The 72089-nt window shown below is 45.0% G+C and overlaps 1 protein-coding gene and 1 pseudogene across 2 annotated transcripts; both read right to left on the bottom strand.

Annotated features, from left to right (window-relative positions):
- Positions 1-48362: 48362 nt before the first annotated feature.
- Positions 48363-51635, bottom strand: LOC109753966 (uncharacterized; annotated as a pseudogene).
- A 3560-nt stretch (positions 51636-55195) lies between these two features.
- LOC109753976 (uncharacterized) lies at positions 55196-57556 on the bottom strand. 2 transcript variants are annotated; one of them, XM_020312894.4, is made up of 3 exons: positions 57291-57556; positions 56954-57177; positions 55196-56273 (listed from the first exon to the last, which is right to left on the bottom strand). In XM_020312894.4, the coding sequence occupies exons 1-3, from the start codon at positions 57332-57334 to the stop codon at positions 56203-56205; spliced, it is 339 nt and encodes a 112-aa protein (XP_020168483.1). In that variant the 5' UTR covers positions 57335-57556; the 3' UTR covers positions 55196-56202. The 2 variants fall into 2 exon arrangements, with proteins under 2 accessions (XP_020168483.1, XP_020168482.1); XM_020312893.3 differs by having other exon boundaries at positions 55196-56694; positions 57291-57539.
- Positions 57557-72089: the final 14533 nt, after the last annotated feature.

Here is a 72089-nt window from a genome sequence, read left to right as displayed (position 1 = left end):
ATTTGATAAAGAAAAGCTAAAAATTGTTAGTTGCCTATTCACCCCCCTCTAGTCAACTATATCGATCCTTTCAATTGGTATCAGAGCCTCGTCTCTTTATTAAGGACATTGCCGTCCGAAGAGTATGGTTGACACCGTAGACGGTGGGGAGGAGCACCCCGGTGCGAATCCGTCCTTGTCTAGGGCCGATGGGGGATCCTCGGTCTCTCGCGAGGAATTCAATGCGGCTTTGGACACATTGAAAACCTCCATGACGACCGAGGTCAAAGGCATGTTTAAGGAGTTTCTTGATGGTCTTAAATTATCCACCGCACCGTTGGAAGTGGTCGATCTCACTAACAAGGTGACGGATGCTAACTCCGACAAGGGGGGAAGCTACTAGTGATAAAGTTCCTTTGCCTAGTGGTAGAAGTGGAAACGACATCTTTGCCCATGTTGAACCACCCCTTACTTATGGAGGACCAGTTCCCTCCACTCATTTGAATCACGTTGGTCCTCCTCCTAAGTTTGTGAAAAATGAGGATTTTGCCTCTTGGGTCTACCGTTTTAAGCGTCATTTAAATAATACTTCTACTAATCTTTGGAGAATTATTGCGCAAGGTTTCTACCCACATGACCCAAGCAACCTCACTCCTAGAGAAGCCGCGGATCATCAATTCAACGAGTCCGCTCGCTTCATTATCCAAGATGCAATTCCACCCGAAGATATTGCGCATCTCCGACCTTTCACCGTGGCCAAGGAAGCATGGCAACATGTTGTTTCCATTTACAAGGGAAGCGCAAGCATTCAACACTCCAACTATGAAGTGGTGCAAGATGAAGCCGATGAGTTTGCGATGAATGAAGATGAAGAACCTCGTGAGCTCTACCGGAGATTAACCACTCTCGCGGTCTCACTCCGAGATCATGGGAGAAAGGATACGGATGAAAATTGGATCAAGCGCAAGTTTCTCAAGGCCATGATGCCCTACCATAAGGCCATGTCATCCATCAAAGGCCGGACTTTCATACCTTGTCCTCAAGTGAAGCGTTGGATGAGTTTGTTGCTATGAGAATCTTGGACAAGACCGCCGACAATGTGGTGTTGCGCTCTCAGCGAGTAAAGAAACCCAACCTTGCTTTGAAGTCCAAGGCTAGTGTGGAAGAAGAGGACGAAGAGGAAGAAGAGGAGAGTAACCCCGAAGATACAAAATATGCTTATCATGAGCACATGGTTCTCGCTTCAAGGCAATTTTGGAGCAAGAAGAACTGAAGGCCCAACTTCAACAAGAACAACTCAAGTGGCGCCAAAGGCAAGCAACATGTGAGGACATGCTATAATTGTGGCAATGTGAGCCACTTTGTTGCGGAGTGCCCATACGAGAAGCGGGAAGACAATGGTGGCAAGCTTATCCGAAAAGACAAGGCCAAGTCCTTCCCCAACAAGAACAACTTCACCAAGAAGACTCCTCCCAAGGGATTGGTGGTACAAGAAGAGTACAATGAGGATGATGATGATGATGAATACGGTGAGACGGTTGCCATGGCCTCCGTTGCCATTGCCACAACTCCACGGGTGTCCCTCTTTGACTCACCCAACGAGAACATCACCGCCAAGTGCCTCATGGCCAAAGCCACCAACAAGGTAACCCCCAACATAAAAACTACCATCACTACTAATCCTTCCTTGACGGATTGCATTGATGAAAGTGAGGGGTCTAATGAGGAAGTTAATGAATTTGAGTCTTTTATGAGTAAGCTCGAGGGTAAATCCAAGAAGCACTTTGTTGCTCTCTTGGAACAACTTGGTGAAGCCAATGACATGATCGAGGCTCACGAAGAAACCATCTCTAAGATGGAAGGACATAGTCGTGATTATGCCGATGAGATATCGGATCTCTCTAATGCGCTCGAGGAAGAGCGTGGTCATCGTTTGGCTCTTGAGGAGTCACACAATGATGATCATACTAAATTAAAGAAAGATCTTGATCGTGCTCTTGTTGTATCTCGTGTGCTCAATTCCGAGAAGGCTAAACTTGGGGTTGATCATGCTAGACTCAAGGAGGAGTTTGATATACTTGACAAGGCTCACAAGGCCTTGAAGGGTGCTCATGCTAGCCTGAAGGAGTCTCATGATCAACTCCAAGTGAAGCTAACCAAGGAGAAAGCCACATTTCCTCATATGGTCTTAATTGATAATGCAAATGCTACTAACCCGTGTTGTGAGCATGTGCATCTTGTGGAGGAGAATGCCAAGTTGAAGGAGCAACTTGAGAAAGGCCTTGTGTCTTGCATACAAGGTGAGAAAAACCTCAACGATCTTTTGAGCAATCAAAAGGAAGTTGTGGAAAAGGAGGGAATTAGGTTTACACCCAAGTCCAAGAACAAGAAGAAGAATGACAAGGCCAAACAACCTCTTCCTCTCAAGCAAACTTTTGTGAAGGAGGGAGAGGGTGCTTCCAAGGAGAAGAAGAACAATGTGAAGGGTGGTGGTGTCAAGAAGGGCATTGCCACTCCTTCCAACAAAGCCGGCGACTTTAACCCTTCTTATGTGCTATGCCGTGCTAGTGATGGGCATGTTTATGCCTGTTCTCCTTATGAGTACATTGAATGGTCTATTTGGGTTCCTAAGACCCTTGTTACTAACATCAAAGGACCCATTACAAAATGGGTACCTAAAACCAAGCATTGATCTCTTATAGGTGTTTCCTTCCGGTGGGGGATCATGGTTGCTCGATAGTGGAGCCACAAATCATATGACCGGAAGCAAGGACTTGGTGGTGGACGTGCACAAGGTCTCATCTACGCCCACCAATGTCGAGTGGGGTGACGCCTCGTCCTCTAAGGTATTGGGGCTTGGCAAGGTTGTCATTTCTCATGATCTCACGATCGAGAAAGTCATGCTTGTTGAGTCCCTTGCATACAACTTACTTTCCGTTTGTCAACTTGCATTCATGGGCTTTGCCACTTTCTTTGATATTGATACCGTGGCCCTCTTGTGGAGCAAGACTCTTAAAGTAGCCTTTGTTGGGCATGTCGAGGACGGTCTATATGTGATTAACTTTTCGGAGCGACCCACTAAGACTGCGACATGCCTAATGGCTAAAGTTGACGTGGGATGGCTTTGGCATCGCCGTTTAGCCCACGCCAATATGAGATCTTTGCAAAGTCTTCTCAAGCGGGACCATGTCCATGGACTAACCAATGTTAGTTTTGCCAAAGATCGTGCCTGCAGTACTTGTATCGAAGGAAAGCTACATGAGAAGGCTCACCCTCCCATGACTATCATTCTACTTGAAGAGGCCCTTGGAGATCCTTCACATGGATCTGTTTGGGCCTCCATCCTTTGATAGTCTTGGGGGTAGAAAGTATTGCTTGGTGATTGTGGATGATTATTCAAGATACACTTGGGTATATTTCTTCAAGAGGAAGAGTGAGACCCAACAAACCGTCATCGACTTTGCAAATGAAGCTCAACGTCAACACAATGCAAAGATCTTGACGATAAGAAGTGACAACGGCACCGAGTTCAAGAACTACACCTTGGATGAGTTTCTTAGTGATGAGGGGATCAAGCATCAATATTCCGCACCTTACACCCCTCAACAAAATGGTGTAGCGGAGAGGAAGAACCGGACGTTGATGGATGCGACAAGGACCATGATGGCGGAGTTCAAGTCCCCATACAACTTTTGGGCCGAAGCCATCAACACCGCTTGTCATGCATCCAATCGGCTCTATCTCCGCAAAGGCTTGAAGAAGACTCCATATGAGATACTCACCGGTAACAAGCCCAACCTCAAGTACTTCTGGGTGTTCGGGTGTAAGTGTTTCATTCTCAAGAAAGGTGTTGATTTGTCTAAATTTGAGGCTAGAGCTCATGAGGGCATATTTTTTGGTTATGCTACAAACTCCCATGCTTACCGTGTCCTCAACAAGTCCACCGGACTCATTGAGGAGACGTGTAACGTGGAGTTTGATGAAAATAATGGCTCCCAAGTGGAGCAAAGTGGTACTTGTGATGTAGGTGATGAAATTCCTCCCCAAGCCATAAGAAGAATGGGTGTTGGTCATATCCTACCCATTAAGGAACCCCTTGTGGCCGAAGGAGAAGGACAATGTTCCACTCAAGTGGAACCATCACCAACCCAAGACCCACACGCTTCCGAAGAACAAAGTGAAGGCCCTCAAACAAATGAACAAGATCAAGGGCAAGATCAACCTCAAGATGGTGGTGAATCACCAAGTGATTCCCAAGGTCAAGTTCTCACCACCGATCAAGTTCAAGATCAAGAGCAAGCTCAAGATCAAGAACAAGCTCAAGACGACGCTCAAGATGATCAAGTTACTGCTCCTCAACTCTCTCCCGAGGAGGAATTGGAGCGTCGTACCGCCAAGATTGCATCCAAGCTCACTACCAAAGATCATCTCATGACAAATGTGCTTGGAAGCTTAAGAAAGGGGGTAAGCACTCGTAGACAATTAGCAAACTATCATGAACATCACACGTTTGTTTCTTGTGTGGAACCCCAAAAGGTCTATGAGGCGCTCGAGGATCCGGATTGTCTTAATGCCATGCATGAAGAACTCAACAACTTCGAGCACAACAAGGTGTGGAGATTGGTGCCAAGGCCCAAGGGGAACCATAATGTCATTGGAACCAAGTGGATATTCAAGAACAAGCAAGATGCTCATGGGATTATCGTTCGCAACAAGGCTCGTTTGGTAGCACAAGGCTACTCCCAAGTCGAGGGTATCTACTACGGTGAAACCTTTGCTCCCGTTGCTCGCCTTGAATCTATTCGTTTGTTGATTGCTTATGCTTCTCATCATAACTTCAAGTTACAACAAATGGATGTGAAGAGTGCTTTTCTTAATGGTCCTATTAATGAGTTGGTGTATGTCAAACAACCCCCGGGGTTTGAGGATCCCGAGTTCCCCAATCATGTGTACCAACTCGATAAGGCACTCTATGGCCTTAAGAAAGCCCCACATGCGTGGTATGAGCACCTTACCGAGTTGTTGCAAGATTGTGGGTTTGAAATTGGGAAAATCGACCCCACTCTTTTTACTAAGAAGGTCAAAGGGGAGTTGTTTGTATGCCAACTATATGTTGATAATATTATCTTTGGTTCCCCTAACAAAGCTTTCAATGAGGAATTTGCCGCTCTCATGACCTCAAAGTTCAAGATGTCCATGATGGGAGAGTTGAAGTTCTTTCTCGGGTTCGAAATCAAGCAAAGAAGAGAAGGAACCTTCATCAACCAAGCAAAATACACTCAAGACATGCTCAAGAGATTCAAGCTAAGTGATGTCAAGCCGGCTTCCACTCCGATGCCCGTCAAATGCCAACTTGACATAGATCCCAATGGTAAAGCGATGGATCAATAGGTATATCGCTCCATGATTAACTCCTTGCTTTACCTTTGTGCATCTAGGCCGGATATCATGTTGAGCGTGGGAATTTGTGCATGGTTTCAAGCCGCACCTAAGGAAAGCCACTATGTGCCGGTCAAGCGAATCTTTGATATTTGGCTCATACCCCAAACTTTGGCTTATGGTACCCAAGAGGAGCTAACTTCAACCTTGTGGGCTTTTCGGACTCGGATTGGGCGGGAGACAAAGTGGATAGGAAGTCAACTTTCGGAGGATGCCAATTTCTTGGTTGCTCTTTGGTGAGTTGGTTTTCTAAGAAGCAAAGTTGTGTGTCTCTCTCGTCCACCGAAGCGGAGTATGTGGCCGCCGGTAGTTGTTGTGCTCAACTTCTATGGATGAGGCAAACTTTAAAGGATTACGGTGTCATTTGTGACAAAGTGCCTCTTTGGTGTGACAATGAAAGTGCTATCAAGATTTCCCTCAACCCGGTGCAACACTTCAAGACGAAGCATATTGAGATTCGGTGTCACTTCATCCGGGATCACATTAGGCGAGGGGAGATCGAGCTCAACTATGTCAACACTCATGATAACCTTGCAGATATTTTCACGAAGCCCTTGGATGAAGCAAGATTTCGCGAGTTAAGGCATGAGCTAAATATCATTGATTTGAGCAATGTGGCTTGAACCCTTGCACACCCCACCATACTCATCTTGATGTCTTGTTTAGGTGTAGGCATGGACACAGGGGTAGTGTTGTTCTCTCAATGAACTCTCCCTCCCCCCATTATGCATAAATTGATCAACTCTTTCACATTAACCATTTTTATGGTACTTGTGCTTCAAAGATGAGTTTTGGTCATGGGCCCAAGGATAATTCTTCGCGGTGCCATACCAATTGACTCAAACATAGGTGGCTCCGGCCACCGCCCTCTCTTTTTGAGGGGTTTTGTTTCGTGTTTGGTCCTTGTTGTCTTTTGCCTTCTTTTGTGCCGTGTTTGTATTTGAGTTGCCTTGTTTGTGTGCTCTTTTGCATGTCCGGTTGCTTGAAGGTTGCATTGCAAAGGCCGTGTTTTCTCAGTTTTTGTCCAAACATGCACTTTCTTGGGCTTACAGTACTACCGTGGCAAGCCATGATACTACTGCAGGAGATGGCTTGCCCTGAGCGTGCACAGCGGCATGCCAGGCACGGTACTACCGCTTCCATTGCGGCAGTAATTTTTTACTGCCGCTGGAAGAGCGGTACTACCGCCCCGTGTGCGGTACTTCCGCCCGGGCGGTACTACCGAGATGACCCGCGGTACTACCGCGCAGTCACGAGCGCGTGGGGGTTAAGAGCGAGCAGGGGGAGTTCTAACTCCCCCATACCCATTCATCTCTTTCCCCCACTTCGTCTCTCTCTCTCTCTCTCTCCTGCCCAAGAACAGCGCCGGAGGACCTCGCCGGATCTCCGTCTCCGGCCGCTCTCCTCGCATTCCGACCGGTGGGATCGATCCCCACCTCGCCCTCTTGCCATGGACCCCGGTATCTCCCCTAGTCCCTCTCTCTTTGCCCCTTTTTTGTGCTTCTAGGTCTTGGGGAGATGCATGTGTAGTTCTTGTGATTTTCGGCTAAATCTTAGCAACAGGAGGTTGTAGGAGAGTGCTAGTGCAGTAGATATGCTATTTGGTGTGATGCAACAGTGTAGTTTTTATCAATGGTAGTACCAATCTACTTTTGCGGATGTTTCTAGATCCATAGATGCCGTTCTTGCGCGATGTGGTTCCGTGCGGTACTACCGCTCGCTCGTACGAGAACCGCTCCGCTGGAGCGGTACTACCGCTCGGGGCGCGGAAGTAAAATTTTACTTCCGCTGCAGGCGCGGTACTCCCGTGCCACCCCGGCATAGTACTACCACGGCTAGAGCGGCTGTAAAATTTTACATCCGCATTCCGGCCCAGTACTACCGTTGAGTTAAAAATTGCCTTGTTTTGTCCACTCAATCTCATTTCTACATGTTCCGTTTGGTTTTGGCCTTGGTCTTTGCAATAATCCTTCGCGTTCTTCTCGCGTGTTTGTTTTGTGTCTCATAGGTGGTGGGTCCAATGTCCGTCGCTCGAATCCCAGCCGCGACACGAGCTCCAAGCGGCTTCGCAACCAAGAAGCTCCTGAGGGCTCCAGTGCCCCACAACGCAACGTCAAGACGTCAGCTAAAAAGATCAAGGAGCCAAATGTTGGCATGGATGAAATGCCTTAGGTGCAGTTTCTGCTTCGTAGATAGCTCAACCCTACGTCAGTCCTAGGGAGATCACAAGGGGTAATGACCTGTTCTGGACTAAGCAACAAAACGTTATCTTCTTGGATGTGATCAAGGCCAAGCAGAACATCTATGTGCCAGTGCAATGGATTGACATGAATCATATGAAGAAGGAAAGCAACCGGGCATATTTCGGTGAGCCTCTGGACTTGGTGGAGCACTTTGGCATTGAGGAGTTGCTCACGTTCCACATGGACTTTGACCCGGAGATTGCGGCTCAGTTCTTTGCTTCTGTCCACTTCCACACGGATGAGCAGCGGACCATGACTTGGATGACTAATGGGAAGAGGATGTCTACTAAGTGGAAGGAGTTCATGTCATTGTTGCACGTTCGTGATGAGGGGCTCAATGTGCCCGTTGGTGTCCGCCCACATGCCAACCCCGAGTCGGCCAACCAGAACAAGCTTCAACCCTACCTCGTTGAGAAGAAGCTTGCCAATGACAAGAAGACCTGTGTGCTAAACCTATTCCTTGACATCATGCACCGGATCTTCCGCAACTCAATTTTTCCTCGCATAGGCGACAAGGACAAGGTGCATGCCTATCTTGTGGACATGATGCTCATCTGTGAGAAGGCGCGTCTCCAACAGACGGAACCACTTGATGTCTCTCATATCATGTGGTGTGAGCTGCAGTTTGTTGTGTTCAATCGTAAGGTGCCCATCTATGGACCTTACCTGTTTTTCTTGATCTCGAAGACTTGGGAGAAGCTCTTTTTGGATGAAGAGTTTCATGCTTCCAGCTGGCTTATTCGCCATGAGCCTATTAAGCTATGCATCAAGAGCAAGTGGGCTAACACCACTACCCGGGCTGAGGCAGAGGCTGCTAGGATGGATGTGGATGAGGATGAGTTTGAGGAGGAAGAGGCGTCTGAGGACAGTTCTGAGGGATACGTTCCTCCCTCTACTGAGCCAACTTGGGCTAAGAAGCTCAAGGCCAAGATGAAGGCTCTGTTCTGCATGCAGGCCAAGGGTCAGTACTAGGCTCATGTGAACGCCAAGATGGCTCGTCATCGCGACAAGGCTATTATGAGACAGGTTGGCCTTGAAGTCCAGGATGGCTCTGAGGAGAGGATCACAGATGAGCAGCAATGGACCGGACAACACTGCCGGTGGAGTGAGTCAGAGGAGGAGTCTGGAGTTCCCTCTTCATCCCGTGCCGTTGAGGAGTCTAAGGAGGAGGAACATGACTGGTGATGCTTTGGAGATCTACCACCACCTGTGTCGTAGGTGTCCTCTCTGCCTTTTTGGTGTCTCGTTGCCAAAGTGGGAGAGAGTGTAGGATTTGCGAGTCTTGTATCGTGTCTTGTTTCACTTGTTTCACTCTGCTTTTGTTCTGTTGAACCTTCGTTGCTTTGATTTGTTGGTTTGTGGTTGTGTTTGTGTGAGTCCAGGAGTCTATCATATGGTGTAAGACATATGTCCTCAGCTTATCTTTTTGTCTTATCTTATTGTCTACTATGTTTAGTAGATTGTGAGCTTATGCTATCATGTGCCCTGTACTTCATGCTCATTACTTTACCTTGCCTCCAAGCTTAGTGTCATTCATATTGTTGCAAGGGTTGCCTTGTTTATAAAATATAGGGGGAGTGTTGATCCTAGCATGTGTGTCGTGCAGTCCAAAGCATTTCTATAGAGTGCGCACATCTAGGGGTGCCTGTCTATATTTTGTAGATGTTGGGTTTGCTTATGTTCATCTTATATCCCTATGTGCAAATCCAATATTGTCATCAATCCACCAAAAAGGGGGAGATTGTAGGGGCATATTTCTCCCTATGGTGTTTTGGTGATTGATGACAATGCATTTGCGGACTAATCGTGTGCATTGAGCATTTCAGATATCTCATGTCTAGGCACAAGACAATTCGGTGCCCCTCGGAGCCTATTGAAGACGACGTTTCTCTACGTTTCTTTTCCGTGGATTTGAGTCGTAGGAAAGCCGTACTATTAAGAGGGGGTCCGCTTCGGAACGGTTAGGGTGGAATCAACACGTACACTTCTGTTCCTTTGCACCACCTTTCCTTCGCTTCATTGGAGCACTGGTCGTTTTCCCTTGTCTTTGCAAAGATGAAGGCCTCCAAGTCCTACTGTATATCAGGGGAGCAGTAGTACCGCAGTGACCAACGGTAGTACCGCCCAGGGCCGCAGTAGTACCGCGTTGTGCGGTAGTACCGCTCCTGGCGAGCGGTAGTACAGTGGCCTCTAGCCCAGAACGCTGGCATGCGCGGAAGTAGGGGCGGAAGTAATTTTTTACTTCCGCACCCTGCGCGGTAGTACTGCTCCCTGTGAGCTGTAGTACCGTGCCGGATTTTTGTACAGACCGATACTCAGCGGAAGTAGCCACAGATGTAATTTTATTAGTCCGTGCCTTCCCAGCCCAGATTGAACCCTGCCTTGCGGTAGTACCACAAGGGCGCGCGGTAGTACCATTCCGGCGGTTCTACCGCTCGTAGCTATACGCAACAGGGCCTCGTCTGGCCCCTGCCGCGCCAGCGGTAGTACCGTGGGTATGTGCGGTAGTACCGCATGTCGCGGGCTGAATAAGTGGGTAACGGTTGGATCTTTCCTCCCACTATATAAGGGGGGTCTTCTTCCCCAAGTTGACTACCTCTTCCCTCTCCAAGCTCCATTGTTGCTCAAAGCTCCATTTTCGCCCGATCTCTCTCCCTAGCCAATCAAACTTGTTGATTTTCTAGGGATTGGTTGAGAAGGCCCCGATCTACACTTCCACCAAGAGAAATTTGATTCCCCACACAAATCCCTTGCGGATCTTGTTACTCTTGGGTGTTTGAGCACCCTAGACGGTTGAGCTCACCGCGGAGCCATATTCCATTGTGGTGAAGCTTTGTGGTGTCGTTGGGAGCCTCCAATTAAGTTGTGGAGATTGCCCCGACCTTGTTTGTAAAGGTTCGGTCGCTGCCTCCAAGGGCACCAATAGTGGAATCACGACATCTCGCATTGTGTGAGGGCGTGAGGAGAATACGGTGGCCCTAGTGGCTTCTTGGGGAGCATTGTGCGTCCACACCGCTCCAACGGAGACATACTTCCTCTCAAAGGGAAGGAACTTCGGTAACACACCCACGTCTCCACCGGCTCCACTCTTGGTTATCTCTCACCTTTACTTGTGCAAGCTTATATTGTGTTGTATCCCTTGCTTGCTTGTGTGCTTGTTGTTGTTGCTGCATCATATAGGTTGCTCACCTAGTTGCATATCTAGACAACCTACTTTGATGCAAATTTTAATTTGATAAAGAAAAGCTAAAAATTGTTAGTTGCCTATTCACCCCCCTCTAGTCAACTATATCGATCCTTTCAATGTGTAGGTAGGTCAACACCATTTACTGAACAATCTTTAAAACTTTGTTCTTCAATGCTTGCATTAGACATGGTCTTTGGATAGACATGGTGAACAAGTCTAAGACAAGAGTGGGATAAAAAATGTTCGACGAAAGTGTGTAATTAATGTTTGACTTTATTACATCAAGTGATATATATGTAATCTAGTGTCAGGAGAGGAGAAGCTACATACCTTCCATAACATAATGAATCATATTTTTCAACATAAAATGTATAACTTTTCTAGTAGCATGAGTTAAAGAATTTTAGTTATTCTTTAGCACATACATACAAAAGCTAGCCAAACCTTTAACATGTATACATGTTACAAGTTTTAACAGCAAGCTATAGGCTAGCACAACACCATTAGAATTGTTTGATATATCATTCTAAATTCTATGGCCTAAACTATAAACCCTAAACATTGATTTCTGATTCTAAATACAACAATTAACCCTTAAAATATACTAGCATAAAACGGCTAAACCTACGAAACTCCATCAAAGGACAAGGTGCTAACACTTGGAATCTTACCATGCCGGATCCTGGACGATGTTGTCGTAAGGGTTCCTCCCAGGTGATGTACTCAATGGGTGGAAACCTCATTGGAGTTAAGCAGCACTGGCATTCTCCTCCCGACAGCCGCCACTCCCTCCAGCCCGCCAAGATGCCTTGGTCGATGGCGTAGCCCGTTGGATCTGCGATGGTGGCGCCTCGTTTGAGGGAGGCCTGGTTTGATGGCGTGGTGATACGTCTCTAACGTATATATAATTTATGAAGTATTCATGCCATGTTTACAATGTTTTTATATGGTCTTGGTGCACCTTTATATTATTTTTGGGAACTAACCTATTAACCTAGTGCCTAGTGCCAGTTTCTGTTTTTGGCTATTTCTTCGCTTCGCTGAAAAACCATACCAAACGAAGTCCAAATGCAACAAAAATTTACGGTGATTTTTTATGGACGAGAAGAGACCCAGGAGGCTTCGGAGGAGGACCAGACGAGGTCCAAGGGGGCCACAAGCCTGGGTGGCGCACCCCCCTTAGGGCACACCACCTGAGCTTGTGGGTCCCTCGGGAACCCCCCTGATGTGAATCCAACGCTGAAAAAATCCTATAAATCCAGAAACCCCCGAAAGTTAACCTAGATGAGTTTTTTCGCCACTGCAAGCCTCTGTTCCGAAGCAATCTCATCCGGAGCTCCATTCTGGCTCCCTGCTAGAAGGGGGAAGTCATCACCGGAGGCCATCTTCATCACCCCTGCGACTTCCATGATGAGGCGGGAGTAGTTCACCCCGGGGCTGAGGGTATGTACCCGTAGCTATGTGTTTGATCTCTCTCTCTCTCTCTCTCTCTCTCTCTCTCGTGATCTTTATAGGGCAGGATCTTGATGTACCATGAGCTTTGTTAATATTGCGGAATCATATGGTGTTCTTCCCTCTATTTTTGTCGTGATGAATCGAGTCTTGCTCTTTGAGGTTACATTATGTTGGATTGAATATTGGATTTGAGATCACTTGATGTATGTCTTGCATGTGGATACCCGTTGTGATAATGCGGTATTCTATTGAGTCACTTGATATATGTTTTGGTAATCAACTTGCGAATTCTGGTGGTGACATTGGGGTAATCTACGCACATAGGTTGATACACATTTTCGTCCTACTTTATCCGATAGAAACTTGGAGTGATTTTTTTTGCACGTTGAGGGATTGTTATATGATTATTATGTTTGCGTTGTTGAGAGATTGCACTAGTGAAAGTATGAACCCTAGGCCTTGTTTCCAAACATTGCAACACCATTTTTGTTCACTTTTGCTACTTGCTACGTTGTTGTTTTTATTTATTCAGATTATAAAAATGTATTTCTACCATCTGTATTACACTTGTATCACCATTTCTTCGTCGAACTAGTGCACCTATACAATTGACATTTGTATTGGGTGTGTTGGGGACACAAGAGATTTCTTGTATTTGATTGCAGGGTTGTTTGAGAGAGACCATCTTCATCCTACACCTCCCACGGAATGATAAACCTTAGGTAATGCACTTGAGGGAATTTGTTGCTGTCCTACAAAACTCTGCGCTTGGAGGCCCAACTGAGTCTACAAGAATAAAAGTTGCATAGTAGACATCATGTGGTCTGCAGAATCTACCACAATGGAGTCTTGGGTCGATGTTGTGGCTAAGTGAATCTGCCATGGTGCTGGCTCAGTTCGTCGGAGGACTTCGTCGATGTAGTTCACTAGTGAAGACATAGTGAATGTCTCGCGAGTTCTTGAAGACGAACTTTGCGGCAACGGTGATAAGGTTCGGTCATGGGCCGAGGAAGGGACAAAAATGAAGAGGGATAAAGGAGAATCTGAATAATATGAGAAGGGAATTGCCTACGGCCCGTGGTACTCACAAACTAGAAATGGTTTAGAGAAAACCGTCTGCGCTGGAGAGAAACTAGAGACGATTCTATTCTACTAACCGCCTCAACGTTTTCCTATAGGAGGTTTCAGAATTCTAACTGCCTCAGGCACTTTCTATAACAAGAATAATCACCTCCGATGTATGGATTACATGCCTCTTGAATCTCTTGGGTCAGAACCGCCGCCAAGGGACACTTCTAATGCTTGTTTCTATACTAGCAGCTAACCAAATGCAATGGTATATCACCATCTTTCTGTACAAGTTCCAATACGTATGCATTTCCCCTCCCGAACCATCGACTAAACATGCTAGCCCTCTTTTCTTAAGACCATGGCTAATGTAAACCAGCCACCTTCGATGCCATTCCATCCCAACGGAGCATCAAATGATTCTATTGTTCGTTCCACCAAGAGATATTGAGAGCTTGGTGTATAGGATGATCATACTAGGAGAGCGCATAGGTTAGTGGAGGGGTGAGACTCGGGTGAAATAGCCAATTTGATATAGCATAAGGGATAAACTTGTGAATGTTGTAAATTTGGTTTTCCACCGGTAGTTCCTGGTGTCTCCTATGCTTACATCTACGAAATACAAATTTGTGTGCATGGACCAAACTCGTAGAAATAAGAGTATATATTTCAACCACATGGATGCAAGATGTGGAATAAGCCTAGTGAAGGCTCACTCCTTAAATAGACTTGAGGTAGTGACATGGTCCCATTGGTTATGAGTTTTGTACTCTGGCAGGTAAGATGTTACAATATTTTTAAAGAAATGATGGAATTGTTGTGCTCGTTTGTTCTCGGGTAGGTCCGAAGTAATGCTATTTTATAACAATGGTGAATTTTCTGAGCTTGTCTGTCCTTGGCTAGGCCTGCCTATAATTTAAGACACGAGAGGTTCAAACAATGAGCTCCCAATGCTTTCAATATAAGTATTGATCTTCGATCTTTACACCAAGATGATGCGGCTATTTATTAGATGATGATTTAGCAAGTGCACATAACCTCAAATTTGTCTTATGCGCATTTGAACAATTGACTGGTTTGAAAATTAACTTTAACAAAAGTGAGGTTTTTTTGTTCGGTGAAGCTAACAATAAAGCTGACAAAACATAACACGATAATTACTTGTCCAATGGGGAATTTACTAACTAGGTATCCAGAGATCCTAGTAAATGCACAAGGAATCATAAATGTTCACTGGCAGAATTTTTAAATAATAAGAAAAAAATGTGGAAGTTTCCAAGGTAGGTTGCTAGGTATTAGTGAGTACCTATTTTCGTGATGTCTTTCTATGGTCTTCAATATCGGAGTAAGAAAAAGATCAATTTCTTTATAGCTAGGTTATTATGGCAAGAGTATGTTAATAAGAGGAAGTATCACTTGGTGAGATGGCTGGTGGTGTGCTTACCTAATGACTATGGTGGTCCAGGGGTCAAGAATGTAAATTCAAAAATAGTGCCTTATTATCTAAATACGTGTGGAACCTTAGTACTTGAGAGGGGGGGGGGGGTATGACAAGATATTCTTAAGAATAAGTATATCAGAAAGAAGTGTTTGTTTTGGATTAAGTCATAAATCATGTGATTCACAATTCTGGTATGGGTTTTTGAAACACACACAAAAAATCTTCGACAATTGCAGACATATAGTGGGTAATGGTTGTAACACTAGATTCTGGGAGGACTTGCGGGTGGGAGAGCAGACACTATCACATGCTTATGCAATGCTCTACAATGTATGTTTGATCAAAATATTTCTATAGCCAATGTCATAGAGAGAGGCTTTAGGGACATAAAGTTTAGAAGGACTTTTATGGTGAAACCTTGGTCTTATGGAATGGTCTTAATGAAACTTGTGAGAGCATTCAACTAACTCGTCTACCTGATACAATATGGTGGATGGGTGTCAATAATGGGTTATTTATAGTAAAACCTATGTATGAATTGACGATGAGAGGTGATTGTAGATTTCCAAATAAACTCTTGTGGAAAACTTAAATTCCTATGAAGATCAAAATTTTCTTGTTGCTTGTTTGTAAATACTCCCTCCATCCATATATACGGGGCCTAATGCGTTTTTTGAGTAAGCCTTTGACTATTGATAAGATTATTAATGTATGAGATGTACAATATGAAAATTATATCATTGGAAGCTCCTTTCACGTACGAATTTGACGATAAGCTTTGTGTAACTTGCATGTCATATATTAATGCTCTAGCATGTGGTCAAAGTTTTTTTTGCGGGTAAAAGAGATTATATTAATGAGTGGTTTCGCCACAAAGGCTTACAATCTCATCAGGACCTGAGCGCAACCAGACAGCTGCACGTGGAGAAAGTTACTATATATGGATAGATGGACTAGTATTTTAACCAAAGATAACTTGTTGAGGAGAGGATGTCAGGGAGATGCAAAGTGTTAGTTTTGTGGTTTGGATTAAACAATTGATCATCTTGTATTAATTGCTCTCCTGGTAATAAACGATTTAACGGAGGGAGTAGTATCTTGAAAATTTTGTCCTTCCGCCAAGACAATTCAATTTCTAGATGTAGCAAAAGCATCCGCATGGGCTCTTCCCGTTTCTCGCTAGCGAAAGACCGTGAGGTCGACGGAAGTCACGGAACAATCAACCACGATCCGATCGGGCCACCACGGTGCGCACCACACGCATCAGAGAGCAGATGCAGTGCGAGACCGGGGAGACTGGGAGTGCATGCGTGCGTCTATGCGTCGGCCCCGCGGCCTACTTTGACGTGAAACGGGATGCCCTGGCGCGGCGGCAGCCCACGTGGTGCCGGGCGGTGGAGGAGCCAGAAAGGAAAGCCCGCACATCGCCGCACTGTTGCCCCTGGCTTGTCCGCCTCCAGTTTACTGCTGCCCCGCACGGCCGCGGGCGCGTCCGTCGTGACGGAACCACCCGCGTCCGTCGCACGGCAGGTGGTTCCGTCACGACACAACGCGTCCGTCGCACGGGCGCACGGACGCGGGAAGGCAATGGGGGCGGGCAGCCGCATTTTTGGGGTTTGCGCCAAGAGGCACGGGCTGTGGTTCGTGCTCATGGGTGTGTGTGTGTGTGTGGGGTGGGGGGGGGGGGGGGGGGGGCAGCAGCAGATACGGGGGTAGGGGAACGGCGCTCGCAGTGGCGTTGGGGCAGGGGCGCAGGGCGCTGGATGGAGGATACGGCGAGGGGATGGGTGCATGTCTTGTTTGGTTTGGGGACTTTTTGCAGCAAGATGGATGGATCGATGGCACCTGAGATATCAGCCCGTCCGTGCTACTGTTTCTCTCCTTGTAAGTAATTGTGCTGCTTTGTAGAGCTTTAACGTCAATTTGTGCACACCCGCAAAAAAAAAAACGTCAATTTGTGCAAGAATTCCAAGTGGAATTAGGAGTTGTGATGGTGTGGCATAGGGTTTTGTCTCGTCGCCTGTAAGGCTGGGCCACAATGGTCAACGAGAGCACCGGGGACTTAAGTGATAATCATGTTGTCCTCCCACCTTCAGATCGTGTCCTGTGGCCTACCTGTGTTGTATGTGTGTGGTGTGTTGGAGCCGATTGACGCACGAGCCTCGCTGCGTTTTGCATCAGTTTTCACTCGCTCATCTCTCGGGTCACAACCGCCGCCAAGGGACACTTCTAATGCTTGTTTCTACACTAGCAGAGCAGCTAACCAGATGCAATGGTATATCACCATCTTTGTGTATAATTTCCAATACGTATGCATTTCCCCTACCGAACCATCGACTAAACATGCTAGCCCTCTTTTCTTAAGACCACCGCTAATGTGAACCAGCCACCTTCGATGCCATTCCATCCCAATGGAGCATCACATGATTCTATTGTTCGTTCCACCAAGAAATATTGAGAGCTTAGCGTATAGGTGATCATAGTAGGAGAGCACATAGGTTAATGGATTGGTGAGACTCGGGTGAAATAGCCAATTTGATATAGCATAAAGGATAAACTTGTGAATGTAGTAAATTTGGTTTTTCACCCGTAGTTCCTGGTGCCTCCTATGCTTACATCTATGAAACAAAAACTTGTGTGCATGGACCAAACTCGTAGAAAAAAGAGTATATATTTCAACCACATGGATGCAAGACGTGGAATAAGCCTAGTGAAGGGTCAATCCTTAAAAAGACTTGAGGTAGTGACATGAAGTCACTCGTTCTCGCTTAGGTCAATACCTAATGGTCCCATTGGTTATGAGTTTTGTACTCTGGTAGGTAAGATGTTACGATATCTTTTAAAGAAACAATGAAATTGTTGTGCTCATTTGTCCTCGGGTAGGGCCGAAGCAATGCTATTTTATAAAAAAAATGGTGATTTTTCTGAGCTTGTTTGTCCTTGGCTAGGCCTGCCTGTAATTTAAGACACGGGGGCTTCAAAACAATGAGCTTCCAATATAAATATTGATCTTTGATCTTTCAACCAAGATGGTACGGCTAGCTATTAGATGATGATTTAGCAAGTGCACATGAGCTCAAATTTATCCTGTGCGCATTTGAACAAATGACTGGTTTGAAAATTAACTTCAACAAAAGTGAGGTTTTTTTTTGTTTGGTGAAGCTAACAATAAAGCTGACCAACATAACATGATAATTACTTGTCCAATGGGGAGTTTACTCACTAGGTATCCGGAGATCCCAGTAAATGAGCAAGGAATCAGAAATGTTCACTGGAAGATTTTTAAATAACAAGAAAAGAAATGTGGAAGTTTCCAAGGTAGATTGCTAGGTATTAGTGAGGGGTTGATTCTAATCCAACCTAGCTTATCGAAATATACCTATTTTCCCGTTGTCTTTCTATGGTCTTCCTATTGGAGTAAGAAAAAAGATCAGTTTCTATATAGCTAGGTTATTATGGCAAGAAGATGTTAATAAGTGGAAGTATCACTTGGTGAGATGGCTGGTGGTGTACTTACCTAAGGACTATGGCAGTCTAGGGGTCTAGAATATAAATTCAAAAATAATGCCTTATTATCTAAATGCACGTGGTACCTTAGTAATTAAGAGGGGTATGGAAAGATATTCTTAAGAATAAGTATCTCCGAAAGAAGTGTTTGTCTGGATTAGTCATAAATCATGTGATTCACAATTCTGGTATGGGTTTTTGAAACACACAAAAAAATCTTTGACAATTGCAGACATATAGTGGTTAATGGTTGTAACACTAGATTCTGGGAGGACTTGTGGGTGGGAGATTGGCCACTGTCACATGCTTATGCAATGCTTTACAATGTATGTTTGATCAAAATATTTCAATGGCCAACATCATAAAGAGAGGCTTTAGGGACATAAAGTTTAGAAGGACTTTTATGGTGAAACCTTGGTCTTATGGAATGGTCTTAATGAAACTTGTGAGAGCACTCAACTGACTGGTCTACCTGATACAATAAGGTGGATGTGTGTTAATAATGGGTAATTTATAGTAAACTCTATGTATGAATTGACGATGAGAGGCGATTGTAGATTTCCACATAAATTCTTGTGGAAAACTTAAATTCATATGAAGATCAAAATTTCTTGTTGCTTATTTATAAATAGTATTTTAACCAAATATAACTTGTTGAGGAGAGGATGTCAGGGAGATGCAAAGTGTTAGTATTGTGGTTTGGATTAAACAATTGATCATCTTGTATTAGTTGGTCTCCTGGTAAGCTTGTTTGGAATATATGTGCATTTTCCTTCACAAATATACCCGTGACCGTTCATGGCATGTATAATTCCTGGATTAATGGTTTCCCAAAACAAGACAAATATCTTATGTTACTTGGGGTTGCTTATGTTTTCTGGACTATCTAGAAAGTTGGAAACACTGCATGTTTTAAAATAAGAGGATACATGATGCTTGTAGTGGGTTTAAGGGCTCATTTGATTCAAGTTTCATAGTAATTTTGGAGGATTAGAATCCTTGGGATTTTTTCCTATGTTGGTTGTTGGACCAAATCCACATGATGGTTGAGTGGGACATAACGCTTCACCCTACCCCCGCATTGCTCCGCTCGGGGCAACACAAAAGGGAACGAAACCCTTGTCGCCAACTCTCTCTCCCCCTTACCTCCTTGTTGACGCTCCAGGAGGCCTCCGACGAAGCCTGCGTAGTCGCCAAGGACAGTGGCGACAAGGATGTGGCTACTTCACCCCGTACGGAAGGCTTTGGGTGCCGAGGCCATGACCTCAGGTGCTATAGTGATGCCATCTCTATAGTGAGCGGTGTCAGAAATGTTTCTCCACATCCTCGGTCGTGTGGGCGATGAGTGGTGGTGGGTATTGTCGCCGGTCGCAGCAGGTGGCTTGGTTTCCTTGCTCGCGTGTGGGTCTGAAGGATCTGGCCTTACGGAGGGAGTACTAAGCAATGATGGATCAATATCTTTTGCACGTCAGTCATAACCCATTTAAAAGTGACGGGCTCAAATATGTCCTCATCATTGCTCAGGTGTCATCTATAAGCCTTTTGGAGTGGTCAAAAAACCAATTTGGATTTGGACTGTAGTCATCCAATTTAACAATTATTATCAAAACCATGATTTCTAAAGCCAAGCAATTCTGAATAAATAAATAAATAAATATATGTATACAAAGTTTCCTCAATATATGTTTTTACATGTGGTGTGCACAAAAGAAAAAAGATGTATCAAAAGGGGCTTACTTTCGTTGTTGGTGATGTGCCAGAATATTATCTCTTCTGTGCCGCCTACAAATTGGTATATAACTTAATAAAAATGCATTGATAAACAATGTTGGGGAAATCACTTATCGGGGACTTATCGGTGGACCCAAGAAAAGGGGTAAATTGGCCGGTTTATAGGCATATCGACCGATTTAATGGCTGATTTATCTTATTGGCCAGATACGTGTAAGCGATAAATCGGCCAGTTTATCGGAATATCGGCCGAAATCATGAACAATAATGGTAAATATGAAACATTGATATTTATCCAGAGGAAATAAATCAAAAATCGTAAATGCCTTTTCCATATTTTTAACGTGGGAACCAGAATGATGTGGTCTTAAATCTCAACCGCAAAAAAAACCGTGCTCTTAAATCTGGAGGTCTTCGGTCCTTACAATATTGAGCTGCCATGTGAGCCATGCTAACCAAATGCATCGACCACGAGCTCTGTGTACCATTTCAAAGCTGCCCCCCTCCCCCATTGGCCCCTCCCCCCGTGTAGACATAATTGATCGAACGAGCTGCCATGGGAACCAGAACAAACATGGTGACGTGAACCAACCTCCGACGACCAATCCGTCCTCGTGGCGCATCACCAGATTCTATGGTTCGTTCCAGATGACAACACAAGAGTGTAGGGTATAGGACAACTGGACTACAAGGGTAGTTGACATGGTAGAGTAAATCTGAGAGAGCTTGTGCATGTTTTAATCTTGGTTATCCACTGCTAGTTCCTGGTGTCTCCTATGCTTACATCTATGAAATTTGAATCCCTAGTATGCATGGATGAAACAAATAATGCATGATGTAAGAATAAACAATTCCAACACATAGAAGTAAGATGAGGAAAAAGCTAGTGAAGGCTTGCTCCTTATGAAAGACTTGAGGTAGTCACATGAAGCCATTTGTTTTGGGTTAGGTCAATAGCTAATAATGCTCTAGTTCTGAGTTTGGTCCTTTGGTAGGTAAGAGCTTACGCTATCTATTGAACATACGATAAAATTTGTGTGCTCATTTCTTTTTGAGTAGGTCGTGAGCGATGAGGATTTTAAACATATGGTGATCTTCTTTTTTTTTTGCGCTTGTTTGTCCTTAGCAAGGCCAGACTATTAGGATGCGGGAGCTTCAAAACAATGAGCTTCCAACGTTTTATTTTGCTAAGTAGATGTGGCTAGCTAGCATAAAGGGACGAAAATTCCACTCTTAGGGAGGAAAAGCAGAGCTAAATAGAACCGATTTCTTCTAGTTGTGCCCTCTTCTAAGCGAGTCGACAATCCTCCAAACACGCCCCAGCAAGATAAAACGGTTTGCAAATTACTTCAAGATTGTCTTCTTGTACGTGAGAAAACTATTATACTATATATCAAATGGCACATTCGAACTATATATTCATTTTTGCAGACTGCGGTTCAGTTATACTGGAATTTTCTCTTCATGTGTGCATTGTTCAAACTTAAACGACTGTTCATATCCAAAACAATTCCATTTCCACGCAGAGGGTCCCGAGGGAGCTTTTTCCCCTTTTCGCCAACAAGAGAGCGTGAGGTCGACGGAAGTCACGGAACAATCAATCACGATTCGAATGGGCAGCCACGGTGCACATCGCACGCACACTAGGGGCGTGTTTGGTTCAAGTTTTGAACAGTAGTTGTATTGCATACACTTCTCAACCCAGCCTGGTTGAGCAAAAACAGAGTAAATAGCATAAAACTACCACTTTTCGTCCTATGGTTTCAAAAAACTACCACATTTTTGTTTGTGACTGATAACTACCGAAACCGGCGTCGGCTGTTTCAAAAAACCCAAAACGCCCGTGGCTAAGAAATTAAACCGGTTTATGACAAGTCGGGCCCACACCTAAACGAACCATTTGTTTGACCGTTCCTTTGACCGTTAACTGACATGTGGGGCCCACATGTCAGTGTCCGCAAACTTTTCAAAAATGCCATCAGGCCCCTGCAAACTTTTCAAAAACGCAATCGGGTCTCTGTAAACTTTTGAAAAAAGCAATCGGGTCCCTCCCGTGGCCGTGCGCCAGCAGCCGCCGTGAGGGTCGCCGGCCAGCAGCCATGGCGCCGCCGTGGACCTCCCTTCCGTCGCGGGGCGGCGCGTGGTGCTCCCTTCCGTCGCGACCAGCAGCCATGGCGCCACCGTGGAGCTTCCTTCCGCACGGGCGCCAGGGGGCAGCACCGCTCACCGGCGATGGCCGTTGCGGCTGGGCGCAGAAGGCAGGCTTGCGGGCGTGGGAAGTGCAGGCCAGGAAGCTCGCGAGGCAGGAGCTCGAGCTCGAGCTTGAGCCTAGTCATGGCGGCCGGCCTCGGGAGCTCGGACCCGAGCGTTGACCACAACTACGGAGGGGATTCGAGATGGGAAAGGAGGGCGCGTGGCTGGAGCACCGGAGCAACCCCACGAGTGCGGCACCACACTCCACGGTCTCTCCCCTGCCCGCATCAGCGCCGCCACCGACGCCATGGACGCGGAGCACGGTGGCCTCGCGAGCAGCTCGTGCAGGAGCACCTCGACCTCGCTTCTGCCTCCCTCGAGCTCGCCGCGGACGGCCTGCGTCGCTGCTGGAGCGCGCGCCTCCTGCCGTCGTGGGCGAGGCCGGCCTCTGCTACGGCCGCCGGAAGGCTTGCCGGCTGGCAGAGAGAGAGAGATAAGGGAGAGAAGAAGGAGGAGGAGGAAGAGATAACTGACATGTGGGCCCCACATGTCAGTTAACGGTCAAAGGAACGGTCAAACAAACGGTTCGTTTAGGTGCGGGCCCGACTTGTCATAAACCGGTTTAATTTCTTAGCCACGGGCGTTTTGGGTTTTTTGAAACAGCCGACGCCGGTTTCGGTAGTTATCAGTCACAAACAAAAATGTGGTAGTTTTTTGGAACAATAGGACGAAAAATGGTAGTTTTATGCTATTCATTCGCAAAAACAACCCTAAATGCGTCATCTGCAAGTTGTTTGGTTGCATGCATCTAGGCTTCCTGCATTAGGTAATACGCAAGTGCACTTTGTTTGGTTGCCTGAATTGGCCCGAGCGGCACATGAACACGACGTTTGATTGCATACGGCGTACATATTGTGCTTACCTTCTACCCTAGTTGGTGGGCTTACCCACACCTAGCACACCAACGCCACAGCACAGCAATGGCGATGAACTGGGCGAAGATGATGAAGTTCTTCAGCTTCAGCCCAAACTGACGATCCACCTTGACACATCCAACCTTGCGACTGTCAGCACTGCTGCCATGCTTTTGCACCCACTCGGAGTAAGCTTTTTCTGCTGCCTGCCTAGTCTTGAACCCTCTATGGCTGCTGTTGCTATACGATGCCAGTTGTTCACTGGCTTCTTCCCATGAACTATAAACCCCTGGGACCTTACCAATGAACACGCATACCACTTGCCCTAGCAATGCACAAGAGCAAGAGTTGAAGCAGCAAATCAATGAAGCAGACAAATAGAGCAAAGTAGCACACAAACAACAATGGAGCAGAAGAGAAGTAAAGCACGCATGATCATACGTCATAGCAAGTTCTTCCTAGCACTACCTTGGTGTTAACCTACCACCACATCCAAAAGAGGGTGTCGTCCTACCACCGTAAGTTCACCATCAGCGTGAGGGGTTGGTATATACCACCTCACCAAAATATGCAGACCATGAAATAGTTTTTGAGCCCTAACTACACAAAATGTACGTCGTCATCGTCATCGTCGTCGTCGTCGCCACCGCCATCGCCGTCGGGGATCATGCACGCTCACAAGCAGCACTACTCTAGTAGTAGTGCTTGCCCAGCCAGCTCCTGAGCCACAACATCCTATGAGCGTCGGCCATGGCAACGAACCCAACACTCCGGGCCTTGTTATCAAGCAGGTGGCTGAGAGCTGCCATCAAAGCCTCGTCACTGAAGCCACCCTGGATCATGACAGCGCCATACAGGTCAGGGTGGACGTCGAGGGGCTTGCACTCCCTGATGGCTGTTGCCACCTCCTTCACCGCCTCAGTCATGCTGCAAAAGACATTGATCTCCTCCTCCATCAGGCCTCCTCTCTTCCTCTTCCTATCATTGACGGGGTCAAATGGCTTGTCGAAGGGCTTCGCAGCGGGCTTGTTAGGGCCATCAAGGACCTCGACGTCCGGGGTCCCAGGGAAGTCTGGCAAGGGGGAACCAAGAGGCTCCCCCGAGCCCATGGCATGCTTCCCAGTTGTCAGCCCGAAGGAGAAGATGTGCTGCATCTGGCTGTAGTTCTGGATTGTGAGCTAACCGTGACATGGCCGGCTTAGTGCTCTGCCTCCAGAACTATGGAGCAAGTGTTCTCATCCCATGAGGCGCCGCTAAGGTCTCTCAGCTTGGACACTTGGATCCATCGACTTCTCCACTTCCTCAGGTGGTTGTACACCTGGGTGGCAGACACTTCTTGCCCACAGAACTCGAACACCTGCTTCGTAACGGTGTTCAAGTGCACCTCCTTGAAGCCCTTGTCAGTCCTAACTCCACTAGAGATGAGCTCACACATCTTGTTCAGCACGAACGTGGACATGAACGGCTGACACTTCATGTTGTTCGACCTACCATCCTTCTTTGCCTTTGCTGCTGCTAGCTTGAGTGCAGCGGCAGCAGCAGCAGCAGTAGTTGGCTCAACGAGCACTACTTGCACATAGAGGGAATCAGACGCGAACACCTCTGAATCAGGTGCCATCTCGGACATAGGCTGCGAGTCCGCGACAAACGATGGAGCAAACTGGCTGTCGGACACGACAAGGGCCTGACTAAGATCTTGCGTCAGCGTGGTCATGTCCTGCAATCGTAGCACGCATTGACAGTAAGCATAGCATGCAACATACCGGACAATCCATGAAAGCAGAAGCATACATGTACATGGTTCATCACTATCAGTAAGCACATGCTTCATCGCTACCATACCCAGCATACCGGATAATCTATGAGCAGGAACTTACATGTACAACAAACAACATGCTACAAATGGACCACCAATACCTACAAATCACAGATCTAAGCATGATTCAACACAAGCACAAGGTTTAACTTCAAACTCTAGTACTAATCTAGCCTACCACATGCTTGAACATCTAGCCCAACCAAAAATTCCGACCGCAGCATAGCAATCAACCATATCAGCTCACAGATCAGACCACTAATCAACCATGCATCTAGATCAAACCCTAGCTGCAGCTCAGATCTAGCTAGAAGGAACAGAGAGAAAGGGGGATTGAACTCACAGAGGCCATGGCTGCAGCTTGAGGACGACGGGGGACGGTCGTGGAAGATCAACGCCGGCCGGTGAAGGAGCGCCGATGCCGTGGACCGCCGGCCGATGAAGATGTGCCGCTTACCTGCTCGTCGGTGCCGATGCGCGTCGGCGGGAAAGCTCGAACGGAGGGAGAATGGTGGCGGGAGTTGGGGCGGTGCGGGAGGGGCAAAATAGGGGTGGACTCAGCTGGAGGTGAGCCGAAATCCTCCCGCCGATTTTTCGGCGACGCGGGCAAGCTCGCGCCGTCTCCCCTGCTCGCATGAGGGGAGAAGCGCGTCGCCCTCCCCTGCCTCGCCCGAGCCAGGCTCGCGAGCTACTGCCGATTCGGGCATTCCCTCTGGGCCTGGCCTGGACGTGCTTTAAGGTCTGTGCGATGCGGGCCGCACAGTGAACACAGGCAACCAAACAGGCCACTTTTTTTCCTGCGCGGGCCAGGCTAGGCCTAATGCGGGCAACCAAACACGCCTAGAGTGCGAGAGGCATGCGAGACCGGGGAGACCAGGAGTGCATGCGTGCGTCTGTGCGTCGGCCCTACGGCCGGCTCGCTACTTTGACGTGAAAGCCATGACCTGGCGTGGCAGCAGGCAGCAGCACACGTGGTGCCGGGCGGTGTAGGAGCAAGAAAAGAAAGCTCGCAGAGTGACGCACTGTTGCGCCTGGCTTGCCCGCCTCCAAGTTACTGCTGCTGCGCACGGGCGAGGGCGCGTCCGTCGTGACGGCGCCATCGCACAGGCCGGCGTAGGCCCAAATGGTGACGAGCGGCACAGCGGCGGCGACATGGTTCGCGCGTGCACGGGCGCGGGAAGGCGCCGGGGCCAGCAAGCCAGGTTTGCACCACCTCTGCTTCGGTGGCACGTGGACGGGTAGATTGATGGGTAGGTCGGGGTAGGGGAACGGCGCGCGCACTGGCGTCGGGGCAGGACGCTGGATTGCATGGAGAGACGGCGGGAGGATGAATGGACGTCTTGTTTCGTGTGCCTTTTGAGCCTGCCTCGCGTCTGCACGCTTTCATGTGGTGCTTTGGGGACTTTGGCCTCGGATCTTTTGGCAAAGAGCTAGGAGTACATGCATGCACGGCACCTGAGACAATGCCCATCTTTGCTACTGAAAACAGCTGTACGGATATATCAGCATCTAGCAATATTGACTTTGGGGTGGCTGGGGCCTCCGTTTCCCCCGTCGAAAACTCACCAAATAGGTAAATATAACCATTATTTTTGGGAAACCATACAAACACCATTTTCTACCGACAACGTATTATTACTCCGTCTTGGTTCTTGAAATATTGATTCATTCCCAGTTCTTCAGGGTACATATATTTATTATCGGAACATGTAGAGAAAGAACGTTCTCTCTGCTGCCTTTGAGCGCCACATGGCCTGCGTAGTATGATCATGGCTCGCGGCCATGCAGTCGCACGATCATGATGCAAACATGACATCAACATGGCAGCCCATCATGGTCATGAAATAGGAGCGTCGTGCAGTAGTGACGTCCGTCCATATTTATTTAGTGGCGATGGGAGAAAAGAGGGCCGGTGGTGGGGTATGCCATTGGAGAGGGGAAAAGTAGCGGCGACAGTGTGGGAGGAAGAGGCGTAACGCCTTTTATGGGCCGGCCCATATATCATCTTTCGAGGGGGAGGGGGTGCGCCTTGTACCATTACAACCATAACGGGCGTCAAATAGGAAATTTTTTATCTTTTGCACGCAACGGCCAAGGCGCCATCTATAAACCTTTTTATAGTCAAGGAAGCAATTACGATTCAGGTTATGGTAGTTTGATTGATTTTTTTTCTTTTGAAAATATGGTTCCTAGAGTGCAAACAATTCTGAAAGAAAAACTACCTAGTATGTGCATACCAATTTTCATCAATATATGTTTTACATCTGATGCGCAAAAAAACATGTATCAAAAGGGGCTTACTTTCGTTGTTGTTGATGTGATCGATTTTTTTGTGTGTGGCCTACAAATAAGTATATTATTTAATAAAAACATGCCATAAATACGAAACATCGATGCGAGAATCATGTGCTCCAAAATCTAGAGGCTCTTTGGTCCTTCCATATTGAGCTGCCATGTGAGTCGTGCTAACCAAAACCATAAATCACCACCTATATGTACCATTTCGAAGTAGTCCCGATTGCGCCCCCCCCCCCCCCCCCCCACCCCCACCTGGCCACCCCATGTAACCATAATTGACCGACCATGCCAGCCTTCTCTCTTGAGACCGCTTGTGACATGAACCAGTCATAGACCCTCAATATATCTCATGGTGCATTACCAGTTTTGACCGCCCATTCCACGAGATAGCATGAGTGCGTAAGGTACAGGATGATCGGCGCACAAGGGTACATACAATGTGGACTGGTGAGACGGGGAAAGTAGTTGACGTGGATCGACGCACTATTGTCATCCTCATGCACTGTGTATAGTTAATGTTGGATGCATCATGACTGGATCTTTTCTATCATGAATTACAATGTTTAGTCGCTGCTTGAACTTTGGAGGTGCTCTGCATCTATATTTTGCGGTCTTATAAAGGGCTAGCGAGATACCGCTGTTGTCATATTATATCATGATTGTTTTGACAAAGTGTTGGCATTTGATATATATCTTATTATTGCTCTCTAGTTGATTATGCTATTGATATGAGTTAATATAATTTTGAAGTGTTATTGTTGACATGGTTAGTCATAATCTTTGCTGAAAACCTGGGTGCTACTTAAGCTTATTTATGTAAACAAGAACAAAAGAGTTCGTAAAAGTTTTTCTTTTTCACCATCAGTTTGGCAACTGAATTGTTTGAGGACAAGCAAAGGTTTATGCTTGGGGGAGTTGATACGTCTCCGTCGTATCTACTTTTCCTAACGCTTTTTCTCTTATTTGGACTCTAATTTGCATGATTTGAATGAAACTAACCCGGACTGACACTGTTTTCAGCAGAACTATGTTGGTGTTGTTTTTGTGCACAAATAAAAGTTCTCGGATTGGAACGAAACTTTTTAGAGAATTATTTTAGAATATATAAAATTACTGGCACCAAGAACTACCGAAGGGGGCCCCCTGGCTGGGCACAAGACACCAAGGCGCCCCACTCTGGCGCCCCCCAGTGAGTTGTGCCCACCTCGTGACCCCGCATACCCTAATTCCAACTCCATAAATACCTATTTTCGGAGAAAAAAATCAGGGAGAAAGTTTCATCGAGTTTCACGATACGAAGCCTCCGTCACCTCCTGTTCTTCATCGGGAGGCCAGATCTGGAGCCTGTTTGGGATCTCCGGAGAGGGGAATCTTCGTCTTCGTCATCACAACCCTCCTTCATCACCAATTCCATGATGCTCCCCACCGGGAGTGAGTAATTCCTTCGTAGGCTCGCTGGTCGGTGAGGAGTTGGATGAGATTCATCATGTAATCGAGTTAGTTTTGTTAGCGCTTGATCCATAGTATCCACTGTGTTCTAAGATTGATGCTATTATGACTTTGCTATGCTTAATGCTTGTCACTAGGGCCCAAGTGCCATGATTTCATATCTGAACCGTTTATGTTTTCACCATTATATCTATGTTCTAGATCCAATCTTGCAAGTCATATTCACCTATTACGTGTTATGATCCGTAAACCCTAGTGTCACAGTAATTGGGATAATTTCCAGTGATGACCGTAGTTTGAGGAGTCCATGTATTCACCATGTGTTAATGCTTTGTTCCAGTCCTTTATTAAAAGGAGGCCTTAATATCTCTTAGTTTCCTTATGGACCCGCTGCCACGGGAGGGTAGGACAAAAGATGTCGTACAAGTTCTTTCCATAAGCACGTATGACTATTTACGGAATACATGCCTACATTATACTTATGAACTGGAGCTACTTTTGTATCGCCCTAGGTTATGACTGTTATATAATGAATAACATCCAAAGAATCCACCAATCCAATGCCGACGAGTTTTCCATATATTGTTCTTGCTAAGTGATACGTCTCCTTCGTATCTACTTTTCCTAACGCTTTTCCTCTTGTTTTGGACTCTAATTTGCATGATTTGAATGAAACTAACTTGGAATGACGCTGTTTTCAGCAGAACTATCATGGTGTTGTTTTTATGCAGAAATAAAAGTTCTCGGAATGGAACAAAACTTTTTGGAGAATTATTTCAGAATAAAAGAAAAATACTGGAGCCAAGAACCACCGGAGGGGGGGGGGCTGGGTGAGCACAACTCACCAGGGCACGCCACCCCCTCCAGGCGCACCCAGGTGGGTTGTGCCCACCTCGTGGCCCCACAGACCCTGATCTTGACTCCATCAATACCTATATTTGGTGAGAAAAAAACAGGGAGGAAGAATTATCGCGTTTCCTGAGACAGAGCCGCCGCCACCTCCTGTTCTTCATCGGGGGGGGGGCAGATCTGGAGTCCGTTCGGGGCTCCGCAGAGGGGAATCTTCGGTCTTCGTCCTCACCAACCCTCCTTCATAGCCAATTCCATGATGCTCCCCACCGGGAGTGAGTAATTCCTTCGTTGGCTCGCTGGTAGGTTAGGAGTTGGATGAGATTCGTCATGTAATCGAGTTAGTTTTCTTAGGGCTTGATCCCTAGTATCCACTGCGTTATGAGATTGATGTTGTTATGACTTTGCCTTGCTTAATGCTTGTCACTAGGGCCCGAGTGCCATGATTTCAAATCTGAACTGTTTATGTTTTCACCATTATATCTATATTCTAGATCCGATCTTGCAAGTCATATTCGCCTATTACGTGTTATGATCTGTAAACCCCGGGGTGACAGAAATCGGGATACTTTCCGGTGATGACCGTAGTTTGAGGAGTTCATGTATTCACTATGTGTTAATGCTTTGTTCCGGTTCTCTATTAAAAGGAGGCCTTAATATCCCTTAGTTTCCTTATGGACCCCGCTGCCACGGCAAGGTAGGAGAAAAGATGTCATGCAAGTTCTTTCCATGAGCACGTATGACTATTTACGGAATACATGCCTACATTATATTTATGAACTGGAGCTAGTTCGTATCGCCCTAGGTTATGACTGTTATATGATGAATATCATCCTACAAATTCACCGATCCAATGCCTACGAATTTTCCGCATATTGTTCTTGCTAAGTTACTACTGTTGTTGTTACTTTTACACTTGCTACAAAATCATTGTTATCACTTTTACCGTTACTACTACTATTGTCGATGTTATCAAAACTATCACATTACTGTGCTAGTAACCATTACGTTGCAGATATTTAATCTCCAGGTGTGGTTGAATTGAGAACTAGCTGCTAATACTTACAAATATTCTTTGGCTCCCCTTGTGTCGAATCTATGAATTTGGGTTGAATACTCTACCCTCGAAAACTATTGCGATCCCCTATACTTGTGGGTTATCAAGACCTTTTTCTGGCGCCGTTGCAGGGGAGCATATAGCTATATTTGTTGAGTCACTTGGGATTATTATCTATTTATCACTATGATGAATCTGAAGGATACCAAGACTAAGATTTTTCCCTCTAAGACGAGGGGAGGTAAGGAACTGCCATCTAGCTCTGCACTTGATTCACCTTCTATTTTGAGTAAACTTGCAATACTACCACATGCTATTAATCCTGATATGTCGCAAGTTATTGATGATGCCACTTCGCTATGGGTGATGCTTGATGATGCTAGTACCTTGCTTGATGATAATATGCCACTAGGTGAATTTCTTGATGAACAAATTGCTAGAGCTAAAGATATTGAGAATGTTGAAACTGATGAAGTACTAGAAATTGGAAATCTTGAAACACCAATTAGACCTAGCTCTCCTAGATATGAATTACGTAAGGTACCTAAAGTTTATGTTATAGATGAGGAGACAACTAGAGATTTTATTGCTTGCAATGATAGATATGATCATAAGAAATTACTATGCAAACTGAAAGAAAAATCTTTGAATGCTAGAATGAAATGTGATCCAAAGTTTGCTACTTCACCTATCTTTGTTGATGATAAGGATTATGAATTCTCTGTCGACCCAGAGTTGATTACTTTGGTTGGATCTGATCCTTTCCATGGCTGTTAAACTGAAACTGTTGTGGCTCACCTTACTAAATTAAATGATATAGCCACCCTATTTACTCATGATGAGAGAATCCGCTACTATTATATTCTCAAATTATTTTTGTTCTCATTAAAGGGTGATGCTAAGATATGGTACAATACTCTTGCACTTGGTTGTGTGCGTAGTCCCCAAGATATGATTTATTACATGTCTGAAAAACATTTTCCTGCTCATAATAAACAAGCTGCCTTACAGGAAATATTTAATTTTGTGCAAATTGAAGAAGAGAGTCTCCCACAAGCTTTGAGGAGGCTTCTCCAATAGCTTAATCCTTTTCCTGATCATCCTCTTAAGCAAAATGAAATACTTGATATCTTGTATAATGGACTAACCAATGCTTCTAGGGACTTCATAGATAGTTGTGCTGGTTGTGTTTTCAGGGAACGAACTGTTGAACAAGCTGAGAAATTATTGAGTAACATATTGAAAAATTATGATGATTGGACTCTTCCTGAATCACCGCCTAAGCCCACTCCGATGAAGAGGGGTATCTTATATCTAAGTCCTGAAGATATGCAGGAGGCAAAGAAAAGTATGAAGGGAAAATGTATTAAAGTAGAGGATGTTAAAAATTTACCTCCTATTGAAGAAATACATGGACTTGATACACCACCACCACCGGTGGTAGAGGTAATCTATTTAATGAAATTTGATAAAGGTGATATCCCTTTCAATAAACATCCTAGTCAATGCCTTTATGAGTTCGATAACTACATTAGGAAACAAGATCACTTTAGTGAAAATGTTTTGAAACAATTGAAATACAAGTCTGATATGATTGCTCGCTTGAGTGACTTGTTATTTAGAGTCACTAATGATGTTAGAGGTGTAGGAAAACATGTCTCCATGGTTCAAACCCAACTAGAACAAGTTGCTAAATCTCAAAGAGAGTTGTTTGATGAAATGAATAATAATATGAATGATCATGTTGTTAGAGTAATGACTAGAGGAGGTAGAAAGACTCAGGAACCACTTTGTCCCAAGGGACACCCTAAAAGAATTGAACAAGATTCTCAAAGAATTAATACTGATGCACATAGTCCTTCTAAAAATAAAAATAAAAAGGAAAAGAAAAATGATAGGACTTTGCATACCTCTAGTGAACCTGAAGTAGAAAAACCTCCTGAAGATGATAATGATGTCTCTATCTCAGATGCTAAAACTCAATCTGGTAAGGAACACCCATCTAGTGATAATGAAAAAGATAATGATGATGTTCATGAAGACACTCAAGCAGACAATGATAAACAACTAGATAATGATGTTCAAATAGAACCAGCTGTTGATCTTGATAACCCACAACCTAAAAATAAAAGATATGATAAAAAAGACTTTGTTGCCAGAAAACCTGGAAGAAAAAGAGAACCATGGGTTCAAAGACCCATGCCCTTTCCACCTAAACCAACTAAGAAAAAAGATGATGAAGAATTTGAACGCTTTACTGAAATGCTTAGGCCAGTCTTTTTGCGCACTCGCTTGATTGATATTTCAAAGATGGCCCCTTATGCAAAAATGTATGAAAGACATCATCACTAATAAGAGAATGATACCGGAAGCTGAAATCTCCATCATGCTTGCTAATTATTCTTTTAAGGCTGGAGTACCTCAAAAATTGGAGACCCAACTATACCTTGCTCCATCAAAAGAAATCATGTTAAAATAGCTTTTTGTGATCTAGGAGCTGGTGTTAGTGTTATGATTTTCTCCTTACATAAAAGACTTGATTTGAATAAACTCACACCTACTGAAATATCTTTGCAAATGGCTGAAAAATCAACCGCCATACCTATCGGTATTAGTGAGGATGTGCCCGTTGTTGTTGCAAATGTTACTATCTTAACTGACTTTGTTATACTTGAGATGCCCGAGGATGACAACATGTCGATTGTCCTTGGTAGACACTTTTTGAATACTGTAGGGGCTATTATTGATTGCAATAAAAGCAAGGTCACTTTTCATATCAATGGCAATGAGCATACGGTGCACTTTCCGAAAGAAACAATTCCAAGTGAATGGTATTAATGTTATTGAAAAATCTCCGACACCCATTGTTGGAAGTTTTCAACTAACTCTACCTTCTGCCAAAAGAAATATGATATACTTATTGTTGGGGACATGCATATCCCCGTTGAGGTAACTTAGTGTTTTACGAAAGTTCTTCGGTTTTATGCTTATCGAAGGTGGTTTTTAATAAGACTTGATCAACCTTATTAATGGATCACTTTTGAGAGGTATGAACTTGATTAATTTAGTAGGCACAACCTTCTCCTCCCAACTTTTGTTTCTGTTTTTCTTAGTTAAATAAAATAAAATGACATGTTTAGCCTTTTTTTCTGAATTTCCCGTGCAATAAAAAATGACCCAAAAATAAAAGTGCTCAAAATGCCCTGAAAATTTAACACGATTTTTTCTGAATATTTCTGAATTTCTGGTACAAATAACATCAGAGGGGGGGTGCACCTGGTGACCACAAGACATCAGGGTGCGCCAGCAGCCCCAGGCGCGCCCTGGTGGGTTGTGATCCCCACGTGGGTCCTCTCACTTATCTCTTTAGCCCATGTCATCTCCAACCTCCAGAAAAAATCACCATTGCTCTCTCTCTCTCTCTCTCTCTCTCTCTCGTGTTCTTGCTCTCAAACCCGCGGATTTCGATCTCTTTGCTCGAAGCTCCATCTCCGAAACTGTTTTGGGGGATTGCTACTCGGTATGTGATTGCCCCATTGCTCCAATTAGTTTTTGCTTTAGTGGATCATATCTTGAATAATTAGCTACTCTAGGTGCTACTGTAGATGAGCTTGCATGTCGAATTCATAGAGTTCTAAGTAGTTTGAATGCTTATTATAGCCTCTATGGACCCTTATGAGTAGTTGCTATCAATCTTGTTAAGTTTTGTTGACTAAAATTTTGTGGACTAATTTTTTTCAGAATTTTATCTATAGGAATAAGATGAGTTTCTTTAGGAAGTTTGCCTCCAAGAAAAATGCTAAGGGAGTTATTGGGGAATCATCGGACAATGATCTCCATACACGGAGAAGGGCGGAGATGCGGCCGTGCGAATGGCCGCATAACCCCTTCATGGATGGAGCCGGGATCCATCAAGAGTTCACTCAATTCGCTGCAAATGCCGGGCTAACCAACTTCATCGCAGCTGAGTGTGAACAATACCACCTCATTACAAATTCCTTTGTGCAAAATTTCCATTTTCTGAGTAGGAATAATCCTCCTGAAGTGCAGTTTAATTTATATGCTGAAACCCGTCAGATACCACTCATTGACTTTTGTGATATATGTTGATCCCTTTTGATGGGGAAATAAGAGAGCCCAAAACTGCAGGGTTTGAGGACTTTTATCGTAGTCTGTCAGTGGGAGATGACAGAGGTGTATCAAGTGTTACTGCCGCTAGCTTGGAGTTTACTTCTATGCATTATTTTGCTCTATTCATTGCTAAGTGTTTAATTTCTAGAGAGAAGGTCGGTGCACTCAGTGCTCCTTATTTCGCCATTTTACGCCGTGGACTCTACGGCAATAACACCTTTATCCTCGGGGCCATTATTGCACACCGTCTGAACCTTAAGGGTGTGTTTGGTTCGAGAACGAAGTGGAATGGAATGTCATGGTTCCATTCCACTTAAATGGGTCGGTTCCGTTCTTGTGTTTGGTAGGGACAATTCACAAGAATGGAATGGTTACATTTCAGTCTTTGGTTTCTGAGACGGAATGGGATGAATTTGTTGATCGCACTATTGACTTTGGCATCAAACACAAATAAGACACATTAATAAAAAAAATTGTCAAATAAATGCTAGTTATCCAGTCATATACATGTCAAAAATCTGTCAAAATACAAGTATCTACATGTCAAATATCTGTAAAAATACAAGTATCTACATGTCCAAAAACTGTCAAAATACAAGTCATCTCTCTACATGTTGAAAATCGAGCTTGCCGTGATTAGGAAAAGGTACCAAGATGCTGTGATTAGGATAATACAAGGCATCCACCCATAAACGGTTCCCAAATCAAGCTTGTTGTGATAGCTACGAATGAAATCAATCATTGCCGTCGCCGCTTGCAGCTACTTGCCCAGTCGCCGGCAGCGCCAGAGATTTGCAACCGAGGGTCTTGCGAGGTGCAGCCGCTTTTTGTATTCCAGCTTCAGCTAGCGGAGACCCGCAGCGGTCCGGCACGGAGCATGGGCAAGGAGGCCGGAGGGCCGAGCGGAGCTCTGGTAGGCGATAGAGAGAGGCGTCGCCGGGGAGTGAGAGAAGAGGAGACGCGTCGCCAGAGAAGGGGAGAAGAAGGAGAGGGAGTGGCGGCGCTGTGATTGGGTTTGGAGACGACGGAGTAGTGGGGGAGGCAACAGATGCGAGGCGTTCCACGTGACTCCTCCAAATCGGAGGTACGAGCGCGTTCCGCGTCTCACGCGAATATTCCGTTCTGAGGGAATGGGTAGGTTCCAATTCTTCGTTGCTACCGAACACAGGAATCGGGCCTAGGAACGTAATGGACCCGTTACATTCCACCCCATGACGTGAACCAAACACAACCTAATAGAACCAAGGAAAAAATTCATGGCGATATTTATGCTACTCGTTTAGCGAGTCACTTTAACATTCAGATTCGCCAACATGATTATCATCTGCCCAAGGTTTATTTAGATCACCAGGCGATGATGGATCACCAATTTACTGATATTGATAACTCTATTAATAATATTCCTTACAATCTGGTTTTCAGTGTGGATTCTTGTGATATTATTCCATTGCCTGCACCTGCTTTGTTTGATTCTATTGTCAGGGGCGGATACATGATTATGCCAGATGACATCATTGCCTACCGGAACGCCCAGGCAGCTGCAGAGGGGGAGCCTCAGGAGTGGGACGCTTAGGTGCCGCCGCCACGGCACTTCGCGATGGGACCGGATGGCTGTTACGAGTGGCTTACCAAGCTAGGCCAAATGCCTAAGCTTGGAGAGTACGTATTTCCACCGACATTACATTCATTCACACATTTTATTTCAGTTGTCGGTGTTCACAATTTTTCATTGTATTATCCATGTTAGATTTATTTTCTCGCTTTCTTTTTGTGTGTTTGAAAAACTTTGAGAAAATCCAAAAAAATGTTTCCTGCTTCTTTTCGGTTTTTCTTTCTAGTTTAGTTAGTTGAAGTTTTAAAAAGAAAACCCAAAAAGATTTCCTTATTCTTCTTTTGCTTGTTGGGAGTTTTCCCGTGTATGCTTTTCTTGCTTTTGCATTCCCTTTTTATTTAATTTGCTTTCTTCACGAAAAACTAAAAACTCCAAAAATATTCCAGTGTGTTTCTCCAAATTTCTTTTCCTTTTATTGAGTCATATCAAGGAGAAGACCACGATGAAAATGTTGAGTGGCTCTCACATGCATCTCTATTGATCCAACAAAGAGCCCATATTACCTTGTATTCTCCGTTTTGAATAAAATGTTTGCAGATTCCAGCTTAGTCCACGTCACTCTTCCACTATTATTATTTTCATATCATTCGGTCGTGCAAGTGAAAGGCAATAATGACGATATTTTATGAACTGACTGTGGTAGAGAGAAACGGGTATGAACTCAATTTGTTATGTTTTTGTAAATATGTTTAACCTAGTATCCACGGTTCAACATATTATGATCAAACATGTTTGCAACGACAATTAGAGATTATAGTTTCTCATGCCGTGCTTAAATGGCTAGGAGTGGATAATGATTTATCTTGGATGTCAACATGCATTAAAATGATTATGATGTATGATGACATGGTATCCTTCTCTGAATGTTTCAACTGGCTTGATTTGGCACATGTTCATGCATGTAGTTGAATCAAAACCAACGGAGCCTCTACAATATTTATGTTCATGATGTCCATATCCTACTCATGCTAGTATTCAATGTTAATTATGCATAACGCATGTTCATGACCGTTTTCACTCTCTAGCTTGCCACTTCTCAACCTATTTGCTAGCCTTCGCCTGTATTAAGTGGAATACTGCTTGTGCATCAAAATCCTAAAACCCAAGTTATTCCAGATGAATCTACCATATCTACCTATATGCGGTATTACCCTGCCGCACGTGCCACCTCTAAAAACATCAAATAAAACTCCTGTTTTTGTGTGCCTGGATTGTTTGTAGAGCGACAGGGGGTAGTCGGTATCTTCCATGCTAAGCGGGTTATTCTCATGATGAGTGTTTATTCACTCGTCCTTGCACAAGAGGGGCAGTAATAGGGATTCCCAGTCCCGAAATAAAAAAAGCAAATAATTAAACAAAACTCCCCCAGGAATGATGTTGATATGGACGACACCCATGGATTCGGCTAGCCGTGGAGTGTGTTTGTTGGTGGAGGGGGAGTAAACCTTTACTTTTATCGCTTGAGAACCGCCACTAATGTGTTTAGCATGGAAGATATTGATAACTTTCGGTCGTGATGTAAACAGGAAGGGTGCATTTCCCAAATTACATTTATCTATGTTTTGGAAACCTGAGCTCTGGCACCGCTGCAAATCCCATCTTCCCTCTGCGAAGCGACTATCTATTTACATTTATGTTGAGTCATCACCTTCTCAAATAGGCGCCAGATCTGAGAGCACTATTGTCATCCTCATGCATTGTGCATAGTTAATGTTGGATGCATCATGACTGGATCTTTTCTACCATGAATTACAACGTTTAGTCGCTACTTGAACTTTGGAGGTGCTCTACATTTATGTTTTGCGGTCTCAGAAATGGCTAGCGAGATACCACTATTGCCATATTATATCACGGTTGTTTTGACAAAGTGTTGTCATTTGAGATATCTTATTATTGCTCGATAGTTTCTTATGCCATTGATATGAGTTAATATAATTTCTAAGAGTTATTGTTGACATGTCTAGTCATAATCTTTGCTGAAAACCTGCTCGGGGCTACTTAATCTTATTTATGTAAACAAGAACAAAAGAGTTCGTAGAAGTTTTTCTTTTTCACTTTCAGTTTGTCAACTGAATTGCTTGAGCACAAGCAAGGGTTTAAGCTTGGGGGAGTTGATACGTCTCCGTCGTATCTACTTTTCCTAACGCTTTTGCTCTTGTTTTGGACTCTAATTTGCATGATTTGAATGAAACTACCCCGGACTGACGTTGTTTTCAGCAAAACTACCATGGGGTTGTTTTGTGCAGAAATAAAAGTTCTCAGAATGGAACAAAACTTTTTGGAGAATTATTTCAGAATAAAAGAAAAATACTAGAGCCAAGAACCACCGGAGGGGGGGCCCTGGGTGAGCACAACCCACCAGGGTGCGCCACACCCTCCAGGCGCGCCCAGGTGGGTTGTGCCTACCTGGTGGCCCCGCAGACCCTGATCCCGACTCCATAAATACCTATATTTGGAAAGAAAAATCAGGGAGGAGGAATTATCACGTTTCACGAGACGGAGCCGCCGCCACCTCCTGTTCTTCATCGGGAGGCCAGATCTGGAGTCCGTTCAGGGCTCCGGAGAGTGGAATCTTCGGTCTTCGTCATCACCAACCCTTCTTCATCGCTAATTCCATGATGCTCCCCACGGGGAGTGATTAATTCCCTCCTAGGCTCGCTGGTCGGTGAGGAGTTGGATGAGATTCATCATGTAATCGAGTTAGTTTTGTTAGGGCTTGATCCCTAGTATCCCCTATGTTCTGAGATTGATGTTGTTATGACTTTGCCATGCTTAATGCTTGTCACTAGGGCCCTAGTTCCATGATTTCAGATCTGAACCGTTTATGTTTTCACCATCATATTCACCTATTACGTGTTATGATCCGTAAACCCCGGGGTGAAAGAAATCAAGATACTTTCCGGTGATGACCGTAGTTTGAGGAGTTCATGTATTCACTATGTGTTATTGCTTTGTTCCGGTTCCTATTAAAGGGAGACCTTAATATCCCTTAGTTTCCTTATGGACCCCGCTGCCACGGGAGGGTAGGACAAAAGATGTCATGCAAGTTCTTTCCATAAGCATGTATGACTATCTATGGAATACATGCCTACACTATATTTATGAACTGGAGCTAGTGCCGTATCGCCCTAGGTTATGACTGTTATATGGTGAATATCATCCAACAAATTCACCGATCCAATGCCTACGAATTTTCCACATATTGTTCTTGCTAAGCTACTACTATTACACTTGCTACAAATCATTGCTATCACTGTTACCGTTACTACTACTATTGTCACAGCTATCAAAACTATCATATTACTGTGTTACTGATCACTTTGCTGCAGATATTTAATCTCCAGGTGTGATTGAATTGACAACTCAGCTGCTAATACTTACAAATATTCTTTGGCTCTTGCTACCTCTTGAGCACTGCGTTGGTTTTCCCTTGAAGAGGAAAGGGTGATGCAGTAAAGTAGAGTAAGTATTTCCCTCAGTTTTTGAGAACCAAGGTATCAATCCAGTAGGAGACCACGCTCGAGTCCCACGCACCTACACAAACAAATAAGAACCTCGCAACCAACGCGGTAAAGGGGTTGTCAATCCCTTCACGGTCACTTACGAGAGTGAGATCTGATAGATATGATAAGATAATATTTTTTGGTATTTTTATGATAAAGATAAATAAAGATGCAAAATAAAATAAATGGAAATAGAAATAGCTTGTTGTTGGGAGATTAATATGATGGAAAATAGACCCGGGGGCCATAGGTTTCACTAGTGGCTTCTCTCAAGAGCATAAGTATTACGGTGGGTAAACGAATTATTGTCGAGCAATTGATAGAATTGAGGATAGTTATGAGAATATCTACGTATGATCATGTATATAGGCATCACGTCCGAGACAAGTAGACCGAAACGATTCTGCATCTACTACTATTACTCCACACATCGACCGCTATCCAGCATGCATCTAGAGTATTAAGTTCATAAGAACAGAGTAATGCTTTAAGCAAGATGACATGATGTGGAGGGATAAACTCATGCAATATGATATAAACCCCATCTTTTTATCCTCGATGGCAACAATACAATACGTGTCGTTTCCCTTGCTGTCACTGGGATCGAACACCGCAAGATTGAACCCAAAGCTAAGCACTTCTCCCATTGCAAGAAAGATCAATCTAGTAGGCCAAACCAAACTGATAATTCGAAGAGACTTGCAAAGATAACCAATCATACATAAAAGAATTCATAGGAGATTCAAATATTGTTCATAGATAAACTTGATCATAAACCCACAATTCATCGGATCTCGACAAACACACCGCAAAAGAAGATTACATCGAATAGATCTCCAAGAAGATCGAGGAGAACTTTGTATTGAGATCCAAAGAGAGAGAAGAATCCATCTAGCTAATAACTATGGACCCGAAGGTCTGAGGTAAACTACACACACAAGATGTTGATGTAGAAGCCCTCCGTGATCAATGCCCCCTCCGGCGGAGCGCCGGAAAATGCCCCAAGATGGGCTCACGGGTACAGAAGGTTTCGGCGGTGGAAATAGGGTTTTGGATCTGTATATGATCGTTTGGGGGTACGTGGGTATATATAGGAGGAAGAAGTACGTCGGTGGAGCAACGAGGGGGCCACGAGGGTGGAGGGCGCGCCCAGGGGGTAGGCGCGCCCCCCTGCCTCGTGCCTTCCTCGTTGATTGCTTTACGTAGACTCCAGGTCCTCTGGATCACGTTTGTTCCAAAAATCACGTTCCCGAAGGTTTCATTCCGTTTGGACTCCGTTTGATATCCTTTTCCTTCGAAACACTGAAATAGGCAAAAAAACAGCAATTTGGGCTGGGCCTCCGGTTAATAGGTTAGTCCCAAAAATAATATAAAAGTGTATAATAAAGCCCAATAAACATCCAAAACTGAATATAATATAGCATGGAACAATAAAAAATTATAGATACATTGGAGACGTATCAGCTCTCCTTGTGTCGAATCTATAAATTTGGGTTGAATACTCTACCCTCGAAAACTGTTGCGATCCCCTATACTTGTGGGTTATCACTAAGTTACTATTGCTACTGCTATCGTTACAACTGCTACAAAATTGTTACTGTTACAGCTACCACTGCTATCAAAATTATCATACTACTGTGCTACTGATCACTTTGCTGCAGATATTTAATCTCCAGGTGTGATTGAATTGACAACTCAACTGCTAATACTTACAAATATTCTTTGGCTCCCCTTGTGTCGAATCTATAAATTTGGGTTGAATACTCTACCCTCAAAAACTGTTGCGATCCCCTATACTTGTGGGTTATCACTTACCTACTTTTCGCTTGCCGGTTTTCTCTTGAGGCTTCTTCGGTGCCATACTTTCCTTGCAAGCTCACTCTCGAGCCCTACGTTGAGCTCTGGACTCATTCCTCTGCTCGTCAGCACCATTATGTGCATTTGTTAGCGGATCATTGGGATGTTCCCTGGCATCAACCCAATGGTCATTGTTTTCAATGACGTCACCCTCGACGGCATTATCATCCATGGTTCTGCCTAGGTATGTAGCTACACAATTTTTTGAGTTATTATTTGGCAAATAACTATTCAATGATTAGAAAATGGAAGATGGTCATTGATGGCAGAATTACCGTCGGTTTCGAGGGTGCAAATGTATGTGGACGCCAACGTGACGGTAGGAGCACGATCTCTTTGTTGACCATTGGGTTGTTGCTCAGGCTCTATAAGCATGGTATTATTGTCCATGGTACTGCAATGCTAGGCGGCTGGAATGATGCAGAGCTGGTAAAATTTTGGTCTTGTGCATACGGACATAAGACGTGGAGTAGAGATGGGAGAATACCATCTGTTCTGTAGGTGTGAATCAAGATGAGGCATTGCAATGGATTCAGCACAGGGTGTGGTCCGCATTGCTTTATCCTGTTGTCTGCGCCGAGCACTTATCTCCCCCTTCTGCTCGGGTGTTAAGTTATCTCGATGGTTCTGATCTGTTTCCCGTCTTTGTGTGTTTATGTGTTCCTTCTTCTTCTGGTAAGCTCCTCGTCTCTGTGCGTTTTTTATCTCTTTTTTTGTTCGGCTAAGTCATCACCAGAGTTGGTGTCCTCTTGTTTCTTCTTCTTATAAGCTTCTCATCTTTGTGTGTTTAACTGATCCCTTTGTTCCTGGTATCCATCCTCTTCTTTCTTCTTCTTATAAGCTGATCTTCTCCGTGCGTTTCTAATATCCTTTTGTTCTCGTGTTAACGTCCTTTTACGTAGTCCATCATGATCTACCGTAGCTGGACCAGTTATTCTCGGGCTACACACGTTACCAGAACCATTATGTTCAATGTTCCCACTTTTGATTTGTTTGCATCCATCATCATATACACCAAAGTCTGGAGCTACAATAGTAATAGTTATTATTTTTACTTATGTTCATATGTTAGATAAAATAATGGAGATTCTTGCTCTTTGCCAAAATAATCCAGACCATGTACGATAAGGGGTATAATAGTAATAATTGTTTACCAAAGCAAATTACGAGCAAGTGGAATGTGTAATTGATTAAATTTACCGCTGTGACGTTTAAATTACGTAATGATGACAAATACAGTGAAAATATTATCATCACCTGAGAGTGTAATGTTTGAAGTAGAGGGGATTATTGCTTCACGTATAAACAAGTTGCTTGATCTTTTTGGGCCAGATCCCATGCCTTGCGAAAGGAATAGTTTAAATTGGTAAAAACAAGTCCTGCGTACCATCATCCTTTAGATATATATCATTATACCTGGACTCTGTTTGGAGAGTTGATCAACACTGGTGATATCACCAAGAGGGCGTCAGAGGCCATTTTTCACATCCATCTGTTCAAGTCTTTTGCGCTCTCGGAGTTGCTTATCAAGATTCACCCTTTCCCAGCGAGAACCAAACGGGGTCAAGTTGTTTGAGGCAATCACTGTACAGACAATTGTCATTGAAAAGTTACACCAAGTGTATGCATGTCCCAACCACAACATAATTATGTGCAATTACCTGGCTCGGGAGTCATTTGTGAATGTTGATCAACATTAGATATATCACATGAGACCTCCATGCTAGGTCGGCTCTCTGAAAAGAAATAAAAATGTTTCTGAAAAGATAGACCAAGGGTATGCATGCCCATTGTGTTCAACCATGCATAATTACGTGCAATTACCTGGCTCTGGAGTCATTTGTGAATGTTGATCAACACTAGATATATCACATGAGACCTCCATGCTATGTCGGTGGTCTAAAAAGAAAGAAAAATGTTAAGTATACATCATACATAGAAAACCAAAGATCGGTAATTTGTCCAAAAAGTTTGTGCAGCAAATAGATAACTTTGTGCAGTCATGCTTTTGAAACTGAAGTGTTGGTTATTTCAGATAAATTTGCCCATTAATTCAATTCTCTGTTTACAAAAAGTTTCCCTATTCACTTGTGGCTAGCATATTTGTATATTTTGCCTTCTATTTTCATTACATTGCTTCTTGCCTGTTTTTCTGTTTTGTGGAACCTTGGTCCTATCATTGAAGGCCACACCGTGCAATTAAGGCCTAGTTTGGCAACACCATTTTTCAAAGACCATAGTATTTTCTCTGTTTTCTTTGGTTTGCACATATTGTTACATTGTTGCATGCATACTGAGCTACACTCACGGATCAGTTTGTGCTAATGGCCACCGTATGCATGCAGCCTTGCACGGGCATGTTCTCTCATAGTAGATGTAGGATCTGTAGTAGTAGTAGAGTTATCTATTGTAATCAATCAAAGACCGAGTTAGTTACGACATGGACACAAAGAGAGTGCCCAGCCAACGATTCTCAGTTTTTTAAAAAGAGGTCGGGACCTCTTTTTTATATACTACAAAAAGACCACAGGTTTAGAGATACCACTTGTTAAACTGAGTATTGTTTTCATCCAAACAACTCAAAGTATTGAATACCAAGGTTTTTTCAGAAACCACCGTATTCTTTAAAAACTACAAAAATACTTTGGCTCCCAAACACACCCTAAGGTGTCTTTACAGAGCACATAGTTGATGACGTGTACGCAGGTGAGATCATTCCAAATTGTGTTTAATTGAGTACAAATGGGTACTATTTAGAAACTGAGCCTTCTAAGTGCTAATATATATTATCGGCTGGACAAGAGGTGATTAGTCGACAATTTCTTCGGTTTTTGTTTGCCGGATCATCCGTTGCTATGCTCAGTTGTAAAGTTCCTCTTGTGGAGGGTGTCAAAGTGGTTTTCACTGTATTTGTAGGCTGCAGAGTAATGATTGTACATGCATCTTCATTCTTTCTTGCTGCACAATAATGATTTTGTATGCGTTGACATATGTATATATGTCCTAAGCATTTGTTCTAACCAAATGAGATGTGACTTGCAACGCAAGTATTGATTTAGCCATCTACAGCTGGTCTGTGGAGGCTCATACCAAGGGACTTGCATCAATTGATACATAGGGCAGAGGTGAACTTGCATCTCAGATTTTTTGTACCATTGATCTTGTACTCATATGCATAGGGCAAATGGTGCTGACCTGTGGCTTCATCTCCCATGGCAAACTCTTGGCATGGAGGGGGTCGTCGGCCGGCCATGGCAAACTCTTCGATGGGATGGCTTCACCTACGATGGCAAGATCATTTGTGTTTTTTTGCTACTATGGCAAAATCTGGCTCGCCCAGCCCTACTATGCTTTTTTGCTAAATGTGGAAGGTTTCGGCTGTACACAGAAACACTACATCTTGATCCTCAATCGTGATATGATTTGTGTTATATATGGAATACATCGGATCTGGCGAACCTTGAGGCTTTGGAAGGTTTTGACTTACTTCATATATGTAATCCTGATTGATTGGTAGATTGGCTGCCGGTGTACTTCGTTCGTTCATTGGCAATATCCTGATTGATTGGTTCATTGGTTCATTGGCTGCCACATATATGTAATCTTAATTGATTATGGTTGATTGGCAATCCTGACTGGTTGGTTGATTGGCTGCCGGTGTACTTCATTGGCTGCCGGTTTACCTTTTTGGTTGATTGCCTGCCGGTTTATTCCGTTGTAAAAAATCGGTAGCAATAATAAAAATCGGTAGGAGGGGGGATCGAGTCCTAATGAAACGACGTACGGATTCCCCCTTTAGGAGTAGAGATTATCAAGTGCAAATACATTAGCACACATTATAACCGAGTATCTAATATGGTTTCAAGAATAGCGCAATAAAACATTCATTAAGGCTATCCAGTACTCACTGGAAATAAGAATCTTCACACAATCAAATGAACATGATCGTCCAGTTTATTTTAATTAAAACAAACTAAAACTTTAACTGAAAATAAACTAAATAAAGCAATGAGAGATACAAAGGGCTTCAAAATCTCCCAAACTTAACATGCTAATGATTTGGTCTCCTTTTTATCGGTACCCAGGTTCATTGCAGGTGCATGCAGGGGAATACGGGCTACCGTGTCAGGAAGGAGTTTGTTGGTCATCTATAAACCCTTCATGTGAAGCTTGTACATGCGAAGCTCGTACATGTCAACCGTTTTGAACAGGTGTGCAATGATACTCAAGCTCGCGGCCAACGCCATCCTGGTCTTCTGTGTAATCACATACTCCATCTCCTTGATACGGTCACGCAAAAGGTCACTTTTAGTTTTTGAACTGATAGCATGTACCTCTGATTCATGGGCAGATACTGGATAGGGGTGGAGTTAGGATCCGCCAAAAGTTCCTGGTGTGTCCTATGCTTACATCTATGGAATTCAAATCAATAGTATGCATGGATGAAACAAATAATGCATGATGTAAGAATAAGATGAGGAATAAGCTAGTGAAGGCTTGCTACTTATGAAAGACCCGAGGTAGTGACATGAAGGCATTTGATCTGGGTTAGGTCAATAGCTAATAATGCTCTAGTTATGAGTTTGGTCCTTTGGTAGGCAAGAGCTTACGCTATATTTTGAACATATGATAAAATTTGTGTGCTAACTTCATCTTGGGTAGGTCGGGAGCATTGAGCATTTTAAACATATGATCATTTTTTTTTGCAATTGTTAGTCCTCAGCGAGGCGGTCTATTAGGACGCAGGAGCTTCAAAACAATGACCTTTTTATGTTTTTTAAGTAGATGCGGCTAGCCAACATAATGGGACGAAAATTCCACTCTCAGCAAGGGAAAAACGAGCTAAATAGAACCAATTTCTTCTAGGTGTGGTGTGGCCTCTTCTAAGTCGAGTCGACAATCCTCCCAACATTGTCCCAGCTAGATAAAACCATTTGCAAGTTACTTCAAGAACATCTTTTTTTTAAATAGAGACAAAAGCTTTGCCTTTTTCATTAATTAAGAAGAAGATAGCTGCCCAGTTAATTGCCGGAAAACTGAGCAAAAACCGATACATCGAGGGCCAAGCCCACACTAGAACTCAAGCACCTAACATACTATACCGCGATTGGCGCCTCCCAACAAGCTAACCAGCGAAACCTCCTCGGTGCCTGAATGGATGTGCTTTCAATTGTGCTCACATTTTCCTTTTTGTTCAGTTTATTCCTCCTCTGCCACCATTTCCAAAGCATGGAAGCTACCAACACTATTCGATAGGGCAACCACGGTGCAAATCACACACACACACACTAGAAGATAATACAGTGCGGGGCGCATGCGAGACCGGGGAGACCAGGAGTGCATGCGTGCGTCTGTGCGTCGGCCCTACGGCCGGCTCGCTACTTTGACGTGAAAGCCATGACCTGGCGTGGCAGCAGGCAGCAGCACACGTGGTGCCGGGCGGTGTAGGAGCAAGAAAAGAAAGCTCGCAGAGTGACGCACTGTTGCGCCTGGCTTGCCCGCCTCCAAGTTACTGCTGCTGCGCACGGGCGCGGGTGTTAGAGTTAACCTTGTTGTATAGGTGTTCATCGTGTTTGTTTCGTCGCGTGAGTTGAGTCATGCATGTAGTCGTATTCATCCACTAGGTGCGGCAGTGTACTCACGTAAAGTTGAGATCATGTGTGTGCACGCAAGCTAGTATTGGGTCTGCTTAGTTAGGTAGCCCGGATAGATTCTAGGGTAGTTAGCCGGGTGTGGGTTACGTGGTGTTAGTGGCCGGACTTTCCGGCTAGTTAGTGGGTGCGTGAGGCCAACTCCTTGTGTATATAAGTGTTGCATTGAGTTAATGAAAAAGATTAAGGCCGTGAAGGCTGGGCAAAACAATGTAGTGTATGTGTGTCTCACCGGGAGTAGAAAGCAAATCTAGTCTCTCTCCACGGTGAGGTGTGTGTGTATGTGTGAGTTTATGAGTTTTTCCCACCGTGTGCGTTCGTGTGTTCTTGAAAGAAGAACAAAGCAACAGAGAAGAGAGAGTTGAGTTGTGTGAGATAGAGGAAGAAGAAGAGCGGCGCTGCAACGCGAGGATGCGGCGCCAACAGCGGGCACTTCCGTCGTGACGGCGCCATCGGCTTAGCTCAGCGTCACGTCATGCAGTATGGCACGGCCCGTCGCACAGGCGGGCGTAGGCACAAAAGGCGACGAGTGGGACAGCGGCGGTGACACGGTTAGGCCAACTCCAACGCACGACCCCAAATGGACGTCCGCTTTGTCCAGATTCTATCCGTTTTGGTAGAGCAATGAGGTCGTGTCTGGGCCTGTCGTGGAATGCGGTGGCCGTGCATCCAACGCGCGGACGCATCCTTTGGCCCCATCCTGTCCGCCTCCATTTTCAAACAACAACTTTCAAAATACCTCACCCTAGTTTAGGCCAGCGGCCCTAGTTCACGCCGGCAACACAGCCAGCGACCAACACGTCCTCGTCGGCAACACAACCAGCAGCCGGCAACACAGCCAGCCTCCAAAATGAATAGTTTTGATCGCCGGCAACACAGTCAGCCTCCAAAATGAATGTGTTTCTCGCCGGCACACAGCCCAACAGCCGGCCGGCACCCATGCCAGCCTCCAAATAAGAATGGCCACTGCCGACCAGACGACCTAGTTCAGGCCGTCGGCGTCGAATATCTCCTTCTGCCTGGCCTCGAACCAGCTCCTCATATTCTCGCTCATCTTGGTCAAGTCCACGCTCATGATCGCAAGGGCCACCTCCTTTGCTTTGGTTGCGGCATTGGTGGCCTCGATGTCGAGCTGCCTCTGCCTGGCCGTGACATTGTCGGCCTCGATGTCGAGCTACCTTTGCCGGGACGCCTCCTTCATGTCGATCTTCCTCTTCTTGGCTGCCTCCTCCATCTCAAGCTTCTTCCTTTGAAGCTCTAGGTATTGCTTTATTTGCTCGTCCTTGCTTTGTCGCTTCTTCTCGTCCCTCACATCCTTTTGAGACATCATGCCATGCAAAGTCTCATGCAAGGCCATGGATGAGGCATCACGTATGTCGTCCACCTTGGAGCTGGTCTTACCCCTCGGCCTCTTCAACGCCTCGCCATCTTCACCTTCGGCCAACGCGGACGTCTTCTTGCCTCTCTTCCTTTGAAGTTCACAGTATTGATCCTTGAACTTAGGGCAATTGTTGATGATCGCCAACAATGCGTAAGAGTGAATGGCTTGTCACTGTGCCGGGCCTTGAATGCTTCCAAAGATTGAAATGCCTACACCACATGATCAACAACAATTGAACATGCAAACATATACAAGGCCGAAGTCTCATGGCCGTAGCAACGAAAGAACTAGGATGAGGAGAGCATACCATGTCCCCAATGCCGAGACCACTCACGGGCCGTGCTTCAACGCTCTCAAGTGCGGCACAATACTTGTTGCACTCTTGTTGGATGAACAACCACCTCTATTGAATCGAGGTGATGCCACGGTCGCTCGTAATTTGGTAGGGCTCAAACATCTTCCTTTCATGGAATGTTTTGTGGACTCTCGTCCAAAAAACAAGGCCCTTTTGTTGCGCGCCTGTCCTTGGATCTTGGCTAATCTCCATCCAACATTGGCAAATCAACTTGTCCTCGTCTTGTGAATATGAACCCGTGCGAATGTTCTTCCTCCTCCTTTGTGCTTCCGCTCTTTGGTTGAGCTCGTCAATGAACAATGGTTCGCCCCCAATATCAATGTCATTGCCTTCTTCTTCATCACCATCACCTTCGCAATAGTTGTCATCGTCTTCATGCCACGAGTCACCATGGTCGTAGTCAGCATGGTCGTGGGCCTCTTCATCGGCAACGTACTGGGCGCGGCCATCCTGACTTTGGGTCTCGTCGGGATCGTAGGCACCGCCATGCCGACCCTCGTAGATCACATCCTCCATGAACTGGTTGTAGAAGGGGTCGTCGACCGTTGGCGTTGGTGTTGGCATTCCGCCGAACAGGACGCGGGGGGATGGCATGGTGCCCGTAAATGGTGGTCGTGCTTGCTTTCTTTGCATCTCGACGGACAGCCGGCCGCCGCTGCTGGACCCCGGCGTGACGTTGAGGTCGATGACGGCCGAGGGGCGCGGGGTGGACGGCGCGATCACGCCAACGCCTGGCGACCCCGAAAAACGGGTCTGGCCGTCATGCCTTGGCGGGGGAAAGCCGGCGACATAGGAGTGGTCCGCGACGTCGGCGACTGGCAGTGCGGAGGCCTGGCGACCGACGAGCCTGTGCTCGCCGAGCCGACGGACGCTGCAGAGAAACCCGCCGGACGACAAATGCCAAGCATGAGGAGGGCGTGTGCTTTGTTGACGATGGCTCCTTCTCCTCGACCTCGGCCTTGCGCCGCGCGGCCTCCATCGCATCGCGCTTGGCGGTGAACTTGGTCGCGGCGGTCTTTCCCTTGACGGCTGCCCTCCGGTTCCTCCTCTTCGCCGATTCCGCGTCTAACTTGGTGAGCTCCTCCGGCGTGCATTCCGACCGCGGCTTCCTTGCACCCTTGGCCGCCTTCTTCTTCACCTTTGCGGGCTGGTCGACGGCCAGGCCGCCGGAATTCGGCTGGGCGTCGGCCCATGGACGGAGGAGGGTGGGGGCGGGACGTGGGAGGGTTTGGGGGGAAATGGCGGACAAGCGCGCGCGTCCCGCCTGTCCGCGCGCTGTCCGTTTCACCCCAAAAGCGGCGCGAACTTGGGCCAGGGATGGGTCAAAAGCGAACAGAAAACAGACAAAAGTCCATTTGCGCCCGCGCGCTGGGCCGTCTGGTTTGTCCGTTTTGCCCCAAATGGACGCACCCGGACAGGATGGGGTCGCGCGCTGGAGTTGGTCTTAGATAGCTCGTCTTGTTTCTGCTTCAGACTCATGTGGACGAGTAGATTGAAGAGGGTAGGGGTAGGGGAATGGCGCGCGCAGTGGCGTCGGGGTAGGGCGCTGGAATGCATGGAGAAGACGGCGAGTGGATGGGTGGACGTCTTGTTTTGTGTGCCTTTTAATTCCAGGCCTTCTTTGGTTCATAGTAAAGGAATAGTAGTATAAAAATAGAAAAATCATAGAAAGTAAGATGACACACATCTCAATTCTTATAGAGAAATACATGTCATTTGTTGCATAGCATAGGAAATTTTTCATTGAGTCTAGGCTTGTTTTTCCGAAAAGGAGGTTAAAACCCGTGGCCTTTGCATCAATGCAATGCATACAACCATTTTTATTAATTATTCAGCAAAGTACAAAACGAAGGCAATCATGGCCGGACCATTACAAGATATGAAATTAACACCAACGACTAAGTCGACTTCTTCCGTAGCAGTGCCTTCAAGAAGGTATACACTCGTCGCTGCTGAGCCCAACCAATAATGGTCAGGACAATAGTTTTCACCCCGGACATGAAGCAGTGTTCCAATCAGCATCTTGATGACAGATCATTGATAGTTGCCTTCGTCAGTACTTCACGCCAGTGCCAAACGGCACTAGCAGATTGGTGGGACGCCTTCCCACCTTAAACCACCGTCACGGCCGCCGGGTGGACGCCCATGTCTCGGTGCGGAACTGGCCGCTGCTACTCCACACCGGCGCCAGTCACACTGCAGCATACTCCATACCTTCGGAGCCGCTGCTTCGGAGCTAGAAGTCGACGGGGAACCACCATTGCGCCCCTTGCTCACCAGCGTGGGACTCTGTCGCTCACGCCTCGAGCATCCTTGTGCGATGGCCGCCGCCCTCGCACCGGACCAAAATCCTCTTTGAGCCGGTATCGAGTGCCGCACACGACCACCGCCGCTATGCCTGCAAATATGCCGACGCACTTGAATATGCACTGTTGTGCCACCTCATCTCCTTATCGCGGTTATCGAGGGCCGCCACCCCCACCGCAATGACCAACGGAGGCCACCGCCCCCGCCGCCATGACTACCCATGCATCCGTTGCCGACGATGTTGTGCGTGTCGTCGTCTCTGCGAACGCTGGCACCACCATCTTCAGCTCTCTCGCACACCGAGACGCCGACAGTGACATATCGGCGCACGATAACGAAGCGAGCACCACCTGCCGCCCCCAGCCATCTCCCTCCGCCCCAGACACAGCCATCCCCGAGATCCAGCCTCCTAGCGGCCACCGGCGGACTGTGGTGGCTGGGGATGTGCGCGAGATCTCCGATCCGTTTTTTCCGGATCGGGAGGTTCTTTCTTGCCCATCCTCCCGTAGGAATTAGCTCCCTTCCATTGAGTCTAGGCTTTTTTTTTTGAAATGTGAATGACTGGATCCTATCCTACATAGAAATAGAAACCATTCCTACAATCCAAAGAGTTTAAAGAAATTTTTTCTACGAAGTTCCTATCCTTTACGATTTATACAAAATTCCTATGAACAAAGGAGGTCTGAGCCCGCCTCGCGTCTGCATGCTTCATGCGGTGCTTTGGGGACTTTGGCCTCGGATGTTTTGGCATGGAGAGGCATGCATGGACGGCGCCTGAGACAATAACTCGTCTCTGCGTTTTTTGTTTTGTTTGGACAATACCAGTCTCTGCTACTGTTCATCTGTTTGTGCTCCCCGGGCAAAACAGCTGTACTCGGATATATCAGCACTTAGTAGTAACATACTCACTCCGTTCTAAAACAAGTGTCCCCACTTTAATACAATGTTAGTACAAAATTGTATTAAACTTCAGACACTTATTTTTGGACGGATTGAGTATATTTTTCGCGGGTCAGGATGGCTGGAGCCTTTGTTTTCCCACGTTGAAAACCTCACCATACAAACATTACATTCTCGAAACTATACAAACATCGTTTCTACTGACACTTGCTCGGTCTTACTTCTTGAAAAAATAGCTCATTCCCAGCTCTCCATAGTACATATATTTATCGGAACCTATCGAGAAGAGTATAGAGATGATATGAGGTGTGTGGTTGTGTCACCTTTTGTCTTTTCTCTCATGTTAGGCCAGTGTGCGGCACGTACGCGAACGTTTGAGGAAGATTTGAGGGGACTAGATGTAGATGCTCTAACATCTGACGTTGCATCATACAGGCCCCAACGACACTACATGTAAGGAGCGCATTTACTAATCCGTCCTTTTTAAAATATAATGCGTGCTTGACTTTTTCTAGTCTTCATCACACAATGATTTTTAAGTCTTGTATGTCTAGAAAATTAATATAAAGGTATATGAAATAAAATTGTTTTGCAAGATAAATACGACAATATCATTTATATATGCTCAATCCATGTATTTTGGTATGTATTAATAGTCAAGTCATGCATCAAAGAACCCTACATTTTGGGAAGGAGGGAGTACTAAAAACTACAAACAAAAGTCGTTCTATTTTAAAAATATATATAGAAAATTTGATTCCTAGAGCCCAAACAATTCTGAAAAAAAAAACTACATATAGATGTCTAGTATATGCATGCGGATTTTCATCAATATATGTTTTTACATGTTGTGTGCACAAAATAATATACAAGTATCTAAAGGGGCTTACTTTCATTCTTGTTGATAAGCCAGAAAATTCTCTTTTTGTGTGCCTTACATATCAGTATATTATTTAAAAAATGTAGCAATAAACAGGGGACATCGATATGTATCGTGAAAAAAAGTCGTAAATGCCCTGTTGTATTTTCGGCCTGGGAGCCAGGATGACGTGCACCTAAATCTAGAGGCTCTTCGGTCCTTGTCGCATCGAGCTGCCATCTGAGTCATGCTATTTCGAAGCCGTCCCCATTGTCCCTCTCCCCAGTGTAACCAAATCGACTGACCATGCTAGCGTTCTCTCTTGAGGTCGCTTGTCAGGCGAACCAGTCTTCGACGCCCAATATGTCCTCGTGGTGCATCACCAGATTGGATTGCTCGCTGCACGAAATAGCACGAGAGACTAGTGTATAAGAAGACTGGAGTACAAGGGTACATACAATGTGCGCTGGTCAGACGGGGAAAATAGTTTACGTGTTAGAGTTCAACAACAGGCTTGTGCATGTTCTAATCTTGGATATTCACCGACAGTTCCTGGTGTCTCCTATGCTTACATCTATGAAATCTGAATTCCTAACTAGTATGCATGGACCAAACGAATAATGCATGATTGAGAATAAACAATTCCAGTAGAAGTAAGACGAGGAATAAGATTAGTGAAGGCTCACTCTTTATGGAAGACTTGTGGTAGTGAAATAAAGTCATTGGTTCTCGGTTTGGTCGATAACTACCAACGCTCCGGTTATGAGTTAGGTCCCTTGGTAGGCAAGAGCTTACGATATATTTTGAACGGGCAATAAAAATTTTGTTCTTGTTTCTTCTTGGGTAGGTGGGGAGCAATGACGATTTTAAACAGATGATGAACTTCTTGCCCTAGTGTGTCCTTGGCAAGGCCAGTCTATTAGGATGACGGAGCTTCAGAATTATGAGCTTTCAATGCTTTTCTTAAAGTAGAAGCGGTGTGGCTAGCCAGCATAAAGGGACAAAAATCGAAAATTCAATTCTGAGCCTGTGCTAGATGATCTCGATATCTTTCCCGTCCACTCGCATGAGGATCCGTGCCGTTCGGTGTATTCAACGAAGTATTGGGCCTGTATCCATCCAGAAAACGCGATAAAGCTGGCGCATTTAATGCGACGGCAGTCGTTAACGTCGTCCCCGGACCAGAAAAATCTGCGCGGACCAGCTATTTTTCTGTGCCAGGCTGACCCGTAGGTGCACGGCCGTCTTAACGGCCACCCCGCACGGCCCATCCTTATCGGTTCATCTCCCACACAGCACGGACCAGCCATTCTGGAAATATATGCGTTTTTAATAACACCTGTTTTCAAGGAGGTAACAACCTCATAAGCGGGCATCTAGGTTGAGCGCCTAGTCCAACGTAACGGCCTGATTTATCGGCTAAATATCTTTCAAAAGCCCAAAGGAGACCCCAAACATAATTTTGTGTAGGTCTTTCTTAACAGAAAAACAAGTAAAACAAACTTTGCTAAAAAAACATCCTAAATCTCGTTTTCTAAAAACAGATCGATTACCATCATTATCCAAACAACCACTTAGTTAGACTCAGACCAGTGGTATGGTATCTTATCCAGTTCTCTTAAAACATTTTTGCTCCATCCGTTCATAAGCATGATTGGCATGGTTTTCTCCTTTCCCTCTTCCATGATAGCTCTTAAATGGACCATGCACATTTGACGTCTTCTCAAGTATAGGGCTCCTCTGATTTAAATGTTTTTCATAAGAATTTCAGAGGATTAGAATCTTCAGGGATGTTTTCTACGTTGGTTGTTTGATGACTAACTTCTATAGAATTTTTGGTTGAATTATAGATGGGCTTTTGACTAACAGTCTACATCTTAGTCGACTGATACTTGGTTAAGTCGCCACACCCACTTGTGTGGTCAAATGACATATTTGGCATAGAAACATGCTGGCTGGAAAACTATAAGCAAACCAAGACTGTTGACAACGAAAACGTAAAGCACACTCACATTTTTGTGCTGTTATCTTCCAGGATGATAAGATTACTAGCAAGACATACATAAATATATATATATAATCTAGACTGGGGTATAGGCATCCAAATTGATTGTCCATGGTCCATATAGACCAAATAGAAATTGAGAGAAAAGAGTAAAATAATTGCAAATACAAATAAAAATACACTGATATCTTACAGGACAAAAATGTGGCCTAATTAATGTGACAATACAAGCATAACAACTTCATCGGCTGGAATGCAAGTCATAAAGCATTTCTACACACCCCAATTGCTCGAATGGGAAGCACCATGTGTCAGCACTGATCTCTTCTTTCATCCTCAGCTCATCCAAATCAGTAAAGTTAATATGATTTAATAAAGTTGGAAATGAAAAGGAAACACTGTACTGGAGGAAGAAAATTTAGACAATTTGGTAATTTGGTAACGGATTAGCGATATGTAAACAACAAGGGTGAATTGCCAATATTAAACTGGCGGGAAGAAGTATGGGATTCTTCATGACTTGTTGAGGTTCAAGAATATACCAAGCTAATAATGATTAGAGAGGGTGAATCTCGATCCAATTATCGAACATTAAGAAGCAGCAGATTACTCCTAGTTCAATCCACTCTCGTATTCAGATTAACACTAAATGAAAAGTGAATTTCTAATTAAGATATAACAACAGCTGAGAAAGACAAAAAAAACCATCAAACAGTTCGTCGTCTTCGGTTGTACCTGGGAGGGCGCTGATACAAGAAATAAGAAAATAAGTGACAAGAAATTGAGAATCTGCTGAATCAAGTGCCAAGAAGGCTTCAGGTACTTCCAGCAGCAAGGCATTGTTAAGAGGGTTGTGTCTTGTTTATACTTCTCTTGAGTGGAACTTGTTTGCACTTGTGTATTGTTCAAATTGACACAAAAAGGGAGAGAAAATGGAGATCTTACCATAGAGAAGGCGACAGTCGTCGTCGACTCGTCATTGCTGGCTGCACCTCGACCTTGCTCGTCGTAGTCACTATTCCTCAATGTTTCTTGTGCCACCACTCCCTCCGTCCCTCGGCTCTTCATAGTCTTGTAGTTTAGTAACTTCAGAACCACAATAAGGATGTACCATTAGCAATATTAAGAAGGTTCCTGTTATAGATTTACCAATGCCAAATACACAATAAGAAGGAAATAAAAGGAAAGACAAGGTTTGAGATGTGTGGGATACACAAGAAAATGCAAGTTACATGCCACAACCGATGTACAAAAATAATTTCTTAACCCTTCAATACAATTTTGCTCAATGATTTTCTCCTGAACTTTTAAATGTCTCCAGAAATTGGCAGGCACCTACTAGTGCAGTTTTGCTCAATGCAATTGTCCCTTCAATGCAGTGCAGATCTTTCAGGATGATGCCAATTCTAACAGCTACCATCATTTGCTCATCCAAGAAGAAGCAACAACAAATACACTGAACCACACTTCTCGTTCAGCACATGCTGCACAATGACAAGCTGATAACCTGAATTCACAAACAAACACCCATCTAATTATGCACCCTCAAATTAGGGGAACAGCAGTAATTTTGATGCGCCGGCTGAACTAAGCTTACATATGAATCACAAAAATAACTAAAATAAACTAGCAATTCCGTTTTGTTTTCGTTCTACAATCATTAAGACAACTAACTAGCACACCGCGTAGCATGTAGAACTGGAGGAAACCATCACAGCATTTGCAAAAAGTAAGAACAGCTTAACAAAGCAAGTTACAGGGCTTACCTTTTTGCCCAAGCCGGAGCCTCGGGTTCAGCCTGTCCATTGATTGATCAGATCGATTGCCTGCGGCTCCCCCGCGACTGCGCACCCAACATCTTTGCCCGCAACCTGAGCCGTCATTTGAGTCCACCTGAGCAGTAGGGGCTACATCAACTCGTGGGAACACCGCCAGAGGGACCGGATCTGGATCATCTAAACTGTCTGCGAACCCTTCACATAGCGAAATCCTGCAAGTTAGGTCAACAAGGGGCGCCGGAATCAGTGTCAGTCATTGGCTGTGTCCTGGGGGTACACAAATCCTTGAATTCGCTAGATCTCCAATCAGGCAGGATTCAATTACCTGTCCACGGCATCAAGCAGGAACTCGAGCCTAGCATCTTCCATCCCTCACCGGCCGAAGCTAGCGAAGGTCGCCGTACCCCGCTGGATTTGGACAAGCCTTCCACGGCGGCGGCAGGTTCGAGAACGACCTAGTCAAGAGGGTTTGGATCTGGGTTTGGGTTTGGTGCCGGCCTCTCTCCAGCCGGACCTGCACATGACGTCCGGTAGGCGCAGCGGACGGCCGTCGCGCACTGGCGAACTGTTCCACGGGTCGGAGAAAAAAGTAAACGTTCTGGTCCGTCGCCCAGGAAAATCGGCGCGGGGACGGACGTCCAGCCATACGTTTCGGGCCCACTCTTTGGCACTGTTTCATGTCGTACCCGTGTTGTATTCTCTACTTCCGCTGCTTTTGCGCAGACATGCCAGTGCATGTTTCCCGAATCACGAGACCTGAGCCGACGCCAACGATTTCGGATGCAGCTGAGCTCGAGCACCGAATCGCGGCGTCCGACAAAAATTCCACTCTCAGCGAGTAAAGACCGAGCTAAACAGAACCGATTTTGTCTAGTCGTGGCCCTCTTCTGAGTCGACAATGCTCCCAACATCGTCTTAGCTGAATTAATAAACTGTTTGCAAGTTACTTCAATAAATATCCTCTGGTATGTAATAAAAAAACTATTGTGCTATACATCAAACGACACATTTAAACTATAATTTGGTAGATCGCGGTTCATCTTTAGCGAGTATATTAGATTTTTTTTCTCCTCCGGTGCATTGTTCAAACTTCAAGGACTGTTCCAACTGCCACCGCCACGGCCAATCGACCACCTTTCATGGCACAAAGACCAAAACCATTCTATTTCCATGAAGAGCGTCCCGAAATAGCGAAGCATCCACGCGCCTTGGTAGAAGCCCCTTCCTTTTATCGCTAGCGAGAGTGGCAGAGAGCTGAGGGTCAACGGAAGTCAGGTAGAACAATGCACAGTGATCGACCCTCTGCACCCAGCCTTTTACAGGAATTTTCTATGGACTGTGTTTTTTTAAGGGGAATGTATTAATATCGCGAAGATACCAATTACACCCAACCTCTGCACCGATAAGATGTCACAAGAACATCCAGGATGCACACAACCAAAAGAGAAAAATAAAAAAAAGGAAAAAAAATCCTGCCACAGTGATCGACCCTCTCGACAGTAGCACGCCTACCACCACCTAATACAACACCTAGAAAATATAAAAGGTCTCTAAAAGCAACGCCTCCAAGAAGGGAACAGTGCACAAACGTTGTCGTTGCTCGATCCAAGATTTTAGGTTTTCACCCTAGAGAAAGTCCGCGCTTTCAAAACAATTCCTTCAGCAAGGCAATCGCCAGACACAACCAATGAAGGCCAGACCTTAGATTTTCACGCTGAAAGTCACAACTCGGCGCCCGAGGAGTACCACCAAAAATGAAATTCACAAGTGTTGCCACCCCCACTTATACTGCTGCTCCTGAGAGTTATCTGACACTTGGCTGACTCCATCGCCTCCGAGGCTCCATCCGTCGAAGCGATCCTCAGATCTCGGCCACCATGACCTTCTACACCACTGTCTTCACCATGGAAATCGAGAAGCCGACTTGTCCCAAGGTGTCATCAACGAACAGAGCTTTGCGCCACGCTCTCAGAACCTCGTAGGCTGATATGGGCGTGCGCGACCGAAATATAACCGATCCAGATATTATGAGCAAGATCTCCGGCAGTCCTCCCGGAACACATTGATGGCCAAATCGAGGAGGACCGGTCATGTAGGGTGTTGCCATGATGCGAGAAGAGCATGCGGACCGCCACCTTAATCATCACGGCAGCAGGCCCCCACGCTGCCCCGATCCAGCCTGCCGCCGCCAGGCCAGGCGCCGGCACCACCACGGTGCCTAGCAGCCGGCGCCGTTAGGCACCACCGCACCAGCCTGCAGCCACGTCCCAGATCTGTCGATCCGCCCAAGCCCATCTGTGTTTACGGACGCCATCATGACCTCACGTAGCGGAGATTGAAACAGTTGGTCCCCATATTCCTCCACCGAGCCACGACTTGACGCCACGCTCGTCCGCGTGCTCCTTCGGTACGCCCCCTTCCTTTTATCGCTAGCGAGAGTGGCAGAGAGATGAGGTTCTCTTTTATTTTCTACAGGATTCAATATGCCAAGACATTTCAATCCTTTGTTTTTCTTTTGCTATTCCTACAATTTTGCACATTCCTTGTTCGAAAAGGCCCTATAGTTGTACTTATTCAGATTTGTAATTGCGAATAATTTAAAGGGAAAATCACATTTAGTACATGAGGAAGAGTGTTCATAGTCATGCTCGGTGGGATTTGTCTTTCACTATACTATGTCGACTTAGTATCCAACCCCTGGTGGGAAGATCCTCGTATCCATGCTCAATTGGATTTGTCATTGATTTTACTATATCGGTTTATTATCCAACTGATGTTGGGAAGAGCGCTCTTAGTCATGCTCGGTGGGATTTCGGGTTGATTATACTATCTCAAATTAGCATCCAACTCTTGGTGGGAAAAGTGCTCGTTGTCACGGGGAAGAACGACAAATGCCACGTCCGAACCGTCCCCGTTGATCTCGTGGCTAACCTAACAGGTTTGTCTAATATATTTGACTTTTGTAGGAGAAACTTCATGACTCTGTTACGTGCATTTGATTAATTTTTAAATGAATAATACAAGAAAGAGTTCAGAAATATAAAGTAAGAAGACTACAACAGCAACTGCTACTTTCCAAGGAAACAAGCTGTCTAAGAGAGTTGAGCCGGGCTTCAAAATTGATATATCTGTTCTTTTTGGCTTCGAACATAATCCATTTGAGTTTCTCTTTGATTATTTTCCTGGACCATAAAGGTTAGGGATGTTGTATTTGTCTTTCTTGCCCAGAGGGTTACTACCAAAGTGTCAATGCAAAACCTAACCAAACTATGATGTAAACATCCGTCTGAGTGAAATTTACCCATTAGCCTATCCGTGAAAAGAGGAAAGTCAAAGGTTGTGATAGTTGCACGACCATAAACTAACTGAGGAAGCCAAATGAGAAAGGGTCGATTGTATAAAATAATTCAATGTAATTTTGATCATGTTTACACATCCTTGATATGCATGAGTCCCAGAATATATGGATAGAAAAAAACTTCATAAAAAACGAATAGAAAAAAATACATGATTGTAGTGTCATGCCATTTTCAACACTACATGATTAAACGGTTGTTTGATTGTGCATTGGAAAATCATGGATTCTTTTCAAAACAGTGAAGTGGGTGGAAGTCTTGATATGAAGCACAATATTAATGAATTTTAGGGAAAAATTCATATGGCATGGAATCCTACGAAACAAACAGCCCATGTAAGAAATATTCAATTCACTAAAAATCCTTTGAATAAAGGAGGCCATTAAAATGTGTAGCTACTCTGCTTCCATTTCTTTCTCAAATGTCTATAAAATAAAGGGTCCCAAGAAAACTCCCATATATTGTTCATGCCCAAGATATGGTCGAATTCGACTGTTCAACGGAGACTTGCAGTTTGCTCACTACTCAAATTGTTTGATCAATAAAGTGTTCCAGAAATTCAACAGTGAACTATCTTTTGGGAAGAAGTGGATGGTGCTAGCGGTAGATGAGAATGCGACCAATGATGGTGCCGCAGTGGTGGTACAAGACTAGAAGAGAAGGGAGAGAATATCTTTATTTGAATTACTTTTGGAGATTTTCAAGTGAAAAAATGTCCCAGAGATAGTTGAGCTATATTGTCACTCCAGAACTAGCAAAGTAGAAGCTTAGAGCATCTACAACCAGACTTGGCAAATCCGACCATTCAAACGCCCGCGGACGCGTCCGGGCGCGTCCGTGGGCACTGACCGGGCACGCCTTATATTTTGTCTTCCACCCTCACGTCCCTCATATCCGGAACCTCAAAATCATGCAATTCATGCAACGCTACGTAAAACACATGATCAAAGCGCAGTTCATCAGATTAGCCGGACAAAAAGAACATGATTCATCGGAGTTCAATGGCGGACAGTGCAAATCCATACTACAAACTTATGAAATATAGATAAAATATAAGCAGAACGAGGAAGGGCGGAGGAAATCACCATTTCCTCGCCGGTTGCTTCCCCTTCCGACCGTCGGTGCGGCGTGCGGAGGCGCGTCGTCGCCCGACAGCCTGCGGAGCAGGCGGTCCTGCACCTTCGCATGGAGGGCCGCCTTGGCCTTCGCCGCCGCCTCCATTGTTGCCTCGCGCTCCGACAACTGAATGGCGAGTCGGAGCGCCTTGGCGTTCTTGCAGCGGAGACGCCGCACATCCGTCTCCGTCATCGTGAGCGAGCGGCGGAGGAAAGACGCGAGGAGCGTTGCCTCAGGATCGACCGACGCGATCACGCGGACGGCACACGAATATCGACTCGGACGCTGCTGCCCTCTCCCTCGCCCGTTGCCGCTCGTGCCGGGCTGCTCGTGCCTTCGATTCGGGCGTCCGAGGGCGCGCCGGCCCTGGCGCGGGCACGAGGACCCATCAGTGGCCAGGCACCACCTCCGGAGCAGAGGGTGCTGGTGGTGAGCGGCGTACCTGAAGGAGTGGAGAGGAGTAGCCGGAGCTACGTGCCAGGCGGGAAGGGCCGGCGACATCACCGGCGTTGCGTCGACGGGCGCCAGGCGCTGACAACGTGGATCTGCCTTGGTCGACGACCGAACGCCTCAATGCGATGCGGAGGGCGACCTCCTCCACATCGTCGGGGTCCGCTTCGCGCAGCAGGCTAGACCAGTCGTCGTCGAAGTCGGAGTTCCCGCCGGAGGCACTGCTGCTTCGGTCGCCAACTATTGGATGTGTTTGGAGGGGGTCGGAAGTGGAATGGACGGAGAGGGGAGTGAAGTGGAGTTCGAATTGACTGCGGTCTAGGGTTTCCCGGACAGCGATATTTGTGGGGCAGGCGTGGGCCAGGTTGGGCCAAGCCGACGTGGCGGGCGCGCCCGGACCGTCCCATATCCGTCCCATATTTGAGCTGGATATGAGGGGTGTCGGTCAGTCCGGGCGTTTGAGGCCCGTTTATGGTGCTCGGTTGGGTCGATTTGTCGTGACGGGTCAGCCGTCCGGGCATTTAAGACGTGTTTAGGGCGCCTGACTGTAGATGCTCTTATAATGTGCGTATTGTAGATCCGACGTGCATGAACTGTTTACATGGAACAAGAAGGGAGTCTGACAAGTTTAATGTACTAGCCTAGTAGTCCTACAGGAAGCTATACCCTAGAGTTATGGCACCATGTCGGCTAAAAGCACTGAAATCCTTACAGCACCAATGGGATATGCGGTCTATGCAAAATGCAACGGTAATTAGCCACCTCCATGTACAATTTCACAGTTGTTCGTGTTGCTACCTCTCAACTATCCACCGACCACGCTCGTTCTCTTCTGTTGACACTAATTCACCAGCGTCCTCCCGGCTCTACTCCATTCCAATTGAGCACCACTAGATATGGTTGCTCTTTCCACAATATGACTTGATATCCTGGTGTGCCTAGATGAGCCCGTCCAACTGTCCAGGCAAGAGCTAGACAGTGTGTAGAGGAAGAGGAACGGTGGCTGGGTGAACAAGATAGTGTGAATTGCTGTGCCAGTTATCCATCGGTTCCTGGTGCCTCATATTCCTACACTTACGAAATTCAAATTTCTCGTGTGCAAAGACCAAACAAATAATGCATGAAATAGGAACGAAATATTACAATACAGAGAAGTAAGATGTGGAATAAGCTAGGAAAGGCTCAAGGCTCGCTCCTTATAGAAGGTCTGGGTACGTGGTACAAGCAGTGGCATGAAGTTATCGTATCTACGTCAGTCCAGTAGCTAAACCTCGTTGGGATTGGTCCTATGGTAGGTAAGCGTTTATGAAGCAAACGATGAATTTCATGTGCTTGTCTTTCCTTGTGAAGGTTAGAACTAATAATAACTTTTAAACTAATAATAAATTTCGTGAGTTGTTTATCCTCAGCTAGGTTAGTCTATTAGATAGTCTTTGAAGTAATGAGTTTCCTACGTGTCTTTTTATGTATTGATCTTTGGTTAGATGATGTACCTAGCCAACATAAAAGGGCTAACATCCCGTTCTCGACGAGAAGTTTGCTAAGTAGAATCAAATTCGCCAATTTGTCATCATTTCCCGACTTGAATTTACAACAATACGTCCAACATGTTAATTAGACTGTTCATCGCCGGTTACGTAAGTCAGTCGTAACTGTCTTGCCTCCAAGATGTCTTCTTATATGCGGAAAATTACAGAGAAGATAACTGGCTCACGTCAGATTTTTGAGGTTTCCCGACAAACGCCCTTGTTACGGTCAGATCAATTTGCACATATCTCGTTGCATGTTGCCTGCCATGTCATCTACAGAGGGCATGTATAATGGTTGATAAGATAGTCTTCTCTTAAGTTTTGCATGTAATTTAGAGATGGTAAAAAAAAACATGTCTACAATGGGTTATCTCTTAGCTTTATCTTCAATAACTAAGAATTCCTAAAAACATGGTGAGACATATTGTGCTAAGAGGTCATCTCTTAAATAAAAGAAGACAAGTCTTTTCTTATGATTTCTCTCTTCTCTACCTCAGCATTTATCCTACATGGCACTCCTAAGATAGTACCATTGTACACGCCCAGAGAGTCGACGAACACTCACCCTCACCCTCTCGCGTCTCTCACCACCTCCCGCACACACTCTCTTCTCTTCCTTTCCCCATCCCCAGCCGTTGACCACCCTCCACCGCACCTGCACCTATGGATCAAGGTGAGACGTGTTAGGGGTTGGATCGATCTAATTCTCCACTCACAAATACCTCTCTCAGTTCATACAATTTGGTAGGTAGCTAGTCCTTGCGAACGAAGAAAGGAAGAAGAAAGGAAAAACAAAGCCGCCGTGCCGTCCATGATCCCTTGGATGGCCTCCTCTGTTCTTCTCTGGCCCTTAAGTAGTCATCGTAGGTGCGCTCGTCGAAGCCGTCATGTGGTTGATCCAGTCTTTGTCGATGTAGTTGTGGTTGGGCTGCAGCAGCCTCGCCGGACGAGCGATGACGCGCACCTCTTTCCCTTTGTGTGGCATGGCAGCGTTTCTACCGCACTGTCTTTTGACTTGGCATTTTGGTTCGGCGTTGCACTTGGGGTCCTGACAAGACGAGGCCGCTGGAGATGAGGCCGCCGCGCAGGCTTCACGACGGCGACTGCCAGGGCGCCTACGGAGGGAGAGGTGGGGCTCTCTCGGCCGGCGACGAGGAGAGTAGGGGCGCACGCTGCATAGGGGCATAGCCGGCTGGCCGTTTAGGAAGACGGCCCATCGTTGTCGTCGCGCTGGCCATCGTTCGGCCTCGGTGGCTCCTTTAGGGGCATTCCCAGGGCGATGGCTTCCCATGGCCACCCATGGTACGGCCGGCGGCTGATGCTGCAGCAGTTGCTCCGTGATTTCCTCTTTTTTTGGAAAAGAAGAATGACACCCGGCCTCTTCATCTGGGTGATGCATGCAACCACTATATTAATTATTCACAAAGATCTTAGAAAGTAATACATCAGTAAGTCTGAAGCCATCATCTCGGCAACATCTGTTGCTACTCCTGTCCACTTGATGAAGGGGTGCCGAAAATCCGAACCGAATACCAAACAGACTTCGCATCAAAGCCTAGTATCTAAAGCCGGAGGCCCCAACCAAGCCACAGTGCCGGGTCTGGGCACACACTGGTCTGGAGCACTCTTAGAGGCGACCGCTGCCGTCTTCCATCAATCCATCTTCAGAACAGGAACTGGCGCATCAACCTTGGCAGGCCTGTCGTCGATGCCACCACGACGCCAGACAGCGTCGTCCTCCTGCGCGAGTCCATCAACCCGCATCGAATGCCGAGACTCTACTGCGCCACGCCGCCGAGATCCACTGTCATCAATGCGGAGGATGAAACCCCGCTCCGCCAGTGGGCCCTTTCAGTCAGCACCTGCTTCGTGATTTTTTGCAGTGACTAGATCCATTTTTGTGTGGAGGTGCTTGTCTATTGGGGTTGCTCTATCTCCGGCTTGCCATGGTTGTTTCCCTCCTATCCGGTGGTCGCAGTGCAGCATCGGATGCTTTCTAGGGAGGGGCTCGGGTGATGGCGCAACACCAGCCCCGGCCCATGGCCATGGTTGATGCCTCTTCTTTGGTACGTGCAAATCTCGTCCCCACACATGTAGTCAGGGGCAAAATTTAGCTAATTTCAAGAACATGTAATCTGCCATGGCAATAACTTACATTTTCTGCCATGGCATTTATTCATATGGAAAATTGTAGAATTGTTTTATATAGTATCATGACATATTTTGACAAATTTGGTTTTGGTCACATGGCATTTTTCCATGTCAACTCAACTTTCTACCACCATGCCTCTAATCATGTATTTTGGTTGCCATGGCAAAAAAAATATTTTCTTTGTCATGGTAGCTCCATAAATAGTGTGATGGCAACTTTTGTATGGCGAAGTGTATGGTCCATGTATTTTCCTATGGGCCAATGGCATGAATATTTGTTTGAATTTGTTTGCATAGGAAATGATTAATTGAATTGTCCACACCGCAAAATGTTAATCATGTCAATTTTGTAGATAATCACCACAACAATCCTAAATTTTTTGATTCATGCTTTTTTTTACATGTCCAACTTTATTATAGGCACGGTGGCATTTTTAATGATTAGACCATGGCATTTTTGCTTTTTAGAACATGGTAGTTTTATTTAGACCATGGCATTTTCAAGTTTTATATACCTTGGCTAATTTATTCTTTTGATCACGACAATTTTTCGCTTTTCACATGTCAAATTGTATATATCGGTTCCTATGGGGACAAAACATTCACATGGCAATTTTGCATGAATGCTTCTGAAATATTGACATGGCAATCCCGTATATCATCATAATATCATGGCCATGTGCAACTTTATTACAGGCATCATGGCAAATTTTATAATTAGACCATGGCATCTTTACTATTTTTAGAAAATGTGTAGTTTTTTATGTACCATGAAAACTTTATTTACTTAGAGGATGGCATTTTTTTGAATTATTCCATGGCAATTTAATTTTTTAACATAGAAAAATTGTTCCTTTTATATTGGTGGCAACTAATCGAATTATTAATTATACCATGCTAGATGGAAGTTTTTTAAGACCATGGCAAATTATTCATTTGACGAAGGTACTTTTACTATTCAGACCATGGCAACTTTATTGGTTAGACCATGGCAATTTTCAATTTATGTAGCATGGCATTTTTATTTTGGGTACATGGTAAATTTATTACTTAGACCATAGCAATTTTCAATTTTTGTAGCATGGCGAAATTTTAGGTACATGGCAATTTTTTGTTATGGCAAAAAAAATCTTTAAAAATGTTGCCATTTAACCAACAAAGTTTTCCTCCAATTCATGGCACTTTTGTAGTTGTATCTTATTTTTGTCACATGTCAATTTGTAATGTTTTAATAGTGTTTCATATAGTCTCATGGTAATTTCATAAAATTTTCTCGTTTCCAAAAACATGACATTTTTTGCGACTTACTTGCATTAGTTTTCTCACATGGCAATGTTAGGGAAGTCTTGTTTCATAGATCATGCAACTTATTTTTTTGATACGTGTTTTTGTGGTCATTTTTAACATAGTTCCTTGCTATGAATCATGGCATTTTCGTTTGAGTATAACATGCATACCATGACATTTTTTGATTTTTGGATTTTCAAGTAAAAGTAGGTACATTTTTTATGTTGCGGCACATCAAATTTTATTATTTTTTTGTTTTCATACCTTTTTTTGCAGAAACACCCTATATCTATTAGAAGTCTTCAGTGTTACAACGCACCCGAGAAAATATAAAAATTACAAACGGATCCCTAGAGGCCCGCCACACTGCACACTCCGACACGGGTTGAGGACGCGCCACTGCACCGGCGCCCCAGATTAGCCTCTTTCTTCTGTTCATAGTGACACGGTGCACGCGCAAACGCAGGAGACGGGATCTGCGTCAAGAGGCGAGAAGTTGTGCGCGTCTGGCTCTGGTTCGTGCTCTCGCGGGGGGAGCGGCGAGTAGATTGGAGGTAGTCGGGGAGGAGAAATGGCACCCGCAGTGGCGTTCGTTGGGCCAGGGCACTGGAATGGATGGGGGAAACGACACCGAGTGGATGGGTGGAGATCTTGTTTCGTGTGCTTTTTAAGGCTGCCCCATATCATAAGTGTGCGGTTTGGGGACTTTGTGGCCTGGGCTCTTTTTGCAGCGAGCTGCGTGGATTTTTTTTTCAAACACGCAAAAGGCTTGCGTGTCGACGTATTATCATAGGGGAAGAAGGACGAAATACAAAGTAGCTACAGACAACGGCAACGAGTGTCATGAGCGTCAATCATGCCCGGACACGCATGATGAGATGCAAGAAACATGACAGCGCCCGGACGAGACACGCAAAGCTAAGAGCAACTCTAGCAGACCTGGCATCCGGCCGGCCCGTAAAACGCGTTTGCCGTTTGCGGAAAAACTGTTTTGCGGGCCGGCGCGGACGGCCGCAGATGCAGACACCGCATAACGGACCCGTAAAAAAGATATTCGCAGAATGTGCTTTTTTACGAGTCGGCTTTGCGGGGTCTGATTTGGCGCAGCTACCCCAGCCCGGAAAATCTAAATTTGCACCTTAATTTGATCCAACATAATGCATTTCTTTGCTTTTTCAACAACATTGGATACATAAGACATCACCAAATCTTTGCTAGAATGGCAAGACCAAAGAAAACAAGAACCACAAGTATGCATTTTAGAAGATTTCCAACTTCCATAACTGCTCCCACTAGTTGAAGCAATATCTTCTCCATGCATTCATTGTTGATCTACGGATTCTTGATCTTGCATTCTTCATTCACTACTAGGGAAAACCCTAGCAGTAGCGCGGGAATAATGCCTATCAGTAGCGCCGGGTAGGGCGCTACTAGTAAGGCGCTACAGCTAAAGGTTAGCAGTAGCGTCTGTTAACCCATGCTACTGCTATATCGACTTAGTAGTAGCGCTTTCACTAAAGAGCGCTACTGGTAATTACTAGTAGCGCTTCTTTCAGCCCACGCTACTACTATTATTCTGTATTTCACTTTTATTTCATGTTGTATTCATACACCTTTATACAAGTTTTCATACAGCAACAATTTAGAGATTGTTTTTACATCATAATGAGATATTACATCACAGGGTGAAAGAACCGTGGACTAGTTTCAAGTGGATGGACATACACTTGAAACTAATCCGCGGTTCTTTCACCCAATAATATAATAAAAATCATCGTCATCATATCATTAACAACTTATCATCATAATACATCATTGTCATATAAAACCTCCTCATGATCATCGTTTTTATCAGTGAGACATCACATAGCAAGTTGGTCACTAGTCATAATCACAACTACTCCTCATCATCAACTCTAACACATTGTACCACATAATAAACATATTGTACCTCATAGGACCTACTATATTCTCTTATGACCTACTATATTCTCTAAGGTAAAATAGCAAAAAACAAGATAGCCCCTGGCTCTCCATTATGGAGAATGGAGATTATCCTGTCTCCAATTCTTGCCTTTCGCTTAATGTTGCTTCCAAGAACCTCCTTACGACTGTTCAAACATTTTTTCCATTCTTTGTTAGCATGTGTTCACCGGTTTTAGAAATCCGATATGCACAGGTGAGATCCGTAGGATGACCTGGCTGTATGTTCAGAACCTCAAGGCGACCATTCTGATACATCAGATGAGGCACACAATCCATCGGGATTTTCTGTTGAAAAACATAGTAATAACTTCGTAGTTAGCAATGATGTACTAGTTTTAGAAGTATGCAAAAGATGCACGGATGTCATAATAGTAAAAAATCTTATAGTAAAAAATCTTATCAGGGTATCTCCATAGAAGTTACCATGGTTCAACACGTGCACTAGTAGCACGTATTCACCATAATTTGGAGGAGTTCGATAATAGGTATTGTAATTCTCAAGATCGGTACAAAATGCGATCAGATGATTTTTCTCCTTATAAGTTAATTCGGAGCCATCGGTGGAGTGGGTTTTGTCTACCATCTTCCGCACATTCTTTGAAGAATGAAAATAAGCTGTCAATGGAAATAAGCTGTCAACTATTTTGAAATAAACAATATAAATTAGTTCATAACTATGTTTGAGAAACTCACATAGCGGTAGAATCGGAAGCGTATCAACAAGGACCCAAATATCCATATTGTTTTGCTCGATGGCAGGATCACCAAGATCCATGATGACAAGCATACCCTCATAAAAACCATACATACTGCAAAGTGCTTCCCAATTTTGGCAACCAAAATGGGTTACGCTCTGAGAATTGTACAAATTTACTTAAAAATCTATATCATGATGGGTCCTTAGGTGTATTTTCTTTGTTTCCATACTTTCATGGTCTTCAAAACCCATCCTCTCCAAGACATAGCGTCTTGCATAGCATGGGATAAGCTAGTCGAATTGCAAAAGATGAAAAGTACACGTTGAAATAGTTGAAGTCGTGCTTAATTACGAAAAAAAACACTTGTCATCGTTGCGTACCATTTCAACATCGAAGGTCTCCTCGAGCTTAATGCTGAAGCGCCGATCTTCGTCCAGGTCAAGGAACCTGTCGCACATACCTCGGTCGTCGTGGCACCAGTCGCACTTCCCCGGGAGACTTTCGTCATCCGAGTACGACATTTCATACATTCGTAATTCAAAGATTAAACTTGTACAATTAAATATATGTATTAAAAACCTCTAAATTAGATCATTATTATTCATCATGGGTTGACTATCGGTCTGTCGAAATGTCGTTTAATTATTTTTCGAGAAAATCCAGGCCACTCGATATTTCCTACATATTCTAGCATAAGTCATGCCAGAATTCACGGAAATTAATAAACACTCCGGCAAAACATAGGCCACTCGGAGGTGTAACCTGAACATGACCGGCCACTTGGGCAACCACATATCCTATTTGAGCAACACAAGATATACATGTTTTTATCTACATCATATCTTATAGGACTCATATTGACATGGAGATTTGTCTGGTCTCACCTCGAGGTTGGAGGGGGTCAGTGATGTCTACTACGCAACCTTCTCCTTGTAGACGTTGTTGGGCCTCCAAGTGCAGAGGTTTGTAGGACAGTAGCAAATTTCCCTCAAGTGGATGACCTAAGGTTTATCAATCCGTGGGAGGCGTAGGATGAAGATGGTCTCTCTCAAGCAACCCTGCAACCAAATAACAAAGAGTCTCTTGTGTCTCCAACACACCCAATACAATGGTAATTGTATAGGTGCACTAGTTCGGCGAAGAGATGGTGATACAAGTGCAATATGGATGGTAGATATAGGTTTTTGTAATCTGAAAATATAAAAACAGCAAGGTAACTAATGATAAAAGTGAGCGTAAACGGTATTGCAATGTTAGGAAACAAGGCCTAGGGTTCATACTTTCACTAGTGCAAGTTCTCTCAATAATAATAACATAATTGGATCACATAGCTATCCCTCAACATGCAACAAAGAGTCACTCCAAAGTCACTAATAGCGGAGAACAAACGAAGAGATTATGGTAGGGTACGAAGCCACCTCAAAGTTATTCTTTCCGATCAATCCATTGGGCTATTCCTATAAGTGTCACAAACAGCCCTAGAGTTCGTAGTAAAATAACACCTTAAGACACACATCAACCAAAACCCTAATGTCACCTAGATACTCCAATGTCACCTTAAGTATCCGTGGGTATGATTATACGATATGCATCACACAATCTCTGATTCATTTATTCAACCAACACATAGAACCTCAAAGAGTGCCCCAAAGTTTCTACCAGAGAATCAAGACGAAAACGTGTGCCAACCCCTATGCATAGGTTCATGGGCGGAACCCGCAAGTTGATCACCAAAACATACATCAAGTGGATCAATAGAATACCCCATTGTCACCACGGGTATCCCACGCAAGACATACATCAAGTGTTCTCAAATCATTAAAAGACTCAATCTGATAAGACAACTTCAAAGGGAAAACTCAATCCATTACAAGAGAGTAGAGGGGGAAAAACATCATAAGATCCAACTATAATAGCAAAGCTCGCGATACATCAAGATCGTACCACCTCAAGAACACGAGAGAGAGAGATCAAACACATAGCTACTGGTACATACCCTCAGCCCCGAGGGTGAACTACTCCCTCCTTGTCATGAAGAGCGTCGGGATGATGAAGATGGCCACTGGTGAGGGATCCCCCCTCCGGCAGGGTGCCGGAACAGGGTCCCGATTGGTTTTTGGTGGCTACAGAGGCTTGCGGCGGTGGAACTCCCAATCTATTCTGTTCCCCGAAGGTTTTAGGGTATATTGGTATATATAGGAGGAAGAAATACGTCAGGGGAGCCACGAGGGGCCCACGAGGGTGGAGGGCGCGCCCAGGGGGGTGGGCGCACCCCCCTGCCTCGTGCCTCCCTCGTTGCTTTCCTGACGTGCACTCCAAGTCTCCCGAATTGCTTTCTTTCCAAAAATAACTTCTCCAGAAGGTTTCATTCCGTTTCGATTCCGTTTGATATTCCTTTTCTTCGAAACACTGAAACAACGGAAAAAACAGGAACTGGCACTGGGCTCTGGGTTAATAGGTTAGTCCCAAAATAATATAAAAGTGTTTAATAAAGCCCATAAACATTCAAAACAGATAATATAATAGCATGGAACAATCAAAAATTATAGAT

The sequence above is a fragment of the Aegilops tauschii genome, chromosome 1 (genome assembly GCF_002575655.3).
Source record: "Aegilops tauschii subsp. strangulata cultivar AL8/78 chromosome 1, Aet v6.0, whole genome shotgun sequence".
Lineage (NCBI taxonomy): Eukaryota > Viridiplantae > Streptophyta > Magnoliopsida > Poales > Poaceae > Aegilops > Aegilops tauschii.
Note: the sequence above shows the minus strand (reverse complement) of the source record. Positions and strands in the feature narration are given on the sequence as shown.

Coding starts and splice junctions, on each gene's coding strand:
- LOC109753976 (XM_020312893.3), bottom strand. CDS start 57,334: ATGGAAGATGCTAGGCTCGAGTTCCTGCTTGATGCCGTGGACAG. Junction 57,178..57,290: donor CTGCTTGATGCCGTGGACAG/GTAATTGAATCC, acceptor CCTAACTTGCAG/GATTTCGCTATGTGAAGGGT. Junction 56,695..56,953: donor GCTCCGGCTTGGGCAAAAAG/GTAAGCCCTGTA, acceptor TTGTGAATTCAG/GTTATCAGCTTGTCATTGTG.